The sequence below is a fragment of the Grammomys surdaster genome, unplaced genomic scaffold (assembly GCF_004785775.1).
Source record: "Grammomys surdaster isolate TR1022 unplaced genomic scaffold, NIH_TR_1.0 192, whole genome shotgun sequence".
NCBI classification, from domain to species: Eukaryota; Metazoa; Chordata; class Mammalia; order Rodentia; family Muridae; genus Grammomys; species Grammomys surdaster.
In genome coordinates, this window is record NW_021604637.1 from 3,402,994 (window position 1) to 3,472,548 (window position 69,555).

The 69,555-nt window shown below is 46.2% G+C and overlaps 3 protein-coding genes and 2 long non-coding RNA genes across 6 annotated transcripts; 2 read left to right on the forward strand and 3 right to left on the reverse strand.

Moving 5' to 3' along the window:
* Positions 1–16,190: 16,190 nt before the first annotated feature.
* On the reverse strand, positions 16,191–29,416 carry Fbrs (fibrosin). The gene is made up of 18 exons (XM_028769375.1): positions 27,946–29,416; positions 27,476–27,655; positions 26,698–26,733; positions 26,533–26,562; positions 24,735–24,783; positions 24,346–24,646; positions 22,734–23,035; positions 22,337–22,539; positions 22,174–22,218; positions 21,882–21,977; positions 21,586–21,654; positions 20,786–20,815; positions 20,337–20,408; positions 19,876–19,993; positions 19,704–19,784; positions 18,395–18,478; positions 18,049–18,256; positions 16,191–17,953 (listed from the first exon to the last, which is right to left on the reverse strand). The coding sequence occupies exons 1-18, from the start codon at positions 28,390–28,392 to the stop codon at positions 17,359–17,361; spliced, it is 2,946 nt and encodes a 981-aa protein (XP_028625208.1). The 5' UTR covers positions 28,393–29,416; the 3' UTR covers positions 16,191–17,358.
* A 152-nt stretch (positions 29,417–29,568) lies between these two features.
* On the forward strand, positions 29,569–31,295 carry LOC114622854. Its single transcript, XR_003711690.1, has 2 exons — positions 29,569–29,992; positions 30,912–31,295. It is a non-coding gene; the product is annotated as an uncharacterized LOC114622854 (long non-coding RNA).
* On the reverse strand, positions 30,771–36,304 carry Prr14 (proline rich 14). 2 transcript variants are annotated; one of them, XM_028769376.1, is made up of 12 exons: positions 36,224–36,252; positions 35,357–35,428; positions 35,068–35,236; positions 33,838–33,959; positions 33,571–33,760; positions 33,125–33,168; positions 32,834–33,039; positions 31,913–32,486; positions 31,711–31,780; positions 31,539–31,630; positions 31,240–31,311; positions 30,771–31,146 (listed from the first exon to the last, which is right to left on the reverse strand). In XM_028769376.1, exons 2-12 carry the CDS (start codon positions 35,377–35,379, stop codon positions 30,870–30,872), a joined length of 1,839 nt encoding a protein of 612 aa, XP_028625209.1. In that variant the 5' UTR covers positions 35,380–35,428; positions 36,224–36,252; the 3' UTR covers positions 30,771–30,869. The 2 variants fall into 2 exon arrangements, with proteins under 2 accessions (XP_028625209.1, XP_028625210.1); XM_028769377.1 differs by lacking the exon at positions 35,357–35,428 and having other exon boundaries at positions 36,224–36,304.
* Positions 36,305–38,441: 2,137 nt separating this feature from the next.
* Positions 38,442–50,171, reverse strand: LOC114622853. The gene is made up of 3 exons (XR_003711689.1): positions 49,290–50,171; positions 47,592–47,676; positions 38,442–39,469 (listed from the first exon to the last, which is right to left on the reverse strand). It is a non-coding gene; the product is annotated as an uncharacterized LOC114622853 (long non-coding RNA).
* Positions 49,931–54,939, forward strand: Znf689 (zinc finger protein 689). Its single transcript, XM_028769378.1, has 3 exons — positions 49,931–50,177; positions 50,352–50,465; positions 53,543–54,939. The coding sequence occupies exons 1-3, from the start codon at positions 49,973–49,975 to the stop codon at positions 54,724–54,726; spliced, it is 1,503 nt and encodes a 500-aa protein (XP_028625211.1). The 5' UTR covers positions 49,931–49,972; the 3' UTR covers positions 54,727–54,939.
* Positions 54,940–69,555: the final 14,616 nt, after the last annotated feature.

The following is a 69,555-nucleotide window of genomic DNA, read 5'->3' on the forward strand; positions in this document are numbered from 1 at the left end:
GGTTCAATTCTTAGTGTCATTTTAAAACAGATGTGATGGCATACAGCTATAATACGGCATACACTATCATTCTGGAGGAGGTGGCAGGAAGACACAAAATTCAGGACTACTTAGCAAGTCTTGAGACCAGCATGGGCTATATGAAATTCTGCTAAAAAAAAAAAAAAAGACTACCCCAGTCGGTAGTGTGCTTCTAGTGCATGCACAAAGCCTTAGGATGGCTGTCAGCACTACACAAAAGTTGCTATGAAAGTGCATGCCTGTAATTTAGTACTTGAAGGTTGAGGCAAGATGATCTCATGAGGCCACTCTGGTCTACATAGTGAATTCCCAGCCAGTCAAGTGTATATGGTGAGACCCTGTCTCTGGAAAAAACAGGGAGGGGGGTTCCATGTTCAGATGGTGCTTGCTTCAACTGGAAATGATATCCTAGCACCAGGGAGGTGGATACAGGAGGATCAGCAGTTCAAGGTTATTCTCAACCACTTCACAAGTTTGAGGAGAGCTTGAACTTAAACCCTAAGAGCTGTGATTCAGTATCTGTAATTCTAGTACTTAGTAGTTCAAGGCCAGCCTGGGCTATGTAGTTTCAAGCCAGAATTGGCTAAGATTACACACCTGTAACCCCAGCAAATGAGGTAAAGTTTTGAGGATCAGGAGTTAAGAGTTATCTGAGCTGCCAAGTGAGTTTGAGGCAAACCTGGGTTGTATGGGATCTTGTTTCAGCCCCACTCAAAACCAACAACAAAAGATGCCAGGGGTGGTGACACAGTAGTTCACTAGCCAGCTTTGATGGCCTTTTGCAAGTAGCACAGATAATTGATAAAGATGATGGCAGTCCTTTGGAGGATAGTCCTATACAGAGTCAACTTATATGAGGCTAAAGAAGGCATCTCTTAATGGTTAAGAGAACCTACTGTCTCTCCAGAGGACCCCAGTTCTGTCCCAGCACCCACACGGCATTCACACAGCTGCCTATAGCTCCAGTGTCAGAGGATCTGATGCCCTCTTCTGGCCTCCTTTGAGCACAAAGCATTTATGTGGGACACAAACATACATAGACAGCTAAAACATACATAAAAGAGAAAAATAGAAAAAGCATGAGCATATATCTTTGAATGTCTAAATAGATCTGTAATATATCCTCTTCATATATATAATGCTCATAATGACATTCAATATTTTTTTTTTTTTTGGTTTTTTTTTTGAGACAGAGTTTCTCTGTACAGTCCTGGTTGTCCTGGAACTCACTCTGTAGACCAGGCCGGCCTCGAACTCAGAAATCCACCTGCCTCTGCCTCCCAAGTGCTGGGATTAAAGGCGTGCGCCACCACTGCCCGGCCTGACATTCAATATTATTAAAATAGCTTCATACTTGTTTTTTTTTTTTTTTTTTGAAATGACACCCTTCACAATAGTTGCAAATAATATAAAATACTTTTTTTTTTTTTTTTAATTTTGGATTACATCCAGGGCCTATACCAGGCTAGGCCAGTTCTCTGAGTTCTATCCATAGTTAACTATTTTACATCTAACTATTCATATTGTGAAATTCTTTACTCAAAAGTAAAAAAGATATTTATCTGCTTCCTTTTAAAATGCTCTCTCTGTCTCTCATCACTCTGTGTGTATGTGGGGGTGTTAGTATGTGTATGTATGTACATGTTCCTGTGTGGCTGGGTAGATGGATGTTCATATGTGTGAGTGTACTTGCATGTGTGTTCACATGCATGTAGAGGACCATACCATCATACACTTGGACATGGTGTGAGTATATAAACACTGATTAATCAATACCTCTCCTTTTAACATTCTAAACATCTTTGATTTATACAATAGGCCCAGTTTGTTTGTTTGTTTGTTGTTATTGTTAAGGACATGCATCTGCATCACTAAAAGCACTCCAGTTCATTCGAAGCCTGGCTCTGAAGTAGGACAAAGCTTGGTGTGCTGGCCAGTGTCTGTAATCCCAGCACTCTAGAGACTGAAGGAGGATGAAATTTTTGAAGCCAACACAATAGAAAAAAGAAAAGCCAGTGTGGAAGATGAGTGTTGGGGCATACCTATAATCTTGCAACACTCCAGTGGGAGCTGGAAAATCATCTGCAGAGATCAGCCTAGCTAGGACCACATAGCAAAACTGTCTCAAAAAAATTTGGACAAAGAGCCTGAGTGGTAGTGATGGCACAGCTTTTAATCCCAGCATTTGTGAGGGAGAGGCAGGCAGAGCTCTTGAGTTCAAGGCTAGCCTGGATTACAGAGCAAGTTCCAGGACAGCCAGGGCTACACAGAGAAACTTGTCTTGGGAGGGGAAAAAAAAACCCTTGGACAAACATACTCGAAAAAACGGGTTGGGGAGACCTATTTGTTGGTATAGTGCTTGCTATGTAAACACGAGAACCTGAGTTTGAACCCCCATCATCTGTATAAAAAGCCTGATGCAGTGATAAATGTCTGTAACCCCTTTACTGGTGGTTGGACACAGGTGGCTTCCAGGGACAGGCAAGCTAGCCTAGCACAAAGGGTCAATTCCCAGCTGAAAAAATAAGGTAGAGAGGCTGGGAAGATGGTTCAATGATTAAGAGCACTGATTGCTCTTCTAGAGGACCTGAGTTCAGTTCCCAGCATCCACGATAGCTCACCATGGTCTGTAACTCTAGTCTCAGGGGCTCAGACTCCCTCTTTTGTCCTCTGTGGGCACCAAGCAGGTATGTGGTATACAGATATATATGTAGGCAAAATACTGATACGTTTAAAAAATAACCTTTAAAAAATATGGTGGACAGCAACAGAGGAAGATTGGCCTCTACTTCTCATGTATCTATGAGGACACTACCAAGAAGGGGGGGTGGGGAGTGGCAGACATAGCAAGATTCAAAAAAAGTGAGATGATGATATGGGTTAGATCTGGGCACCTAAAAACCTAATAAGACCGTCATATCTAGTTCCATAAAAGGAAGTAGTTGTAATTGTTCAGAATAAGCCTGGAGTCTTACTATTTGGGGGCAGCTAACCATGCTCCACTGTTGAAAAACTTCACTGCTGCTGCTTCTCTTTCCTTCTCTCCTCTTCCTCCTCCTCTTCCCTCTTCTTCTTCTCTCCCCCACCCCCTTCTTGTCTTCATGTATCCCAGGCTGGCATCAAATTTGCTTACTTTGTAGCTGAAGAGTCCCTTGAACTTCTGATCCCTGAGTCTCTACTTCCAGATTGCAGGGATTACAGGCGTGTGCCACCATGCCAGTTTTTATGTGATCGTGTTATAACAGAGCTACACCTCCAGCCCCTGTACTCTGTAGTAGTTTTGGGTTTTTGTTTGTTTTGTTTTTCTCCATGTAGCTCTGGGTGTCCTAGAACTTGCTCTGTAAACCAGGCTGGCCTTGAACTCAGAAATCCACCTGCCTCTGCCTCCCAAGTGCTGGGATTAAAGGTGTGTGCCACCACTGCCTAGTTTGTAGCATTTAAAAAAAAATAAAACGTTTTGTGTGTGTGTGTTTGTATGTGTGTGTGTTGGTGCCAGGGGGAAAAAATCAAAGGTTGTACTGTACCATTAAGCTATATTGTTATACTCAAAATTAAGCATAATATTCTAATTTTCCTTTTGAGATTGAGTGTTGCTCTGTAGACTAGGCTTATGTGAATTCACCATCCTCCTACCTTTACCTTCTGAATACAGAGATAGGTGGACGTCACCATACCTACTGCCAACGCTAGTCTTTTTTGAAAAGATTTCTGCAGGGTAGCTAGAATTCCCCTCAAACCTTCATCAGTCCCCCTATTCTTCAGTGCAATAACAGTAGTGAGGCTACAGGCATGGACCACCATGCCCAGCTCCGTGTATATTTTCCCCTATGATTTGAGTGTGTGCTCATGTTTGTACTTACATGTGGTTGTCAGATCCCTTGGGGCTAGAGTTATAGGAAGTTGTCAGCCACCAGATGTAACGCTTGCTGGGAACTGAACTGTGGTCCTCTTGCAAGAGCAAGTACTGTTTTTTTTTTAGGGGCCTGGGGTGGGGGGACAGGTTCAAGGCAGGATTTCTGCTTTGAAACTCATTCTGTAGACCATGCTGGCCTCAAACTCAGAGGTCTGCCTCTGTTTCCCAAATGCTGGGATTAAAGGTGTGTGCTACCACTGCCAGGCAGCCCCTCTGTATTTTTAAATAATGTAAAAAAGTCCGTACTAGAGACAGACTAATAGTATTAAGAATTCTCCTCCCCAACCCCCCCCAAATTCTTCCCCTTTACGGATCAATAACTCTTGTAACTCCATTAAGACAGGCTTTACAGAAGGAACAGATATGTTTTCAGAGATGTGAAGTTACTTATTCAGCCAGTCAGTCCAGAGCCCATCCACTTCCATTAATTTGAAGGATCCTGAACAAAGTGGACGGGCAGAGGCACGAAGACTCCTAAGACAGAGCCAGAGCCCCGGCCGACTCCGAGAGCAGTGGGAGCTGATGGAAGCATTTGTCCATCCTACCAGCACTGTCCAGTGTACTGGGGTTCATGACTGCTAGATTTGCAGAAAATGGTCAGTGGTTGACCATCATGGCCAGGGAGGGCTCATTATCAGTATCAGACATGGTAGCCTCTTACAAGAGTCATCAAGCTCAGTCAGCTCATTGTTACCACAGACCCCTTGGTGAAGGGGGCATTCTGTCTCCTAAATTCTTATTTTTGAGCATTTTGGAGGAGGTAAAAATTTATGTTGCTTAGTGGGGAAAGGGCTTTAGCTCAGTTGATCTAGTGCTTGCCTGACATCCATAAAGCTTAAGGTTTGCTCCTTTGTACTGCGTAAATTGGGTGTTGTGGTCCACACCTGTATCCTCAGTTACACAGTAAGAATGATGGTAGCCTGTAACAAATTAAACCCCATCTCAAAAATGTTATTATGCCAAGTATGGTGTCACACACGTTTAATCCCAGCACTCAGGAGGCAGGCAGACCCCTGTGAACTAGGAGCCAGTCTGATCGAAATAGGAGCCTGTCTCAAGAAAACAAATGTCAACATTTAACATTTTTACATGTATTTCCTTTTTATTACCATTATGTTTTGAGACAGGTTTTCTCTATGTAGTCCTTGGCTGCCCTGAAATTCACTATGTAGACCAGGCTGACTTTGAACTCATAATAGAGATCTACCTGTCTGTGCCTCCTGAGTGTTGACATTAAAGGTGTATATGGCACCATGCTTAGATTCTTTTAAAATTAAATGTGTGTGTGCACCTGTGAGTATGTGGCCATGACTGCAGAGGCTAGAGACATCAGGTTCTCCAGGCACTTGAGTTAACAGTGGTGAGGTGCCTGATGTGAGTGCTGGGAACCAATCTCAGGTTCTCTGGAAGAGCAGAAACTTAAATCACTAAACCATCTCTCTCAACTCCTATTCTTCTTTTTTCAATTTACTTTTCAAATTAATTTATACTACAAAAAAAACCAAAAAAACAAAAAAACAAACAAAGCTGGGTGGTGATGGCGGCGGCAGCGCACGCCTTTAATCCCAGCACTTGGGAGGCAGAGGCAAGTGGATTTCTGAGTTTGAGGCCAGCCTGGTCTACAGAGTGAGTTCCAGGACAGCCAGGGCTATACAGAGAAACCCTGTCTCGAAAAACAAAAAATAAATAAATAAAATTAATTTATGTGGAAATGTTTTACCTGTATTTATGTGTGTGCACTACCTATGTGCAGTGCTCTCAAGGGACTAGAGGAGGGTGTCAGATTCTCTGAGACAAGAGTTACAAATGGTTGTGAGCTGCCATATGGGTGCTGGGAACTGAACTCAGGTCCTCTAAAAGAGCAGTCAACCCTCTATTTTTTTCTTGAAGTGGACTAGGGCCTGGTGAGATGGCTCAACAAGTAAACACACTCTGCCCCATGCCTTATGATCTAAGTTTGATCTTTGGGCTCATATGGTGGAAGAGGAAGAAGAGAACAGACAACTCCTGCAAATTGTTCTCTGAAAAAGTGTAGAAAAATTTTAAGTAGATTGGGACTTGATAATTTAATTAATAAAACGCTTTCCTTGAAACACAAGGACATGATTTCAGTCCCAGAACTCACATAAAATAGCTGGGAATAGGGCCAGCAAGATAGCTCAGTGGGTACAAGGTGTTTGCCACCAAACCCATAAATTCTCTGACCTCCACTTGGGTACTGTGGCACACTTGAGCCTCTACAAAATAAATGTTATTAAAAAGAAAAAAAAAGCTAGGGCCAGGTATACTGGTGCACACTTTAATACTGGCACTCAGGAAGGGAAGCAAAGGAAAGCAGCGGCAAGGGAATCTCTGTGAGTTTGAGGCAAGACACCTGACATTGACCTCTGTCCTCTATATTCATGTACACATGAGAGACCTTCACTGTAACAGGGATCCTGGAACAAGGGACTCCATGTGAAAGCCAAGGGAGTCTCCTTAAACTTGAGTTCATAATAGCATTGTTTTGAGGAGTCATTTCGATCACGCTAATGGGAGATTTTCATAGTAAATGAGGCTGAGCATGCTTAGTTTCAGAACCTTTCCACACTCTCTATCAACTGTCTGTAAAGCTAAAAGGATTGTAAAATGAGAAGTTGGAAGCTGGAGAGATGGCTCTGGTTAAGGGTTCCAGGGTCATTTCCCAGCACCCAAATGGAAGCTCATAACTATCTATAACTACAGTTCTAGAGAATATGTAGCCCTCTTCTGATGTCTAGGTACCAGGCACTATTATAGTTAATAGACATAAATACAGACAAAAGACTCATGAAATACAAATTTTAAATAAAAAACATTGTGTGTAGTGGAGCACACCTTTAATCCCAGCCCAGGCAAGTGGATCTCTTGTGAGTCTGATGAGTTCTAGGTTAGCCAGAGCTACAAAGTTAGACACTGTCTTAAAAAAGAAAAAACTCAGGCAGTGGTAGCCCATGCTTTTAATTCTAGCACTCAGGAGGCAGAGGCAGGTGGATCTCTGAGTTTGAGGCCATCCTGGTCTACAGAGGGAGTTCCAGAACAGCCAAGGGCTACACAGAGAAACTGTCTCAGAAAAAGAAAAAAAAGAGTAAAAAGATTCACAGGATATTTAAAACATTTATTTACTTATTATGTATTGTTTGCATGGGTTCAATGGTGTCCATTCAGAAATCAGTAAACACATTGTCAGAATTGGTTCTATCCTTCTACCACGTAGGATCTGGGGAATCAAAGGCTTGGTGGCAAGCTCCTCTACTCCCTGAGCCATCTCACCAACCCTGTGGTTTTTGTTGTTGTTGTTGTTTTTGGTTTTTTTTTGACAGAGTTGCTAGAAATCAAGCCTTGCTATTAAGTGCTAAGTTGCTAAGAACTTGGCTTTTTTCCTGTGTGTGTGGTATAAGGACAGAACTAAATGAAGGGTTGACACGTTAGGCCAGCACTAACTGTACTCTTAGTTTAGAAAACCTAGAAAATCCCTTTCCCAGAGGCATCCTTTTTCCCTAGTTTCCATTAGCCATGTCTCTGAACCTCAACTTGCCCATCTTTCTTTTTCATTTTTATAGTACTGGGACTTGAACTCAGAACTTAATGAATGCTAGGCAAACACTCTACCACTACACCTACAATTTGCCCATTTTGAAGTAGTGAAAATTACCGCTTGAAAGCTGGCTCAGTGGTTAAGTATACTTGTTCCTGCAAATACCCAGATTCGATTCCCAGTACCCACATGGAGGCTTACCACCTCCTTGGGGAGACATGCATGTGGTGCACAGACATAGGTGCAGGTAAAACACTCACACATAAAATAATAAAGTAAGGTAAACAAATACAAATAGTGAAATTATTATTATTTGCCACTAGGGGGTCATGTAAAGAGGAACCATAATAGGTAAGTGCTCTACTAATGAGCTACATCATTACTCTTTCTGGCTTGTTTTTGTTTTGAGACAAAATCCCAGGTTAGCCTTCAGCTCAGTTATCTCGCCAAGAGTGATCTTGAACTTTTTCTTTTGTTTTTGAACCAGGGTCTCACTATTTAGACCTGACTAGCCCATACTCTGCTGTGTAGACCAGACTGGCCTCAAACTCAGAGATCTACTCACCTCTGTCTCCCAAGTGCTCGTATTAAAGGATTCACCACTACACCAGGCAGGACCTTTCATCTCTTTATTCTCTTACCTCAACTGCCCAATACTGAGATTACCAAGGTATAATATCATGCCAGGTATTCAACCTAGAGTTTCCTATATGCTACACAAGCCTTCTACCAACTTAGTTACATCCCTGGCACTGCCTCATTTCTTATCTTTTGAACTACAGCCAGTTTAATTTTGCTGTGTACTAAGTTCTGTGCTAAGCAACCTTTATTTGCATGCATTATCCTGTGTGTCGCAGACACCTGTGTCTAGAGTCCTACTTTCCCACCAGTAACAGATTATATCTAAGCCATAGGATTCCCAAGCAGTGGAGGACTCTGGTGTCAAAGCTTTCAGCCCATGTTCTTAATCAACTCAGACTCCTCCTCCTTTCTGCAACCTGAGATAGACTCTGCCCACCTCAGAGCCAATTTTGAAAGATGCACTTCCCACACAAACTGCATGTAGGTTAGCACTCTCATCACAGCTCTCAAAGACTCCTTCTGGAGTTTCTAATCAAAAAGGCATCTCCAGCAAGGATAGCGAGCATTTAAAATCGACATTTTATTTATGTGTGTGTAGGCATGCATGCCACAGGACATGGAGGCCAGAGGACAACTTTTGGGAATTGATTCTCTCCTTCTACCATATTGGTCATGGTATTGAATTTAAGCCTCTGTGGCAAGAACTTTTATTCAAGGAGCCATCTCATCCCCTTTCCTCTTTTTTTGTTTTTGTTTGTTTGTTTGTTTGTTTTTCGAGACAGGGTTTCTCTGTGTAGTCCTGGCTGTCCTGGAACTCACTCTGTAGACCAGGCTGGCCTTGAACTCAGAAATCCACCTGCCTCTGCCTCCCAAGTGCTGGGATTAAAGGTGTGCACCACTACTGCCCTTTCCTTTTTTTTTTTTTGAGACAGGGTTTCATGTAAAGTTCGGTCCATCCTAGAACTTACTCTGTATACCAGGTTAGCCTTTAACTCATGGAGATCCACTTGACTCTGGCTCCCTAGTTTTAGAATTAAAGGTGTGCACCACCATGCCTGGCTGTGGGGATATATTTACACCAGCACTCAGGAAGCAGAGGCATACAGATCTCTGTGAGTTTGAGGCCAGCCTGGTCTACATAGACAGTTCTAGAATAGCCACAACTATATAGTGAGACCTGTCTCAAAAAAAAAAAAAAAAAGCAAGAAGCTAGATGAAATTATTAAAACTCCACATCTTCTTGGGAGGCAGAGGCAGGCAGATTTCTGAGTTCGAGGCCAGCCTGGTCTACAGAGTGAGTTCCAGGACAGCCAGGGCTACAAACAGAAACCCTGTCTCAAAAAACCAAAAAGAAAAAAAAAAAAACCTACACATCTTGGTGGTGCTGGAGAGATGGCTCAGCCGGTGGTTAAGAGGACTTATGCATATGACCTGTATTCATACAGTACCTTACAACCCTCTACATAACTCCAGTCACAGGGGATGCAACACCCTTTTCTGGACTCTGCAGCATCAGGCACACATATAATATGCAGACATATATGCAGGCAAACCACCCAATCACATAAAACAAGTGAAAAATTTTTATGTTAAAAAATCCAACAAAAACCTCTCTCTCAATCAAAGCACAAATAGCTCATGTATGTAATTACAGCACATGGAAGCAGATGACATAAGTTCAAAGCCAGACCCAACTATTATAGTCTCCTGCTTTGAAAACAAAAATTAACAGGTGGGTATGGTGGTTATCTGAGACGTCAAGAGGGAGAGGCAGGAGGGCCAGCCAGTCAAGCTGAAATGCAAATTCCCTCTTAAAAAATAAAGCAGAACGGGGCTGGAGAGATGGCTCAGCAGTTGGCTGCTCTTCTAGGGGTACTGAGTTCAATTCCAGCAACCACTAGGTGGCTCATGACCATCTGTAATGGGATCTGATGCCCTCTTCTGGCGTGTCTGAAGAGAGCAACAGTGTACTCATACATTAAATAAATAAACCTTTTTTTTTTTAAAAGTAGAACCCAGGCAATGGTGGTACAATGTGCGTGAGTCCTGATACCAATAATGCTAAGTGAATGAAGCTAGTTATAAGATTATGTAGATTATGTAAGAATTATATCAGTTGTTGTTTGAATTTTAAACTAAAAAGTTATTTGGAGACTGGGTTTCAGTATGTAGTCCTGGCTAGCCTGGAACTTGCTATGTTGACCAGGATGGCCTTACAGATGATTATGTTGCTATATATGTGAGTGCTGGGAGCTGAAGCTGTGTACTTTGCAAAAGCAATAAATGCTCTTAACTGCTGAGCCATCTCTCCAGCCCCTTAATCGTCCCCTATCCTACATAGTCTCATATATCCTTTGCTGGCTTGTAACTCAGTATATAGCTGAAGATGACCTTGAACCCTGATACTTCTTAGTGCTAGAATTAGAAGCATTCACTGTTACATATATTTGTAATGTAAAATTTAGAAAAATATATTTGTGTATCAGTATTTGCCTGCATGCATATATATGCATCATATTCATGCCTGGCACCAGAAGAGAGGACATCAGAGTCCCTGGAACTAGTATAAAGACTGTTGTGAGCCTCCATGTGGGTGCTGTGAACAGAACCTGGGTCCTCTGCAACAGTAGTAAGTACTCTTAACCACTAAGACATGTTTCTAGCCATTAAAAAATTATTTTGTATATGTGCACTAAGTTCAGATACAGACATATCAGATCTCCAGGAGCTGGAGAAACAGGTGGTTGTGAACTCTTTGACATGGGGGTTAGGAACCAAACCAAATGGGCCTTCTGGAAGAGCAGTATATGCGCTTAACTGCTGAGCTATCATCTCTCCATTCTCATATCTACTTTTATGTAGTGCTGGGGATGGAACTCAGATTCATTCGTGGAGTCAAACACTCTGCTGACTGAGCTATACCCCTAACCTCACCCTTTCCTTCAGCCTTCTCTGTTTATCATTGTAGTACTCCAGACCAGGACTGTACCACAACACCTGGTGTGGGGTACAGAGTTGCATTTTTAGTTACAAGCAAGAGTCAAAACAACCTGTATTTGTGCTGAGCTTCAGGTCACTTACTTAGGCCCCACCCACACAGGTTTACTGTCTGGGTAAAACTAGGCACGGTGGTGCTGTAGGTTTAAGGCCAGCCTGGTCTACATGGAGAGTTCCAGGACAGCTAGAGCTATCTACCCTATCTACTTAGTGGGAGAGCTTACAATACTGACAGAAAAAGGTTGTTCAAGGTCATCCAATGGCTAGAGGGATTATGGCTCAATGGCTAAGAGTACTGCCTGCTCTTCCAGAGGTCCCAGGTTCCTAATACCCACATGACAGTTTAAAAACAATCTGTAATTCTAGTCTAAGGAGATCTGGTGCCCTCTCTTGTGGTCTCCAAGAGCACAAATATACATGCAGAAAAAAAACACATACATATAAAATAAAAATCATATTAACAAGTAGTACATTGCTCTAGATTCAGGATTACAGACAAGGCATGGTAGTGCATGCTTTTAATTCCAGCACTGGGAAGACAGGAACAGGGGATCTCTGTGAGACTGAGGACATCCTGGTCTATATAGTATATTCCATAAACTATACCATATAGTTAGTACATTATATAAAGTATATAGTGAGATCCTGTCTTAAAAACACCACTCCAGGGCTGGAGATGACCCAGCAGTTGCACTGCCTGCTCTTCCAGAGGTCCTGCGTTCAATTCCCAGCAACCACATGGTGGCTCACAACAATCTATGTTGCAGGATATTTTATCACACTGTGAACCTAGAGATTGTGTTATTTACTGTTTTTAGTAATGCTGTGGCTCAGCCTTAGCACACACTTTTTATCCAAGAGCTTTCTACTTGAATATTGTAAACAGGATTAAATAAAGTCAACCATAGATCAGAAGTTGAGCAAGCAGCCAGTTGACAGGAAAGTGAACACAGAATTATTAAGAAAAAAACCCATAAAGTTAGACTTGGGAGGACGGATACAGAGACACACAGTAGAAGAGAGGGGATAGAGTTTGAAGGTTGTTTGAGATGGCATGACAGAGGGGCATTCCTGTTAGGATGTAGGCTGAGGAGGTCAGGTGGGTGCTTTTTCTGCCTCTCTGAGCTAGCAGGCTTTCACCTAGCACATGGCTCCTGAGTCTTCATTGGTAAAATTGAACAATTGAGATTTTGTTTAAAAACAACATACCTATAATGAGATCAGATGGCCTTATGTCATGCAGGCATACAAGCAAATAGAGCATTCACATACATAAATAAATCTCAAAAACACCAAACCAAAACCCACCACCCCAAAGATTGAAGATCTTATAGCTATCGCTGAATATCGTGATACTTGGGAACTTAAGGCAAGAGGATTTCAAGTTGAAATCAGCTTGGCTATGAAGAGATTGTCTCAAAAGAATTAAAATTTGTATGTTTTTTTTTAATTAAAAAATTTTTTTTAAAATTTGTGACAAGGTTTTACTATGTAGCCTTGGCTGGCCTGGCATTCACTATATAAATTAGATGGCCTTGAATTCACAAAGAACCCCCCTGCCTCTGCCTCCTAAGTGCTCAGATTAAAGGTGTATGCCATCAAATTTGGCCAGAGATTACCTATGTCATCTGATGTGGGTACTGGGAATGAAACTGTGAAAAAGTAGCAAGTACCCTTAACTGTTATGTCTCTATCCCCATTACACACACACACACACACACACACACACACACACACGCATATACATACATGAATGACAGTCTCATTATGTAGTTTTGGCTGGCTTTCAACTCAAGAGATCTATGTGCTTCTGCCTCCCAAGATTAAAGGCAGTGTGTCACCACACCTAGTACTGTATGTGTACAGTGTTTTGCCTGCATGCTTGTCCTCTGTGTGCCACATTCCTGCCTGATGACCCCTAGAGGCCAGAAAAAGTTACAGATGAGTATAAGCTGCCAGTAAGTGCTGGGAATAGAACCTGGACCTTCTGGAAGAACAGCCTCTTTCTTTTCTTTTCTTTTTTTGGGTTTTTTTTTTTTTTCAAGACAGGGTTTCTCTGTATAGTCCTGGCTGTCCTGGAACTTACTCTCTAGACCAGGCTGGCCTCAAACTCAGAAATCCACCTGCCTCTGCCTCCCAAGTGCTGGGATTAAAGGTGTGCGCCACCACCGCCCGGCAAACAGCCTCTTTCTATTTGTTTGTGATATGGTTTTTGTGTAGCCCTGGTTATCCTGGAAATTTCTGTGTAGACTATGATGGAACTGAATCCAAGAGATCTCCCTGCCTCTGCCTTGGCAGTATGGGGGATTACAAGTATATGCCAAACCTGCAGTCTTAATTGTGGAGTAATCTCACCAGCCCCCAAATATTCCTAATAACCTTTTTGTTTGTTTTTTTCTAGACAGTTTCTCTGTGTGGTTCTGGCTGAACTAGACCTTTTTCTATAGACTAAGCTGGCTGCAAACACACAGATCTGCTTGGCTGTCTCCCAAGTGCTGGGATTAACACACAAACCACCACTGGTACACTGGTAACACACAATACATTGCCCTGGCATCTTAGTGTTCATTATTGCTACTGTGCTGGGCTTGTTTTAGCAAAGTCGACTTCCTAATATCAGCCTCCCTATGGGAATTAATTTGGGCCTAGTTTTCCTTAAATACTGACAATTCTTTCTGGAGTTGCCCTGAGCATGGATCAAAGCTTGCAAAGAGAAATCAATGGGGCTGGTGGCTAGGAGCCTAGATAAAAAAGGCAGCTCTTAAATTCTTTGCATACTCAGCACCCACATGGCAGCTCACAGCCATCCTAACCCCAGGTTCAGAGAATCCAACATCCTCGTTTGGCCTCCTGGAGCACTGGGCATACAAAAGTGCTTTAATTTTCTTTACACAGTATGTTTGTTGCTCTTATTAATAGAATGCCAAGTGCCAGGTAGGCTAGAATTTGCTTATTCTGTCCCCTGCTACTAGTTTAGGACTTAGTACAATGCATGGAGTCAATAGTAGTTTATGGGGGCGGGGGGCAGCTCATTTGAATTGGGTGCTGGTGAGAGGTAGAAACAAAGGGAGAGGTGGGAATCAGGCACACGAGAGCACTCCATTGGAATGTCAGAGTGTATGTGGGGAGACATGTCAGAAAGGTTGGACATACCCTGGTAGGTATTTTAGTAAACCAAATATGGTGGCTGAAACCTATAATCCCAGCACTTGGAGGGTAAAGGCAGGATGACAAAGGCCAGCCTGTGGAGGGTACTTAGTAAAACCATGCTTGAAACATGAAAAAACAAGTTAAGTATAAAATGGAGGTTACAAACTGGTTCACAGAATCAATCCCACTTTTCAAAGTATTTCAAGCAGTCAGAAAAATAATTTGTGGAATCAAGGCCTGAGAACAGTGGTTTTCTGAATCAGTGTGTATGGAGTTTTGTATTTTTCCTCTCACCACATGCCCTCAGGTTTCTGTTTTCTTTACCTTTGCAGTGTACCTTCCCTAACGTGTCTGGTTCTGAGGATCCCTCCAACCCAAGGTTTTGCATATGCTGGGGAAGCATTACCAGTGAACTAGATCCCCATCTTACTACTTTCCTTGACCCAGGGCCTTGCTATGTAAGTGCAGCCATGGTGTTTGTGAACCAGTAGTTCCTGCCTTTGTCTCCTAAGTGTTGGTTTTAAATTTTTTTTTTCTTAAATGTTTTGAGTCAGGATCTCTGAAGGAAAGAGAACTGCCACCTCTGCCTTCCAAGTTCTAGGATTAAAAGCATGTGCCTCCACTTACATCTTAACTTTTGTTTGAGACAGGGTTTCTCTGTGTAGACCAGGCTGTTTTTGAACTCAAGAGATCTGCCTGCTTCTGCCTCCCAAGTACTGAGAGTAAGGGCAGTATGCTACCATGACTGGCTAGTTTTTTTGTTTGTTTTTCTTTTTTTTAATCATACATTTAAAAAAGAGATGTTTATGTGTTCTAATGTCTTCCTGCAGGGATTAATGTGTACCATGTACATGCTTGGTGCTTGAGTATATCAGAAGAGGGCAAGAGATACTCTGGAATTGAAGTTACATAGTACTATTAGCCCACATGTAGATGCTGGAAATCAAACCAACGTCCTCTGTAGGACTAACAAGTACTCTAAACTACTGAGCCACCTCTCTTCAGCCCAAATTTTTACTACATTTTGTTTAAGTATTAAAAAAATAGTATATGAGTGTTTTACTTGCATGCATATGTCTGCACCACATTTACAGTTGATGTTCTCAGAAGCCAGAAGAGGTCAATGGATCTCCTGGAACTAGAGTTGCAGATGGTTGTGAGTATTATGGGTGATGGCAGCTTAATCTAGCTCTACGGAAAAAACAGCAAATGTTTTGTTTGTTTTGAGACAGTCTCACTACAGCCAGTCTTTGGCTGGCCCAGAATTATCCATGTAGACTAGGCTTGCTTGATTAAAGGCATGCATCACCATGCCCTTTCTTGCAGCCAAGTGCTCTTAACCATCTCTCCAGTCCCACACCAAGGGTTTTTTTTGTTTGTTTGTTTTTTGTGTTCTGTTTTTTGAGGTAGAGTCTTACATTGTAGTCCTGGCTGCCCTGGAACTCACTCTGTAGACCAGGGTGGCCTCAACTCAGAAACCACCTGCCTCTGCCTCCAAAGTGCTGAGATTAAAGGTGTGTATCATCATGCCCAGCTATATATCTATCTTTTAAATAGTAGTTTTCTGAGTTGGGATTTGAGGTACTTTTCCTCTGAACTTTGTGTTCATGTGTTTGTTTTGTACTGACAATGTTGTTTTGGCCAAAAACCAATGTATCCATAAAAACTATGAATCTTTTCTAACATATATGCACAGATAAACAGAAAGAGAGAGAACACATACCAAATAGTGGCTACCCCTGGGGATGGTTCAATGTCTTTCTGCATTGCTTGAATCTAATGTATTTGAAAAACACCAACACCCATCATTAACCAACTCACCCATCCCCAAGTAGCAGAGCTCCCCAGGTAGGAGGGAGGGGGGAACCCTTGATTAGGACATGGTCAGTAATGTCCTCATTCCTTCCTCATTCTGGGACCCAGTCCAACCCAGGACAGACAACTCACACAGACTGAAAAAGGAGCCGGGGGTGGGGGGGGTGTCTCATTGTAACACTCATTTTTATATAAATATTCGCAAGTCATGTTACAGAATAAGCCCCACTGGGGAAAAAGTCAACGTTATGGTTTTGTTAAACTGAGCCCTGCCTTCTAGTTGGGGCCCCAGCCTGGAGGTGCCTGCTGCTTTGGGAAGGCTGGGGCTGCTGCTGGGAGGCTGCTAAAGAAGCTGCCTATGTTGCCCACCCCTGAACCAACCCCCTTCTTTGGTGTGTGTTTCATGGTGACCTTCTCTGGCCACCTCTCCCTCCCTTAGTTTGGGACAGGTTTCTGTGGAACAGGGTCCAGGAATCCTGGGGGCACTTGGAAATGGGGTGGTGGTAGGGACTTAGTCATTAAGAGGTGGAATCTGAAGCTTAAAGGCTGAGCCTTTTTAGAGCTGTGGGCCACACAGAAATGACAGGAACAAGTCTAGAGAAACCTGGGCTGACAGCCAGATACTACTGCCCTTCCCTTGAGCTTAGATCCTAGGTCCCTTTTCCTGTTGGTCTACTTCCTTCTGGATCCCACATACCCAGGGTCAAGCCCTGGGCTCCTGCCTGTCTTCTCCAGGCTCTTCCCCTGGGACACCCTATCCCTACAGAGGCCAGAGGCTAGGAACACAGCACCAGTCTGAGGATTTAATTAACCAGGAAGGGGATTATAGGGAGGGGCACCCCTGTAAAAATGTACAAAAGGTCTGGGGAATTTGTGGAAGGGGTGATAAATATGTACATGAAACCCCTACTCCTTTAGTTCCTCCTTCCTCAGCCCTCGGAGGGCATGAGAACTTGGGTGGTAGGTGAAAGGGAGGGGGGGCACTTTGGCCTCTGGCTTATTGAGCCCTTGGGGAGGCAGGCCAAGGGCCTAGAGGTCCTTAGAGGGGGCATTGGTGCACCTTAGGTCATGAGCCATAACCTCTGAAATGACCCCCTCATGCACACCTACGCACTTCTCTCTAGAGGCTTGTGACCTCTGACCCCACAGTCCATGAGATACTTGGTGGGGGTTGGGGATTCTATTCCCAGGTCCATGACTTTAGAGATGACCATGAAATTGTGACCTTTGCCTTCCAACCCTGGCTTAAAACTTCAGCCCTAGGGCTTTTGTCACAAGGTATGGGGAAAGGGGGTGGAGCTTTGCCCCTGCCCCTCACCTCTCCTCACCTGTCAGCCCGGGTTGGGCCAGGGGCCCTAGGTGGGGAACTGGGCCGGGGAGCGGGCACAAGAGGTGGTGGTGCTCCTAAAAGGGCTCCTGGTGGGGTCTTGCTGAGAAGGTGAGGGGTTCCTGGAGTTGCAGTAGGTGGTGGTGGAGGAGCCAAACGGCCGTATAGCAGTGGATGAGCAGGGTCTAGACTATAGAGGCGGGCAGCAGCCATGGCCCCTGGTCCAGTCAACTCCTCACCTGCCTCATAGAAGCGTGGTGGCCTGGCCAGGCGTGGGGGCCCTGCCAACCAGGTCGGCTCTGGGAAGCCTGCACAGCGCTCTGGCAGACTAGGGCCAAGAAAGGGGGGTGGCCGGGGCCTCTCCAAAAGCAAGTGAAGACCTTGAGGCCCAGTGGTGGCAGCAGCGGCAGCGGCAGCGGCAGCAGCGGCGGCGGCAGCGGCGGCGGCAGCGGCGGCGGCGGCAGCAGCCTCTTCTTTCCGCTCTTCTTTTACCCGCACAGACTCTTTGGCTGGCCGGGCTCCTTCCTCACCAGCCCTGGCCTTAGGAGTAGCAGGAGAAACTCGAAGCTGGGGCCGTGAGAAAGGGAGATCCCTGGTGGAGGGGAGAGCACAAGGGGACAGAATGAAGGAATCCCATTGGCTGACAGCACTGGAGTGGGTTAGGTGGCAGCTGTGTAGAGGACATACCTGTCCTTCTCCTCCTTGGTGACAGAGGGCTCTCTTCGCTCCATAGGTCGCTCCTTATCTGAACCCGGTGTCCGGGCAGTTTCAGGGGGTCGGACCCAGGCAGGAAAGGCAAGAGGACTGCGGTGTAGGCGGCCCCATGGGTCTGGTGGGGAGGCAAAGGCTGGTGGGGCTCCTGGGCTTTCTTTCTGGGCAAAGACGGCGCTGGAGTCTGAGAAGTAAAGTAGAAAGTGACACGGACTGAGAGGGGGCGCTCTACAGAGAGAGCATTACAGGCCCAGCTTTAGCCCAGAGCCCCACTGTTGCCGCTCCCTCCCACCCCTCATTTCTCATTCTGCCCAGCACTCACTGAATGTGGGACTGCCCAGGCCTCCAAAGGCCCCGTTGGAGAGAGCAGCCAAGGAGGCGAAGCTTGTGGGACGCCCAAAGGGATCTGTGGGAGGACAAGGGGACCGGTCAGAGCCCAGGGCAAGCCAACATGGAGCAAGCCCAAAGTAATGGTGGGGACAAGGCAAGTCAGTATGAGGCTGGAGCACTCAGTGGCTCACTTGTTTTGTTCTTTGATCTTTGAAATAGGGTCTCATTATATAGTTCTGGCTGGCCTGGAACTCACAGATATCTACCTGCCTCTAGCTCCCCCAGTGTTGGGGTTAAAGCCATTTATAGCCAGCTCTTAGTGACTCAGCTTTAACAACCATGTACTGGCCATTTCTTGGGTCAAGCTAGACACTGCACAATCTCTTGGAGTAAAAAGGGAAATTCCCATTTTCAAATGATAAAACAGGCTCAGAGAGGTGAAATGACTTGCCCAAAGGCATCTAGCTATAATATAAAGTGGTACCATCAACCAGGGGCCTAATTTTAAAAGTCAAATGCTTTTTGCTTTTTTTTTTTTTTTTTGGTTTTTCGAGACAGGGTTTCTCTGTGTAGCCCTGGCTGTCCTGGAACTCACTCTGTAGACCAGGCTGGCCTCGAACTCAGAAATCCGCCTGCCTCTGCCTCCCAAGTGCTGGGATTAAAGGCATGCGCCACCACCGTCCAGCTAAAAGTCAAATTCTTATCTGTACTCCCACTCCAGACACCTGAGACCTCTTAGCAGCTCTCAATTCTGCTAGCAAACTACTAGCCTGAAGACTTCTGCTGGCTTCACTCTATCTGAAATACCTTTCTCAGGCTGATTCTAACTTCATTCTTATCACAAATCTGTCAGAACTAACTAGTCTACCCCTATGTGGGGACCTCACAGTCTTTGCAGCCAGAAAGTTGATCTAGAGTTCAGCTTTTTTTTTTCCCAGCCATAAATCTCCCCAGGAAACTTTGAAGTCCCCTTGGGCAATGACCTCACTCTGTCTTGGGCGGGCACAGCCTTCCTTCTCCACTCTCTCCCAGGTTCTCTTCCAGGTGAAACGCTATCCTCTATCACTGGCTGTTTCAGAGATAGGAGTCCCACTGGCAGAGTGGAAACAGTCCTGCCTTTCCATACTCATTCCACAGAAGAGGGAACCACACAGCTCAGAGCAGGGAGAGTAGCTGACTAAGGTCACAAAGTACATAGAATCCTATCTATCCAACTTGAGTTGTCTCTTAGGTCAGGTTTCCATCTCTACCTCCATGTTAAGAACAGAGCAGAGGAAGTCCAAAATTCTCTTGGCTCTTACCAATGTGGGTACTGGGGCTCAGGAAGGGTCCATGGGCCCCAGGAGCTGTTGTGAAAGGATTGGCTGCAGCATGGACGGCTCCTGGGGCAGAGAAGAGGGAGATTCTGATGAGGATGAGTGAGAGCAAGGTGGACATTGGGCCATACGCTCTGAGAGGGCTGGCTAGACTCACCAGTCGCAGTGAAGAGGGAGGCTGGGTGGGAGAGCTCCTGCCCAGGGGGCAGGGCCCCATAGGGCCCCGGAAGGCAGGGAAGGAGGTCGTTCCGAAAGTCAAGCTTGTGGGAGTCACCCTGCATGGGACATAGGGGGAGGGCCAGTGAGGAGCTAGGTCTGGTCTAGATTTTTTACCCTTTTTTTATTCTGTTATTCTTAGGTCATCCTTGGCTTTTAATGCTTTTACCACTAGCTTCCCTCCAAGGGCCTGCTGGCACCAAAGGAGACTTCAGTGCTTTCTACTACGTCTTTTAGCATCTTCTCTAACTATTCCAATAACTAGGCAGAGAACCCAGGTGCTATAGAACTGCTCACCAGTGATGAGACAGGAGAAAATGAGCTTTGTTGAAGGTTACTACCCAGAGTTCAGACAACCCTTGACTCTTGAACCCACTCTCCCGAGCCCTCCAGCCCCAGTACCTTCATCTTTTCCTGGTGTCTCAGGATCATGTAAGCCACACGCACGTGCATGGCACACCATTTTCCTGGTTTCTGTCGCCCCAGAATGACCAAAGGGAAAGGGAAGGAAAAATGTTCACTCATCATCCATCCCAGGCCTGGCCCTGGGCCCAGCCTTGCCACACAGCATCCTCAATCATCACCCCTACAACTGAGGGATGACCAGCTTAATCTTAAAAGCCTAAGGAAACTGAGGCTCAGAGAGATAAACTGTTTTGCCCAAGGTCCCATGGCCAGGTATATCTAAGCCCAGGCTGTGACTTAAAAGCCCTGTACTTTCTATTGTTTCACACCTGGCTGCCTTCACATCTTAAACTTAATTTTTCCCAAGCAAGATCCCACCAACCATAGCCAAACACCCTGAAACCAGCCCCCAGCCTCATGCAGCCTGAGATCCTCAACAAACTCACCCTCAAAGGTGGCCGGAAATGATCAGGGATCTGGGGATGGCAAAGGAGAGATTGGAGACATTTCAGACCCGTTTACTGATCCGAGTGTCAAATCTCTACAGCACTGTTCCCACAGTTTCCCTGACAGTTTGACTCCCTCAAACCATTCTTGGCAGTGTCAAAATTCCTCTCCCATTTTTTCCCCCCACTATAGGTACAGCTCCTTCTGTATTAGGTTTCTGAGTAAGATCCTAGGGTTGTGCCCTGTTGGGATAGCTAGGTAGGAAACCCTTAGGGGAGGAGCCTTTTAAGGGAGTCAGAAAACTTTAGTCTACCGTTCAGGAAACATGTCCTGTACTTTTCTCACAGTATTCTCAGAGCCTGGGGTCTGAGACATGTGAGGTGTAGGGGAAAGACTTTGGTCACTTTATAAAGGTTAAGTTTATCTTTCCATGGACAGGGCTTCCAGGTATGATGTTATCTGGGAAAAAATCTGTGATTTACATTTGAAAACACCTACAAAAAATCAGTCTTGCTAGAGCTATAACTGAGTAGTCGATGCATGTGTGAGGCCTTAGGTTTGATATCTAGTATCACACCAAACAAAGAGAAGTAAAATACAAAACTACCGCCCTATTAATTACTTCATTCTTGAGACAATGTCATCAACCTTCTATTCCCATGCCTGGGAAGATCTGTTATACAAAAGTTTGTTCTTTAGACACCTGAGGGTGGATTGGAACTCATCCTTCTCTAGTCAATTCTGCTTTCCCTCAACATACTTTCCAAGTCCCCCAGGACCTGCCCTGTCCCCCCCTCACCTGTGTCCCCTTCTGGGGGAGCCCGCTCAGCACTGGCCCCAGTCGTGGTGGCAGCTCAGGGTTCGTGTTCTGGGAAAGGGGAGTGAAGGGATCAGAGAGGAGAGCCAGTACCAAGTTCAAAGGGTCTACAACTAAGCTGGAGTATGGGTCAGGAGAGGGATCATGGCTTTGCAAAAACTTGGGTCCAGAAGGGAGGGCAGGGGGCTAGAAACATTTTGGGGAGTGGGAAAAAGGTATAGGGTTCCAGGATGTTTATAAGGGACAGGAGGTGGTAGTTGTCTGAATTAGGAGCTCACCTTGGGCTGGAAGGCCCCCTGCAGGGAGCCAAAGGAGACAGCTGGTGGGAGACCCGGAGGGAGCCCGGGCACAGCGGGAGGGAAGGCCATGTACGGCTGTGGAGAGAAGGGCACTAGTCCAAGCAGGGAGTGGAGATGCAGCCCAGGTCTGGTCTACCCATTAGTTCTTTGGCCTCCACCCTAACACCCCCAAGGAGCTTTCCCAAGCTCAGGGTTTTTGCTTTCGGAGCTGAAGACTGGACTCCACTGATACATACATTCCCACACTTCACACACTCTCACACACACTCACATTATGTCGGAAAAGGCCTTCCATCTTTCCTGGGTATTTCTCAAACTAGGGAAGAGAAGGGAAGAGTAAGCTGCCAGCCAGGGAGCCAGGGTCTTCCTTCCCCTGTAGGAGACACCTTCCCTTAGGCCTCTGAGCCTCAGCAGCAGCCCAAGGAGGAGCTCACCATGTGGCCGTGGGGAGGCAGCAGGCCCGGGGGGTAGGGAGTGAAGTGCTGGTGGGTGTGCTGGTGGGTGTGCTGGTGCTGGTGGTTGTGCTGGTGGAACTGGAAGGCCAGGGGCCGGGCCGAGCCCCCTGCTCCCACCACCTCAGGGCCACCCTGGGCATTCAGGTAGCGTGAGTTCAGGTCCTGGCCGATCAGGTCCTGCTCTGTGGGAGGGGAGGGGAAGAAGGCTTTAATATCTGGCGCCACCGAGTCAGCCTCTTTGGGCCAAGGTGACTGGCCTTCCCTTTAGCCTTGAGCCACTCCCTCCACAGGGCCTTGGTTCCTGCCAAAGCCAACTGAGCCCATCCTTGGGGCCATGGCCCCCCACCACTCCACCCTGCCAGGACCCCAAACTCACCAGAAAGGGCGTTAGCGGCTGAGGCCCCAGGGTGCCCTGGCACCTGCAGCAGAGGTGGGGGCGGGGGCAGGGTCGGGCCAGGGGAGACCAAGGAGGGGTGGTGGGGTGGTGGTGGTGGACGCAACCCATGGGGAGGGAAGCTGTGGGTGGACAGAGGCAGGGGCAGTGAGGGCGTCGGGGGCCGGTGGGTGAGCTGCGCGGACGAGGAGGAGGCAGATGAGGAGGAGGAGGACGAAGAGGATGATGAGGGGGGAGGCTGAGCCACGGGAGGGGCCGGGGCCTTGGGGGGCGGCCGTGAAGAGCTGGGGAGAGAAGTGGGGAGATGAGTGAGGGGGTGGGAGGTGCTAGCTCTAACAGGAGGTGGGTCAGAAGCCTGGGTGGTGATGTGGCCTTGGTTCTCCAACACGGGAGATGGTAGAACTTGGCCCCCAGGGACTCCCTGCCGAGAACCCAAGTCTCAGGCTGGGATACCTCCCACACCCAGCAGACCCTTCCCGTCTTTAGACCTAGCTTTCACAACGATGCCTCTGTCATCTCTTGCCATATGACTTTCTTTTTTTCTGACTCAACCACAGTATAAAACAGAGCATTCATTTTGATGCTTAATTACAACGAGCCACCAGAGTCATCACCCTAAGATAGTAGAAGCAGTACCACATTATCCTACTCTGCCACTCAGGTAGCCTCAACTCCATTCCCATCTTGCCATGAACACCCTGGGTGACCTTGAGCAAGTCACTGCCCCTCTCTGAGCCTTAGTTTTCTCAATAACAATGATGATGAAGACAAACAACAATGAAGAACCCATAACAGTAGTGTCATTAACTCTTAAGCCTTTAACGAGTACTTACTGTACACCAACTGCTGGCATTGTCCCTAGGAGTCAATGTAAGTCTTCAACATGTCGCACCACCTTCCCCAGGGTTACTGTAGCCATGCAACCAGCTGTCCTATACCAATTCTTTTCTAGAACATAACTCAGTTTGTCTAGCCTAAGCACTAACATGTGAAATCAAAAAGCTAAGGTATTAACTATATTTTCCTAAAGCAGCTAACTTTGGCTATTTTAGAGTTTACCAAGGCAAGACCTGAAATCATCTTATGTTTTGCTAATGATTATGTACACACTTTGGGAAACACTGCTTTCATTTAGAATCAATCCTCAAAATAGCTTTGAGAAAGAGGTACTATTATTATTTCATCTCATAAGAGAAAATTGAGGTTCAAAGAGGTCAAGCGACTTGTCAAAAATCACACACCTAGTAAGCGGCCAGTCTGAATCCGGGTCTGACTGACACTACAGTCAGCTCTGTTAACCGTCGAGATAGCACTTCCCAAAGTATGTTTCCAAGAACATTATCTGTGGCAGATGCACATTACACAAAGTTCTCACCAGCATATACAGCTACGAAAAGGCACAAACTAGACTGCCCTGTACATGAATGTATATAGGGCTGAGGGAAGTCCTGCTGTAATCTCTTTAAATTGATTTTACCCAGTGTCATTCAGACTTTCCAATCTCAGAATCCTCTCCCAAGTCAGCCTCTTTTCAATGTCCCCGTTACAGAATATAGCCGGCCCTTCAGATCACATTAGACTTCTGTACACTCACCTGCCAGTGCTGAGGTCCAGGCTGCTGCCATAGGGAGAAGTTCGGAGGCCGAAGGGTGAGACCCGAAGCTGCAGCTGGTGCTGGGGTGGGGGTGGCAGACTGGGGGTAGCTGGTAGGGGTGTAGGGGATGAGACAGGAGGCCGAGGGGCTGGTGGAGGTGGTGGATCCTTTGGGGGGAAAGGCACTAGCAGCGGGTCTGGCCCCGGGGGCTGCTCTTGGCTCCGCTCCAGGCCCGACACTTTAGGGACCACAGACAGTTTTGCTTCACAGTTCCCATTGAAGGTGCCATGAGGACCCGAGGCTGTGAGTGCAGGATGGTAGACATGCTTAGCGTGGTTCATGCTCACCCGTTTCTCTTTCATGCTTCCATCCCAGCCCTTAGGACCAACCTTTGCTGGTTGAGACAGTAAAGGAAGGGTCGAGGTCATCATCAGAAACCTGGGAGAGAAAGGCAGGAAAGCTGAGGTTTTGAAGCCGTGTCTATTTCATCAGCCTCACTATCATCCATTGCAATGTTGGCTTTAGGGAACTTAAGAAGGAACTGGAGCCACTGAGGCCAAAATTCGGCTATGCCAGAGGTGGCAGAGATGACAGCAGATCAAAGCAATGTCAACTAACTGCTGGAGAGCTGTAGAAACGGCTAAGCAGTTAGGACTGTTTATTTCTCTTCAGAAGACCCGAGTTAGATCCCTAGTACCCGTGTCAGGTAGTTAACAACAGCCTGTAATTCCAGTTTTAGGGGGAACTGATTTCTCTGGTCTCTGAAGGCATCTGTACTCATGCATATAGAAACATATACATAATCAAAAAGTAATCTTTTTTGCTTGTTTTGAGATAGGGTCTCAATATGTACCCTTGGCTGGTCTTGAACTCAATTGAGACTTGCCTGCCTTTGCCTCCTGAGTGCTAGGATGAAAGGTGTACATCATTATGCCTGGTCCTAATAAAATAATTAAAAAAAAAAACACAACAAACCAGACTAACTGCTAATACAAAACACTAACTGGCCTGTAGATATATATGGCTTGAAAATATTAACAAACAAACAAACAAACAAACAGACAAACCAAAACCAAAATGAAACAACAAACCAAAACCTTAAAATTGGTGATATTCTCAGAGCTGGAAACTCCATGCTAAAACACAGATGAAGGCTTTTTGACAACAGTCCCCTATTCTCATGTGACAATAGTTAAAATTGGATAGTGACTCCAGCCCTGTACGTAAACCATAACCCTTTAGCTCACAATTACTTTTAACTTTGAGAAGGAAAAAAAAAAGAGACAAACATCAGAGAGTATAAATATAGTTACTTATGGGAGTAAAGGGATAGAACATTACCTTCAAGGGCACCACTATTTACCCACAATCACTACTGAGAAACTGAAAGAGCTTTCCAGGATAAGCATCTGCACTGATGAACCATGGTCTGATGTCCTCCCTGCAAGATTCTAATTATACAAAAAATGCTGGTGGCCACAGGAGGACCATTCAGCTCCAGACTCACTTTGGACTCCTGTAGAAAGCTAGTAGAGGCTTAAAAGGTTCTGAGAAGGTTGCCAGACTAACTGACCTTTTGATTCACTGATTACCTAGCCATGTTCATCATTAAAAAAATAGGTGGAGGGGTGGCATCATGTTTGGAGAGACAGATCAGCAGTTAAGAGCCCTGGCTGCTCTTCCAGAAGATCCAGGTTCAACTCCTACCACCCACGTGGAGGCTCACAACTGTCTGTAACTCCAGTTCCTAGGGATCTGATACCCTCTTCTGGCCTTCTCAAGCACTGCACACAGGTGATACGCAGACATACATGCAGACAAAACACCCACACACAAGATTAAAAAAACACAAATCAAACAAACAAACCCTCAAATCAAACCAAACCAACCAACCAAACAAACCCGAAACAGAGCCAGTAAGTTAACCCAGCAGGTAACAGCACTTGTGAAGCCTGATAACTTGAGTTCCACCTCATGTTGGAAGGAGAGAACTGACCCCTCAAAACCACATGGACACTGTGGCCTCACCCTGCATCCCAACACCTTTTTCTTCCCTCCGTTCCTCCTCAAAACTTAATTCTGGTTCAATATACTCCATGTTCCTGTTTAGGAAGGATGTCTGTTGCTTGTGGGAGTTCTTTAAACATCTGCAACAGTGCCCACCCAACGAGCCCTATCCCCACTCACCCTCTCATCCAGATCACTTTCTGCATCACACTGAGAAGGAAAGAGAAAGACAATCAGGAGATGGAAGAGGAGAGGGACCTACCAGGGAAGGGAAGGGGAGGGGAGGGGAAGGGAGGGGAGGGGAGGGAAGGGAAGGGAAGGCCATTCCAGGTAGGCAGCACTTACTATATATCCAGCTTCCAGAGAGTGACGGGAGAAGGCCTGAGGAAGACCAGAGGCCACAGTAAGGGAGGCTGACTGACCAGGCAACTGTACAAAGCCACAACTCCCAGCAAGACATTTAAGGGCACTTAAAAACTACTCTCCATCACTTTTTCCAGTTTCTTTGTATACTTCCCACGTCCACTGCTGACGATCTTACTATTTTCTTACTATACTAAGTTCTCAAATCTCAAATTTTATTCAAAACAACTTTTCTTCATTTCTTTCCTCAGCAAACTTCTGACTGCTGTGGGGCCCAAGACATTCTAGGGGGCTTTCCCTAACCGCAACCCTCTGCCCATCCCCCAGACAGAATGACTGGCTTCCTCATGTGGGTTTCTGTAGCACTTTGCCTAGACCTCTCCCAGCCTTGTACAGCTGTTCAAGCTAGTCTAGGTGTTTGCTTGTTGGCTGTTTCCCTGTAGGCTGCCACCAGCTAGACGAGTGGGCAGAAACATCTATCTTATTTATAATTCCACTCAGTGTCTTTGATGTGTCTCTTGAATTATCACATGTTTGTAGTATACATAGCACAAGCAAAAGCAAGTGAGTTTGACCGTAGTTAAGTCCTTCAGACCTGGACTGGAGATGGGGCTGCTGTCCAATTTTTTCTACCTTTCTCTGTGCTCCTAGAAACTAGGATTACTGTCTAGGATTGGCATTTGTGATGCTCACGGACAGTCAATCTACGTGAATGATATTCTGAAGAATTGTGAAGGACTGGGATCTGGGACAAGCTCACCTCTTTCCTCCTTCGCTTATTGGGCCATTTACGGGGCCTATCCCCAGGAGGTCGGCCAGGCTCACGGTCTGAGCTGTCCCCTGGCTCCCCAGTGGCCCCACTGGAGCCCCCCCTCTTCCGTTTCCCAGAATGCTTCAGCCGATGTTCCAGTCGTTCTGGGGGCTGAAGAGATGCATCCTTCTGTAGAAGAGGTGGTGGAAATATGGTTGGAGAAAGAAAAGCTCTCCAACTCTCTAAGGGTGACCAAGTTACTCAAATGTCTCTCAAGCAGGGTAACCTAGGTAGTCCCCAGAGACTAGCTCTACCTCCTCCCACCCCAGGGTGGGGCAGGAGCCTGGCAAGAGGAGCCGGTTGCTCTGGTTTGGGGTGTCACCACTGGCCCCTCAACCCCATCTTCTGTAAGGGACATATCCTTCTCTCTGCCCTCCTGACCCACCTCCCAAAGACCCCCAAATCCCATTAGGGCACACCTGCAAGGCCTCAAGGCTGGCAAAGCTAGCGATGGCAAAACCATCGATCAAGTCTTCCTCCTCGTCCTCCTCCTCAGGCTCCTCCTCAGCTTCTCCGTCGTCCGCTCCCCCCTCTTCCTCCTCCTCTTCCTCCTCTCCGCGGCTGCCCGAGCCGGCAGGCCGCTTCCGAGCCCGGGGTCTAGGGGGTCGAGGCCTGGGTCGGGGCCGCCGCCGTCTTAGGCCCCCAGGCCGCTCTCCAGATGAAGCTGACGACCAGGGACGGGCGGGTGGCGGCGGTGACGAGGAGGATGAAGAGCCTCGCGGGGCGGCCAACAAGGCCCGGGGCGCGTCACCGCCTGGACCTCGGCGGCGCCGCTGCTCCCGATCACGGTCTCGCCGCGAACAGCGTCTTCGTCGCCGCTCCCCTTCAGCTGCCCAGCCCGGGCCAGGGGCCGCGGCCGTCTCCATGGTGACGGCCCTCAGCGCCGCATCCGGAGGCGGCGGGGCCCGAAGCGGCCTGTCCACAGGCCCCGGGTCCCGAGCGCGGCGCTGGCGCTTGCACAGGGACGAGAGAGCTCCGGCTTCCTCTTTAAAACAGGATCCGCTGGCCCTCGGCTTGCCCCAAGGCCAAGGCCCAGAGAGCCGGCGCCGCCCCCGGGGCGACAAGCCTGAAGGCCCCCCTGTAGGGCTGGCGGGGCCGCGACGACTAAAACTGGGCGGCCGTCCCTTTAAGGCGAGGCCTCAAATTGTCCAGCCCCCGGCCCCTTTAAGACGACTCCACAGTGTCCGGCTGGTCTAGTGCGGTGGCGGCCCCGTGCCAGGGGTCGAGGCAAGTCTCCCAGAGGAAGAGGAAGGACCACCCCTTTAAAAGGGGCGGAAAGCACGACCTCCCCTTTAAAAGTGTCTTAAGTCCTCCGGCTGAAAGAGGCCACCCCTTTAAAGAGTCCAGAGGCCTTCAAACAGCGAGTCGTTCCTTTTAGGAGAGCGTAGTGAAGTTTCTAGCCCTTCACAAGCTGTCACTTTTCCTTTAAGACGAATTTAATGAACTTCTTGTGTGGGACAGGAGGTAGGAAAACTCCACTTGCCCCAATTCTTCCTACAGGAGTTGTCAGCTTCGGCTGCTTTCCCCTTTAAGGATGGCGTTGGAGTCGGCCGAGTTCGGTACCCACCCCTTTAAGGAGATTTAAAGAGGTCTACGCCTCCCGTAGCCTTGAAAGGTGCAAGGGGGCGGAGCCTGTCTTCCAAAGTCCCGGATGTGAGGCAACGGTGACGGATAGAGCTTCTCTCTCTGTCCTCCGACATAAAAGACTCTTCCTCCTTTCCTCCGTTCCTAACTGGCTTGTATCTAGAAGGATCCGGAAAGGCCGCTGGGCAGCGAGGAACTCCACGGTATCCTCCTGTTGTCTTCTTTGGAGTCTTCGGCTTCTTCTCCACCAGAACTTCCCTGCCCCTCCTCCCTCTCCCTCCTCAGCCAACGCCTCCTTCCTCTCTCCGCCTCCTTCCCCCTCCCTCCGAGGCTCAGTCGTTTATAGGTTGGCAAGTATACGTCAATGCAAAGGGCGGAGTCAAAGTCGCGGGAGTGCCGGATGTAACCGCCTTCAAATCTTGGATTGGGTTGTCAGGTTAGCCCCGCCCTCCCCAGGTCTTGTGACTGGACTGGTCTGAAGTAGGTGTTTGGAGGGGTCTAGGCCACCCGCCTCTTCCTGCTCTCTGTTTATTGGCCATCGACTGACGGCGACGAGGCGAGGCACTGGAAGGTGGTGCCTGAAGTAGGCGTTAGGCTGTCCTAGGTGCGCTTCCCTGATGTATAGCCTTTTTTGCTTGTTGGTATTTCGCGCAAGCGCATGGCGCTAGTGCCTTCTGCCCGTCTTTGGGCGGATCGGTCTACCGTGGCGTTGCAGCACACCGAGGCACCCTTCACCAGAGTCAGCGGTGGGGCGGAGACCAAGCTCCTGTTTCTGCGGGGTTGGAGCAGTGGCCATCCCTTCCAGTGCTCAACAATAATAAACACTTTGCACTGGAGTGCAAGTACGCTCTCGCATTAATTCATTTGATAATGAGTTCCGAGGTAAATATTTTCTATTCGACCCATTTTACTAAAGATATATTTGTATACAAACTGCCAGGATTCTAGCTCGAGTGAAGGTCCTGGCCACTGTGCCACCATCTGCAGCTCTTACGTTGTACCACTCTGATCTGATTTGTTTAATGTATCATTATTGTGTGGGCGTGATGTATGTGGGCGTACGAGTGCCATTACATGCATGTTGAGACCAAAGGACAACTTTGTGGAGTCTTCAACATCTTCATGGGTGTTGGGGATCGAATTCTGGTCACTAAGCTCATGTGCCAAGCGCCTTTTATCAGTTGAGCCATCTCAGCTGGCCCTGGCTGTTATTTTAATGTGGATGTTTCCTTGACAAACCTTGTTTTCTTGTTTAAATAATATGGTGCTTCCCTAGTAGGCCCTGTGCCGGTTAAATATCTATGATAGATTGTCCTAAGTGGGTGAATTTGGGAGGAAGACCATCTTGATCAAAGCATTACTTAATCTGTTCCAAAGCCTTTTAATTTCTGTGATGTAAATGTGTACCCATGGCATACATATCACCTCATAAAAGAGTTCTCAAGAATGTTATCTCTGATCTGGGGATGTAGTTGATCCCCAGTACTGCCAGGGGATGAGGGGTGGGCTCTCCAGTGACCACTCCATTCCCTTTTTTGCAACCCTTTTTTTCTGATACTGTCCCCCCTTTTCTACTCCTTTGTTGACAAACATAAAAACATCAGCTAGCATATAACTAATTGATCTCAAATTCTGCTGGAGACACAAAGGAGTCAGAAACATATATTGAAAACTTTATAGAAATATGGAGAAAAAAAATACAATTGATTCAGAGATTTCTCCCCTCCCTAAAGGACGGATGGACAAACAGTTGGAGCTCCTAGAGGTGACAAGGGTGTTCCCTGTCTATTTCCTCCTCCAGGAGCAAGGCATCTAGCTCTTTCAGCCGTTCTTGCAGTAGACAGCCCACATCCTGGCTGGGTGCCAGGTTGGGAGTAAGGGTTCTGCTTGCTGCAGTGCGGACCCCTCGTGATGGTCGCCGGGATCGAGGAAGACTACTGTCCCGAAATTCTACTGCCCTTCGGAGCTTCCTAGAGCTGGTAAAAATCAGAATTCCATTGCGCTCCCGTGGTTCCTCAAAAATGGTCTCAAAGGTCCTGGGTCAGGCAAGAAGAAGAGATCTTTCTTTACAAGGATTCTCCGTGGTTCAAACAGCCCTGTACTGCCCTCAGACCTTCCAAGTTTCTCACCTTCTGGCTGTGGGTGATTGGTAATTCTTATTGGTATAAATTTCTTCCAGAGTGAACTCCTTTTTATTCAACCTGGAAACAAAGAGCGAGGGCACTGAGAAGGTATAGGCAAAGCCTGATGCTGATGGGAATTTTGGTTTCTGGGCCAGGTGAGAGTCAGAAGTGATATTGAGGAAGTTCTAAGCACAAGTTCTAAGCTTGTCCATGCCAAACTTAATGTTCCAGGTTGTCCCTGAGAGGAATAGGACTATCTGTCACTTACTTGGTCAAGGTAGCTCCCTGCTCTCTACGCCTCTTACCTTATTGGTCGAGGCAGCCCCATTGGTGTAAGGTTTGGTTGGAGACGGACAGGTGTCCTCCGTATTCTGAATCTAGAGACTTTCCCCATGGTCTGCAAAAATGGGGCAGAGGGTGAAAGAGAGGCTTGGGCTCAGGTCTCGGCTGGCTCCTGTCTTTCTACTCATTCATTACCTTGGTCTCGGGATCAGAAAACACCTTGTCTTTTGAGGCTCTTAACTCCTTCCCCTTCATTGAACCCAATCTGCAGAGATGGTCAACAGTCAGGAGAAGGGAATACACAGCAATACACCCGTCTTCTGTCAGTGAATACTGAGCAAAGGAGGCCAGGCTCAGGCTGAGGCCAGACTTCCAGAGGGGGTATTGAGAGCACTACCTGGGTTCTGCCGGCTCACAGAAGAAGGAAGTAGAGGCATTGGCTGAGCAAGATGTAGTGAGAGAAGGCGAGACTCCGACTCCTCCAAGAGGGAAGACCTCTTTCCGGAGACAGGGCCGAGGAGGTGGTGGGGTCCGGGACATCTCCCCACAACCCACAGTATGTCTCCGGGGCCTGGACTGGCTTGGCTGGGATGGAGCAGGAGGCCAGCTACCTGTGTCAGGGGGCCCTAGATCAGGGCAGGAGTAGCTTCGTCCCAGAGACAACTTAGGGACAGGTGCTGGGGAACTGCACTGAGTCCGCCACTGGCGGATAGGAGGCCGGGGGCTGACAGATGTCATTTTCTCAGTAGCCCTGGACTGCTCAGCCTCCGAGATGGCAATCTTCAACTCCAATTTCATGGGAGGTGAAGGGGGTGGAGGTTGTGGTGCTTTGTTAGGTGTGAGGAAGATATCAGCAAAGCTCTCCAGCTTTGATCGGACAGAACGGAAGAGAGGGGCCAAGCCCCAGGGACTGAGACGGGGGCGTAAAAGGCTGGACGATGTTGGGGTCAGTGGGGTCTCCAGAGCAAGATCTGCAGTTGAAGAGAGGGGAGTGTCACAGGTAGGTATTCCTCACCCTCAGGTGATTAAAGCATCACCTCATAAGCCTTAGTCTCTCCCCCCAAACACTAATCTGTCTCTAGAGGAGTGAACCTGCTCCAAAACTGTTGTAATAGGATTGCCTAAAGCCCTAAGCCCTGGATTTGATCCCCAGTTCTACAAAGCAAAACCAGAACTCCTCAGTTCCCTGAGACCCAAATCCCATTGTTACACATCAGGCTCTGCCCTGGGAGCTGGCCAAGCCCCATCCACAGTTTGTTTCAAGCTCACAGTGGCAATTCCAAACTCTTGAGTCTCATTCCTGTATTCAAGTCCTTACCTGGTACTGGGCTCTCTGGAGGATCTGCAGGTAGAGTGGACAGTTGGCATGGGGGTTCTAGGTCACTGGGTGAAGGCATTGGCTGACCAACTTTTGTCATAGGCTCAGCTCTGGGGTGAAGGGACAAAGAGAGAGTTGAGGGTGCTTCCAAGTCCAGGTCTCTTCTATGCCAGTGCTTCTCCTGGCCATTAAGGCTTCTGAAGGTGCTATAAGAAAGGATTAGACAAGTTAAATCCTGATGCCCCTAGCTCTGGATATCTGGATGATAGCTTTGATAACTCCCCCCCTCACCTTTGTGCTGGGACAATGAGGTTGGGCCGATCTTCAGCAAAGCCCTGGATATAAACAGGGGAGGTGTTTAGAAAAAGCAGGAAACCATTTTTGGCTTCTACAGCTCCCCATGTCCTAACTTATTCCCCAGATCTGCTTGGTTGTATACAGAGATTTTTTTTTTCTTACTTCATTTATTCAAGTAGTGTCTACCACATAAAATTTTGTTGTCATTGGGGTAGTGGCATGCCTTTATCCCAGTACTTGAAAAGTAGATGCAGGCTATAAATTGGGATAGCCTAGTCTACATAGCAAGTTTTAGGCCACCCAAGTCTATATATTGAGACTTTGTGTCAAAACAAACAAAGAGACAGACAAACACCTGTTGTTTTGGCCTTCACAGAAATCCACCTCCAGCCCCATGCTTGCCCTAACTGGACCCAGACATCTTCACTGTACTTTCTTACCTCAGCTGGTTGTCTGGCACTGGCAATGTCTTCCAGTACCACCACCAGGGTGGGCTGGGGGACCTGGTCTGTCTTTTGAGAAGGGCTCTCCTCTGGGCCAGGAGCTGTCCTTGATCTCATTCTCAAGGTGGGTGAGGACTGGCGGATACGACTCAAGGGTTCTCTGCACAAATGCAGTGGGTCAGGAGGCCTGGAGAAAGAACAAGAATGTCAGTGGGCTCTGGGCTCAGCTGTCTTCTCAGTCTATCCCTTCCCTTTGACGCTTACCTGGCTGGCAGGGGCCACTTGAGCTGCTGGGGTGGAAAAGCAGGTGACTCTGTGCAGACAGAGTCCTGATGATGGCTGTGATTCCGTGGGCTGGAAGTGTCCTCTGTGTATGTCAGGGGGACCTACAAGAAGAAGAGCTGTTAGAAGCAAGCAAAGCTGGGTTCACGACTATAATCCCAGCGTTTGTGAAGCTAACACAAGAGGATTGCTCTGAGTTCCAGGTCAGCCTGGGATAAAAGTTGAGACCCTGTCTCAGTAAGACAAAACAACAACAAAAACCAGAGTAATAGAATGACTGGACAGGTTCTTTTGTGTCTCACTATGTTTAGCCACAAAGGTGGTAGATATTTTAGCTAGAATACCTCAAATCCCTAAAAGATATGATTTGGTCTAATTTAGGGGTGAGATATTAGGAACTGCAGGTGTGAAATGTAGTCTGCTGTGCTCACCCAGGCTCTGGAGAAATGGTAAAAGACAGTGCCATTGTTCTCATCTCTGTCTTATGGCCAAAGACACCACCAGCATGCTTTCCAAGAGGACAGAGAAGTGACAATTTTGGATTTTTGGTTTCTTAAAAAAAATAATCACAAAAATATTATGTTTTTGTTTTAATCCCAGGTGTGGGATGTGGGGCTGCTTTAGATTGTCCACAGCAACTTACTATGATTTGCCTCCAGCAGGGGAGTAATTTTACCAGCTGCAAATAGTTTCTGCAATTGTATGACATTTGGAATTCTGGGGACTTTTCAGAGGACATATAAATGCCAAGGCCCCCGAGGAATTGGTGGGTTGTTGATTGGATGTTTGTTATTATTCACAAGAAGAAATTAGATATCCTGATGGCAAAGGTTAAACATGCCCCAAGGAACTCGATACCCCTAATCAGCAGAAAGTAGTCTAACCTTGCTCCCTTCTCTACCCTGCCTTTACTCGGGGATAGCTTTCTTTCCTCTTTATTCCTTTTCTCCCTTATCTAGTGTTAGGAGGTTGGGAGGACAGAAGAACCCACCCAGTAGCAAAAGATATTAACAAGGTAGTCAGAAGAGTTATTCATACTTAATAGGATGTGGTTGGAGGAGCCAGTGATTGGACAGACACATGAATTACCCAGTACCGTGAAGTCTTGCATTATGGAAGCTGGTTTAATGGAGCTGGTCTGACTTTAGTACTTAGCCAGGGTGGAGATGGAGGATAGGGAAGAGGGAGTGGTCTTTCACTTAAAGGGCTCACCCTGTTTGTAGCCATGACATCTTCCAGCACCACGGCCAGGACCCTCCGAGAGGCCTTTTCCAGGGATGAAGGGGTCCCCAAAGGCTGCAGCCTCGGTCTTTTCGGGCTCCTGGCTTCCCATAATGCTCGAGCTAGAGGCTGACGGCACAGGCTTGGCTGTGGAGAAGAGCTGGAGGATGAAAGTAGAAGACAGTTGCCTGAACCTGTTGTTGGCTCTGTTGTGGTCGGGTACAGCCGTCAGCATCCCGGTCTCCCGAGCTCAAGTCAGGCGGGCGGGGTACGCTCTCACCTGGAGTTCCCAGGCAAGTCCATGGGGGAAGCGGCGGTTCCGGGGAGTCCCTGGGGGATCCCAGGCTGAGGCCTGGGGTAAATTGGGGAGCGGGGGAGTGGGGAATGAGGGCCAGCTCCTCCCCCAGGACTCCGCCCTTCATAGTCCGCCTGCGGCTCCCGGTAGGGCACAGGCCCTTCCTCCAAAGGGCGCCCCCGGCCGGCTTCTCGGAGCCAGGTCCTCCCGCTTGCAGCCGCCTTGATCACTTGGGCCCTGCCTGGCACCTGCCGCGAGACTGGATTGCGGAGGTTACAGCTCTCCCACAGCTCGAGCCTCCTGGGACCTTTGTCCCTGTAGATGCCTCCCTGAGGTTCTCTGAGATCCGGTGGGATCCCGGTCCTGAGAGGCTTCCGTTTCCGCTAGATTCCTCTGTGGTCCTCGCCCCACCAAGCAAGAGCTCCAAAAGAATTGCTCCACATACTAACAGCCCTCCCTCCTCCCAGATCGCCTAAATTGGATCTCTGCAGAAAGAATCCTACTGCACGGTTCTTCCAATCAGAAGCCGCGCAACTCGCCTCCTCCCACTGAAAGCTTCTGCTTAATGAAGTTCCCCTTGGGGGAGGCCTAAACTCATCACCGAACTCAGTTCGGATCCTGGGGTTTAAACTGTCAAACCGGCCGACCATTCACTCCGATATCAGAAGGTCCAGCCCACCGGTAACATCCCACCCCAAGCCCCCCCCCCGCTTGGATCCCCCCCCCACCTTCTCGGGGGGCCCCGACCACCTGGGGGAAAAGGTTTCTTCTCCGCCCCCCGCCCCGCCCTCCTCTCTCCCCCGGTCCCCCCCCCACACACACACACTCCCACCCCTCCCCTGCGCCGCTCACCGCAGCTTTCCAAGGATCCGGGTTTTCAACAGCTCCCACCTCCGGCTTCTTTAAAGCCTGCCTTACGCTGCGCTGTCCAACCGTCAGAGGCCTTCTTCTGTGTGTCTTAGGCACCGCCCAATCGCCGGTCCCGGTCTTCCGGGGTTAGGAGAAACTACGTGAAATCTGCCCGCCATAATACCTAGGGGCAAAAGAAGCTCACTTAGGCCTGCACCGCCATTATAATTGAGGGCAGTCATGTTTTAGCACTAGTCGACAGAAAAGCGTCATTTTTCAAAGGCCCGTCAGTGGCCAACTACTATGCCAGGTTTCCTGATAAAGCTGGACAAGTGAAGGGAAGATAAAGTTTCTCCACCTAACTTTTTTTTTTCCTTGTTCCTTACGCCAGTGAATATCGATTAAATGCTAAGGCCTTGGGAATTTCCCACTTTCTTAGGTTCAGGTTCCTCAGGATTGAGGCTCTGGGAGTCGGGATGGCGGAGCGGAAAACCTGAAGATCCCAGGTCAAAGACTAGGCCTGATTGTGGCCTCTAGCTTCCTGTTCAGTTTCTGGAGAGACTGGGAATAGCCTAAGTGGGGAGAAGGCTGGGTGCAGTGAGCTTCATTCACTAGCGTTTCTCCTTCCTCCTCCCTTTTCCCTTCTTCTTTCCTCCCCACCCACTTCTTCCTAGATAGTGTCTGCAGGCCACTCAGAAGGTTCGGTGGAGTAGGTTCAGTGTTGCCCCTGTTCTGGGCTGGCAGAAGTAACTCTTGGAAGAGGAGCCTGTCCTCTGCAGGGTGTCAGGTAGTCTTTAGGAATAAGTGGCAAGGAGTAGAGTCCTAATGCTTGGAGAGCCGGCACCAGTAGACCCTTTGTCTATAATAGCTGGACTGTCTCTCAGTCTCTCTCTCTCTCTCTGTCTCTCTCTCTGTGTGTGTGTGTGTGTGTGTGTGTTGGTATGTGGAAGCCAGAAACCATTGTTGGGTGTCTTACCCAATTTTTAAAGAAAAAAATTACTTTTTAAAAAAGTATGTTTTTCACATCTTTGTTTGAGGCCAACCTGGTCTACAGACTTAGTTCGAGGACAACCAAGGGTGTTAAACCCTGTCTCGAAAAACAAAACAAAAAAATAAAACCAAGCAAAACAACAAACATGTATGTTTATTGCCAAGTGGTAGCACACACCTTTAATCCCAGCACTCAGGAAGCAGAGACAGGTTGGATCTCTGAGTTCAAAGCCAGCCTAGTCTACAGAGTTAGTTTTAGGACAGCATAGGTTACACAAAGAAACCCTGTCTGGAAAAACAAACAGACAAAAAGGTATGTTTATTTGTGTATTGTATTAGTTAGGGTTCTCTAAAGGAATAGAACAGTTAAAATGAGCATACATAACTGGGATTTATTAGAGTGGTTTCAGTCTGTGATCCAAGCAGTCCAACAGTGGCCATCTCCTGACTGAAAGGCCAAGGGTCAGGTAGTTTTCCCGTTCAGAAGACTGGATGTCTCTGCAGTCCCAGTCTGGTGATGGAGTCCCAGGGAAGTCCTAGAGAGCTGCTGGTCTTCAGTCTGTGTTGGGATCCTGAAGTAGGTTCTACCACCAGTGAAGGGATATGGCTCAGAAACAAGACAGATGAGTTCCTTCTCCCATGTCCTTGTATATGGGCTGCCACCAGAAGGAGTGGCCCAGACTGAGGAAGGGTCTTATAACTCAAATAATATAACCAAGAAAAAAAAATCCTGGTTTTTTTTTTTTTTGAGTCCTGTCCAGCTTGGGTTTTAGTTAGTTCTAGATGTAGTCAAGCTGATAACCAAAATTAGCCATCCAATGTGTCCTTATGTTTGGGGCACACATGTCACTGCGCATGTATAGAGATTAGAAGACAACATGTAAGAGTTGTTTCTCTCCTACCATGTGGGTCCCAGGGATATAACTCGGGTCATCAGGCTTAGTGGCAAGCACATTTACCCACTGAGCTGTCTTCTTCAAGTTGACAAAACTAGCCAGTGAAGAACTTGATTCTATTTTTCGGCAAAGGGTGAAAAGGATGGCATGGTATTGACAGTGATGGTGTACAGCTTTAATCCCAGGACCTGGGAATCAGAAGCAGGCGAATCTCTGAGTTTGAGGACAGCCTGGGCTACACAGAGAAACCTTGTCTCAGAAAAAAAAAAAAAAAAAGATGCCATGACATATTTTTAAGTTTACTTGAGAGCTGGAGAGATAGCTATCTTGGTGGTTAGACCTGCAGCTCTTGCAGAGGACCCATGTTGGATCCCCAGCACCTATATGGTTACGTACGACTCTCTGTAACTTGAGTTCCAGGGGATCTGGTGCGATCTTTTTACCCTCTGTACTAGGCATTCTTGTGCCTACACACAGACAAAACACTCAGACATATGAAGAAAAACATACACCTCTAAAAGTATATACTTTTAAATAAGTTCTTTGGCAATTTCATATGTATATAATGCATTCTGGCTGCTATCTCCCCTAATCCTCTCATATCTCCTCCCACCCTTCATTGTCCCTTGTACCTGTTGCTTTCCCAGTGACTTTCTAAGTCCTTCTCCCATCTATGCCAGGCTTTTGATGGGCTCACCCTTGTGCAGAACCAATCACTTTCTTGAGAAAGACTTTCCTTAGTAGCACAGGTCTAAGTACTCACTTTTCATAAACATTAGCTGAAAAAAATATATAAAGAGAGAAAAGAAAAATCCAAACAAAACTCTGAAGTCATTGTATTCATTGAAAGACGATGGCATGGACGCAAGCAACATTCTGTCACTAGCATTTTCCCCAAATCTGTCCTGTTTGTAGAACGAAAGCTCCAAGGGAGAAAGGAGATGCAGATGTTTTTGTCTGTTTTGGACAGAACTCACATAGCCCAGGCTGGCCCCACATTTGACCTTGACCTCTTGATTCTCTCCATTGACCTATCAAATGCTAGGATTCCAGGCGTGTACCACCAGAGCCTGGAAGACAGTGTCTGGCTATGGAGCTGTATTAGTCAGGGTTCTCTAGAAGAACAGAACTGATAGAGTGAATCTCTATGTGATGGCTATTCTTGGTTGTCAACTTGATTACATCTGTAATTAACTAAACCCCCAAAATGGAGGGGCATACCTGTGAGGGATTTTTGTTTAATTTGAAGTTGAAAGATCTACTTCTAATCCAGATATTTGAAACAGGAAGATGCACCTTTAATCCAGATCTTTTGAACTTGGAAAATCCACTTCTAATCTGGGCCACATCTTCTGCTGGAAGCCTACGTAAGGACATGGAAGAATCAAGTTTGCTTTCTTTGCCTGTATGCTCTAGCCATACTAGCAAGTCTATTCTTTCACTGGCATTACAGCCTACTTCTTAGGAATCCTGGTGTATACCAAAGACCAGCTGAAACATCCTGCTTCATGGACTGGATAATTACTAGATTCTTGGACCTTCTATTCATAGGCAGCCATTGTTGGATTAGCTGGGACCACAGCCTGTAAGTCATTCATATATATCCATTCTATAGATATATACAAGATTATATATTTATAAATATTATATTCATTCTATAAGTTGTTTTTCTAGAGAACCCTAATACACTCTGTATATATAGAAAGAAATTTATTAAAGCAGCAATAACTGTCTATAACATAAGGTTGAAGAATCCAATAGTTGTTCCAAGGCTGGATGTTTCAGCTTACTTCATTTAGTGTCCACAGTCATCTGTGGTCAGTATGTGTCAGAATTACATTCTATTGTAGATACTTCTGGATAATATTCCATTGTACGTTTTGTGTTGTTTGCACATTTATCTATTGATGGGCCCCAGGCTGACACCATCTTCGGCTGTTTTACCTAATGCTGCTAAGGACATAGATATAAGGATCCTTTGAGGTTCTGCATCCAGCTCCCTCCTCCCCTCCCAAACAAGCTCTCCCTGTTTGTCCCAAGGTGGCCTTGAACTCAAGATTCTCCTGTTTCAGCCTCCAGAATGCTGTGATTACAATACAGGCATGGGCTACCATGCCCAGTAAGTTCTTGTGATGTATTCTCAGAAGAGGAATTTCAGCCTGCATGCCAGCAAAATGGTACAGACATCTCAGAGGGTAGTGGCACTTACTTAGGGGTCTGATGACCTAAGTTTGATCCCTGGATCCAGCAAGGTAATAGGAAAGTTCTTCTATGTCTAATCCCCCAAACAAAACAAATAAACAAAAACCCCAAAACATCCACACACAAAACAGAAAAACCACAACACACACACACACACACACACACACACACACACACACAAAAAAGAACAACAACAGCAAAAAACAAAATCACTTTAGAAAAAGAATCTCAGGGTAAGCCAGTATGAAGCAGAGTTGAAGTTTATAAAAAGATAGAGTGGTTCCCAGGAAAATTATAAAGCACACCTGAAAGAGAAGTGCGGGCTTCTTATAGGAAAGTCACACAGTGGCCACATACAGCTCAAGGGGTTGCTGAGAAGCCTTTCCCCACCAGTCTTGGCAAATGAGGTCATAGGCCAATTGCTGAAGTGTTTTAGCTAGGCTTGCCATCTCAGAAGGTAAAAACATGGGTTGAAGTGTGTGGGGACAGGGATGGATCTGGAGGACATCTCAACAAGAGAAGCACTGATTGTTCTTGAGAGGACCTGAGTTCAGTTCCCAGCACTCCAGGCCCAGAATATTTGATGCCCTCTTCTGGCCTCCCCAGGCACTGCATGAAAGTGGGTGCTGCACAGTGTAGCTTTTATCCTTTATTTTTTCTTTATTCACGACTTTGTGGGTTATCTCTGGGCTCTTTCCCTGTCTCCTAACAATATATTCTCCCGGCTCAACTGTCACCTCTTATCCTACTCTCTGGCCCAGCTCTCAGCCTCTGCTGGCTTTTTATGTCCAAACCTGTTCCCAGGATTCTAAGGAGGCAACTGACACAGAAGAGCATAGCATCCTTTAAAGGGCCAGGCATATAAAGTAAAACACACTACAGCACAGATACACATACACATAAAAAATTTACAACCAAGTTGAATTTGAATGCAGAGATCCTGCCTATGCCTCCTGGGTGCTTAGGTCAAGGATGTACAGGACCGGGCTGGTGAGATGGCTCAGAGGTTAAGAGCACTGACTGCTCTTCCAGAGGTCATGAGTTCAAATCCCAGCAACCACATGGTGGCTCACAACCATCTGTAATGAGATCTGATGCCCTCTTGTGGGGTGTCTGAAGACAGCTACAGTGTACTTACATATAATAAATAAAAATAAAAAAAAAAAAAGATGTACAGGACCTCACTTAGCTAAAATATATCTATAAAAGAAATAATGTCTCCCTGTTGTTTGCAACTGTGTGTTAAAATTAACTTTTATTCTCCTGATATATTATCTCCAAGGCTTACTGTTTGTATCTGCTAACCCAGGCCTAGTCCTGGAAGCTTCCAGCCTCCATACAGTCTTATCTAGGCCTAGAATGTTTTCACTCTCTGAGACTTACTGGGGAATATTCTCACCCTTTCCTGTTCTTTCTGCCCTCTAATGGCCAGTTTAACTCAGCTGTTCTGGCTCAAACCCCTCTCTACATTGATTCAATCTGGCTTCTCTAGCTGCCTCTGGCTGAATTGCTCTGCTTGGCCTCAAACTAATTCTGGCAATCTGTTCTAATCTGGCTCCTCATTCTCTGGCTCATTCTGTCTTCACCTGTGTCTAGCTTGTTCTCTCTGCAACCTGTCTATAACTGCCCCAGTAAAACTGCTTTCTCTTTCTGCCCTGCTTTCTTTCTTTCTTTCTTTCTTTCTTTTTTCGAGACAGGGTTTCTCTGTGTAGCCCTGGCTGTCCTGGAACTCACTCTGTAGACCAGGCTAGCTTCGAACTCTGGAGCTCAGAAATCCGCCTGTGTCTGCCTCCCAAGTGCTGGGATTAAAGGCGTGTGCCACCACTGCCCTGCTTCTGCCCTGCTTTCTTAAGTTACCTCTCCTTTCTGTCTCTTCTGGTGTGAGTTGGGTGTATCCTATCTCTAACTCATTCTGTCAACTCTTTCTCTGATTTGTCACTTTGTCTGCCCTTCAATTAGAAGTCACTTTCAGGCCGGGCGGTGGTGGCGCACACCTTTAATCCCAGCACTTGGGAGGCAGAGGCAGGCGGATTTCTGAGTTCGAGTCCAGCCTGGTCTACAGAGTGAGTTCCAGGACAGCCAGAGCTACACAGAGAAACCCTGTCTCGAAAAACCAAAAAAAAAAAAAAAAAGAAGTCACTTTCAAACATGGCTGCTTCCTTCTACCATCTAACTGTACTTTCACTGTTTAGGATTAAAGCTGTTTACTAAGGGTGGATCTGTATTCCAGCCAGAGCAACTTTGTTGCTGGATTAAAATCCCTTTATAACTGTGGTGGTTTGAATAGGAATGGCTGCCACAAACTGAAGTGTTAGAATGGTTGTCCCATAGGGAGTGGCACTATTAGGAGGTGTGGCCTTGTGAGAGGAAGTGTGTCACTGTTGTGGTGGTCTTTGAGGTCTCATATGCTCAAGCTATGCCCAGTGTGGTACACAGTTTCTCCCTGCTGCCTTCAGATCAAGAAGTAGAACTCTCGGCTACTTCTCCAGCACCATGTTTGCCTACATGTCGCCATGCTTCCTGCCATAATGACAGTGAACTAAACCTCTGGAACTGTAAGTCAGCCCCAATTAAATGTTTTCTTTTATAGGAGTTGCCATGGTCATGGTGTTTCTTCACAGCAATAAAACCCAAACTAACTCAGAAACTTTCATAGCAGATCTTAATTCTTGCCTCTCAGTTAGCCAGAGGCATCTGTCAGACTCAGGTGTGAGGACTTCTTTTGTAGCAGGAGCTGTCAAAATGGCGGCACCTGTCAAAATAGCAAAAACTCTGTTCCTGTCTCAGCCTGCAGCCTGTCATGAGGTAGCTTCACAGGAGCTGTCCACGGTGGTGGCTGCTCCTTTCCAGCCTCCCCAAGCAGCTCAGCAGTGATGACACCTCAGTCAAAGCTGCCTGTGGCCAGGAAGGTCTTCTCATCCTAACCTATGGGCCTGATGCAGGGAATAGGGGGTGAAAAACATACCAATCCCTGAGCAGGAAATTCCACCAATCCTCACTCTGGAAATCTCTGCCTGCTTAAAAAAAAAAAAAAATTCCTGTATTGGTCCTGCCCTTTGTTCAATTCCCTGCTGTCCTCTCCTGGGAGTGGAGGCAGCCATTCCTGGATTCATCCCTCCACAACCTGGACCCTTTCAACAAATCCCTTTTATGAGATTTGTTGCTTGATGTGACTCTTTTATCAGAAGAAGCCAAGAAGCCAAGAAGAAAAGGAGGGAAGACTTGAAGAAATAGAGTCCGGCTGAGGCTCCTAAGCTCCTCAGCTCAGCTAGGGATACCCTTCCTAGAAGCTGCAATACCTCTGCTGAGGAGGCTTCCTCTCAGAACTGTGTGGTTCCTGAGCTCCCGAGTCCCAGGATACCCTTCCATCTGAGCAGGAACACTTACACCTTTTCCTGTACCTTCCCTGTCTTTGTATCCTAACCTGGTCTCCTCCTCTTCTTCCTTAAATAGAAAACTGTTGCTTTTCCTGCATCAGATGGGGCTTCTGAATAAAGATCCCCCACATAAGTCCTGTGCCTTGAACAAACAAGCTTTGGTGCTGCTCTGGATTCACATGCAACTGCACAATCGCCACCCCCTAAAGACAATTTTTTCTTTTTTTGGGTGGGGGAGTGTGTTTTTGCACACAGTTTCTTTCTACACTGTCCTGGCTATTCTGGAACTCACAATGTACACCAGGTTGGCTTAAAAAAAAAAAAAAAGAGAGATCCAAACTCTCTTGTTTTACAAAAAGCAAGAGTTAGATATGAAAACAGGAAGAGATTCAAGCACCTTGGTGAAACTAGATGTGGTAATGCATGCCTGGAACCCCACATTTAGGAGGCAGGAGAGTCACTTTGGCTATACAGTGAAACCTTGTTTGAAAAAAGGAGGAAGTTTTACCCTTGACACAGCCTACTTAAGGGAGTACTCACTATGGAAGTGTGGCGAGCCCTGTGGAGTGACTTAGTGGAGTGGGCTGGTTTGATGCTGCTTAGATTCTAATGCTAAATACTGGTTTCTCACAGGGTAGTTGCCCACAGTGAGAAGATCCTCACGTACACAAAGTGATGCCATGTGAACCTTCCCCGATTTAACTGGTCACTAAAAGGCTAGAGCCTGTGATTGGGCAGTGGAGGGAGAAAGGTGGGGCTGGAGGTTTGAGTGAGAGGAGTTGCAGGTGGAAAGGAAATGAGGAAGATGGAGGTGGAGGAAGCTGCCATGGCCCAGGCCCACATGGCCAGGAAAAACAGAAAGTAACAAGGGACTTCATAGCTGGGGAATAAGTTAGTACAGCTGTAAACCTGCCCGATCTATGCTCATGGCTTGTAAGTAAAACACCTGGATTGTGTGTCTTTTATACAGGCTTGTTAGGATTATAAACTCTTTCCACATCTTAGTGTAGGGCCTGCAGCTGGACATCTTCAGATTCTCAGCTACCAAGCAATATATACTCATGCTCAGATGCTCTCTTTGTTCTGGCGGAGACCCCGCCTCACAACACCATGCTCTTTACTCTTTTACATACACATACATATACATACATACATACATACATACATATATATATGTATATATAACATTACTGTGGATGGAACCCTGAGTCCTGTGCATGGCAGGCAAGCCGTGTACCACTAAAATACAACCCCAGACCTTGTATTGACTTCTCTCAGAAAGTTCACCTGGTCCAGCACCAGTTTCTTCATGCAGGGGTACCTTGTCCCATGTTGTGGGAAATATTAAAAAAGGGGCACCAATTTCCTGCACTAGGCCCAGCTACTCTCTGCCCCAGTGGGCTGGCCAGCTATGCACTGGTGGGCAATGGCCAGCCTGCTTTTATCTTGTGGAGACTCTCTGACTCAGAGCTCCAAAATCTCTCCACCAGCTTGCTATGTTCCCACTGGTAGGACTCTACCACGCCAGCCCCATGCTTCAACACTCCCACAGCCTTTTGTGGTACTTATCAGGCAAACCCATGCGTTGCTGCCATACCTTTCTCTCTGGAACCCAAACTTCCGAGTGAAGGAAAACACCACACAAACTTAGTTCAGAAACAATGGTAACTCAGTCTCTGGGCACAATGCCTAGAATCCTAATCTTGTAAACCGTATTAAATCTAAATCCTCCAGTAGCAAATCCTGGCAAATCCACCATATAAGCCAGGAGACACTAGTAACTACATCTTGTCCTCATGCTATCCCTGTCCAAAAGCCCGTATGTCTTTCTGCTGCTTCCTCTATTCCCTGTCTAACCTGGAAGTCCCTCCTACACATCCAGTGATTGGTTTCTTTATTCATTTGGGGAAGATTCACAGAAGTCAACTGAGTATTTGACTCATTCCTCTTTCCAGACAGCTCCTCCTGGGAAAGCAGAAAACTGACATGTTCTTTTATGTGTTTTTAACATAAAAATACAGGCAGTACCAGGGCCATCTACAATGCTTCCCTCTTTCTGTTCTAATAAAAAATAAAACTTTTCTCTCAAATATAAATCGAGCACAACTATTACCATTTTGTAATTTATAAAGTACAAGATAGACATAATACCGAGTCCATCATTTTTGTCAATAAAATAGAACATTCTGTCATCTAACTTAAAAGACTTATAAATCCATATGCTATGTCCTGGATTAGCTTGTATACTATCTGAAAACTATCTTCTCAAATATATTCTCTCAATGCTAAGTAGCCTGGGTTGGCTATGAGACTATAAGTAGTCTTTCAACCTCGTCAGAAATCTAAGAATGACCAATATTATCTGAAAATATAGGAAGCCTAACACAGCTTCCAGACCTGAGACAAACTGTAGAGACAGCTGCCTACAGATACAGCCCCAGTAAGGCAGGAAGTTGGAGCATCAGTCTTCAGCCTTCTGGCCCAGGATCATCTGACAGACCTTTGAAAAACAGGAATTATTAAGGACTAGCTTATTCTGTCTCGGCAGAGCTAGGCTGTCCTAACCTGTAACTCGTGTCCACTCAAGGACGGTACAGGTCTGCAGGAGAGAGAGGCAGTTTGCTCAGTGGCCACCTAGCCGCAGTGTATCACTTCACCTGGAGGGAGAGGTGCTCTGTTGCTTCTTTGAATCCATGAATGGGAAGCTGTTAGGAGCAAAGCGCATTTGCCAGATGTGCACCACAAAGACTGTGGAGGTTTTGAAGCATGGGGCTGGCATGGTAGCCAGTGGGAACTTATCGAGCTGGGTGGGGAGATTTTGGAGCTCTGAGTCAGTCTCCACTAGATAAGAACAGGCCAGCAGAGAGTAGCTGGGTTTAGGGGGGGGAGGGATGGGGGGGGGACAGGGGGAGTGGGAGATACTTGCCGTTACAATTAATTATTTCCTGCAACCTTGCAACAACCCTCGTTTCCATCAAGTACTTGGTCACAATGGCTACAAAAACAGTAACAAACTTTCCTTACACCAGGTGCAAGTCCACCTGCCTGGTCTACACTTCCTGGCTAGTCCCTATACCAGGGAATTCATCTTTCAAGTAGGTTTCAGAAATGTGGTTGTTTCTGGCTTGGGTCAGGGTCTGTGAAAGAACTCATAATGAAAGATGCTCATTGGAGAAAGGCATGCAGAGTGAGCAAGGGCAGAAGGAAAAAGAAAGACGCATAAAGTGACAAGACTTGTAGGAACTAGGAAGTCCCCTTTTGGAGAGTGGCTGCAGGAGTAATCAGAGATGTATCAGTGAGTTCTGGCCCCATGGCTTAGTGATAGGACTTGTGTTATCATGCTGGGATGCATCAGTGAAGAACATGTCAGTCAGGAAAGGACAGTCTGAAACTAGATTGCACAGATTTGTTAAGGTGGGCTAAAAATGTGATTCAATTGAGTGCTTGCCTTGTGTGCTTAGTTTTATGTCAACTTGACACAAGGTAGAGTTATCTGAAAGGAGGAAACCTCAGTTGAGAAAATGCCTCCATGTAGGCCATTCTCTTGATCAGTGATTGATGGAGGAGGGTTCAGCCCATTGAGCATGGTGCCATCCCTGGGCTGGTGGTCTTGGGTTCTATAAGAAAGCAGGTTGAGCATGCCATGGAGAGCAAGCCAGTAAGTAGCACTCCTCCATGGTCTCTGCATCGGCTCCTGCCTCCAGATTCCAGCCCTGCTTGAGTTCCTGTCCTGACTTCCTTCAATGATAAAGGATATGGAAGTGTAAGCCAAATAAACCCTTTCCTCCCCAACTTGCTTTTTGGTTATGGTGTTTCATCACAGCAGTAGACAACTAAGACACCTAGTTGGCATAATGCCCTGGGTTTTATCCCAGCACCAAATAAAGCTGGATATGCTGTGCATACTTGTAATTTGAGCATGCAGAAGTTCTTGGTCATCCTCAGCTACATAGTGAGTGTTGAGTCTAGACTGGACAACATGAGACCATATCTGGAAAAGAAGAAAAGGCAATTATTATTTTCATTAATAAGTAGTTTTTCTACTTCTCCTTAGGATTGATATTGCTTGTCCAAGTCTGGGTTTATGGTGAAGTGACCCCTCAGGCAAAGGTCAGGGTCCAGGCAGTCTGTAAAATCAATGTGTTTTAACATTTAAGGTTGCATCTCTAGGCACTAGCAGTCACTGAGCATGAACCATGAACTGAATCTTTTTAAAAATATTTATGGATATGGGTGCTTTGCATGACTATATATCTATGTACCACAGGTGTGCTTGCTGCTGGTGGAAGACAGTGTCAGATTTCTTGGGTTAGAGTTACAGATGATTGTTAGCCACCATGTGAGTCTTCTGTAAGAACAAGTGCTCTTAACTACTGAGCCACTTCTCCTGCTGTGGAGAAATCAGTCTTAAGGCTTTTCTCCCAACACAGAGTTGCTAGTGTCACAGAGAAGACATTCCATACTTGGATCTCGTTCCTGCATCTAGTGACAGACTTTGAGCAAGCTGATCCAGACTTGTGGGAAGTTTGTTGTTTATGTTTTTTGAAGCAGTTTGTTTTTTGAGGTAGCCCTGGATGGCCTGGAACTCACTCTGTAGACCAGGATGCCCTCAAACTCAAGAGATCTACCTGCCTTTGCCTCCCAAGTACTGGGAATTAAAGGCATGTCACCGTAGCCAGCGGTCTTATGATTTTTGTTGTAGTTCACTTTGGGGAAGGGGTAGTATAAATAATCAAATCCAGCGCTTTGCACTGTGGCATAGTGATAATTATTCTCATAAGGACTCTAGACATTTACGTTTCAGACACAATCTACTCTAGTATTCCAGGTGCTTGGATGGCTCTCAGCAGCGAAGGCGCAGACTCTGTGTGGTCTCCAGATGTGTGAATCACTGCCGCATCTGTACAGTCTTCCTCACTGGTTGTCTGATATTTTTTTTAGAAGGGAACAAAGGGTTCTGCTTCACACCCAGTCCTGGTTATCTATTTTTAAAAAAATATTTTTAGAGAACTTTGGGCCCCATGCATGCTAGCCAAATGCCTACCACTGGGTTATATACTCTTCGTTTAAAACCAGGGTCTATGGGCTGGAGAGATGGCTCAGCGGTTAAGAGCACTGACTGCTCTTCCAGAGGTCCTGAGTTCAACTCCCAGCAACCACATGGTGGCTCACAACCATCTGTAATGGAATCTGATGCCCTCTTCTGGTGTGTCTGAAGATAGCTACACTGTACTCATATATATAAAATAAATAAATTAAAAAAACAAACAACAACAACAAAACCAGGGTCCAGTTGTCCATGCTACGCTGGAACGTGTTGATGATACAGCTGTACTATTTAGGAAAGCAACGGTATAGAGGTGATTTCCCTGCCTCGTTACAAATGAAAGGATCAGCTAGCCATTTGCCTTTTGTTCCCCCGGTAGCCTAAATGTGCATTCCACTGTACAAAGAAAAGGTAAGCCCAAAGCTCTTAGTCTCACCTCCAAACAAGCAAACTTCCTTGGAAGGTAGGTCCTTCATTTCTGTAGACTACTTAGTAGCTTCCCAAGGTGCAAGACCAGTCAACTTACCATTCTAGTCACTCAATTTTACCAGACGTACCTTTTGTGAATCAGAACGTTATCACTGCTCCCTGCTCATCTAGTCCTTGTCAGAATTCCTGGCTTTGACAACTTTATCATCATAGGATTCAGCTGTTCAAAAATCCATGTTGACATTATGTGACTTTCCCTAGGAAGACGTGTAGAAACGTCTTCTCCAAGTAGGACAAACAAACGTTGGAGAATACAAGAAGAGCCTCCTACTCATAACACATCGTCCACCTTCTTGCCCTTAAGAATCTGTTGGCTTCATTCAAATGAGCCGCCTTCACCAATACCCAATCAGAACGCCCGATCTTCAGCTACCGACCAATAAACGAATGCAATAGATAGGAGAAAAGTAGGCATGCAGCCATCTCGCAGCGCCATTACACTTTAGGGCAAGGAGGTTAAGAAGTCGGCATGGCGTTCGGGTCAATAAAATCGATAGCTGGAACCTGCCTGTGTTCTAGGCAGCGGTGGTACAGGAGCAGTGCCGCCATCTTCCCCGAAGGCATCTTCCGGTGCCTCTCACCCAAGTTCCAGCGGGAGTTCCCTGAATAACGGGGCGGTCTGTGTCGGGCCGCCCGGCCCCTCAGGCCGCCGATTCGATTTTCTCCGGGCCTTCCCGGCCGTGCTTCTAGGTCTCGGGGTACGCGGTGCTAAGCCCGGGCAAGGCCGGGGCAAGGCCGGGGAGCAGGTCCCATGGCGCCACCTTCGGCTCCGCTCCTCGCGCGGGCACCCGGAGAGGCTGGACCTAGTCGGAGAAGGGGCAGGAGGCCAAGGGCCTTGAAGTTCGCGGACGTGGCCGTGTACTTCTCCTCCGAGGAGTGGGGGTCTCTGCGGCCCGCGCAGAGGACTCTATACCGGGATGTGATGCGCGAGACCTACGGCCTCCTGGGCGCGCTCGGTGAGGCCCGGCCCAATCTGCTTACGCGGGCCTAAGGGATGATGGAGCTTGAGGGCGGGGTAGAGTGGGGGCATGACCTGCGATAGGCTTGTTAGGGGTTGGGACAGAGCCTCGGCATATATTTTTTAGCATCATCTCTCCGGGCCAGCCCTCTGACTGGTTCTCCTTCCCCAGGATGCGCAGGTCCCAAACCAGCTCTCATCTCCTGGTTGGAACGAAATACCGATGATTGGGAACCAGCAGCCCTAGATCCGCAGGAGTACCGGAGATGGGTAACATTCCAGAGAAGTGAGTGAAAAATACCCACGGAGACTATGCTGCCCTCCTGTGTAATGCTCTAAACTGTCGACCCAATCTAAAATTGTCGCCTGATGAGAGTTAACCAGGTTGCTTGCACTGTGGGCAAACGAACTACAGGCGGTACTCCATTGACACAAATGAATTACTGAGCTTTGAAAAAGATACTCCTTCACAGGATCTGGGACTTAGCCTCCATTGAACTTCAATTCCCATCGGTCCTGGGAAGACTAGAAAGAGTCCTTAACCACTGAGACATCTCTCTAGCCCCTGGTTCACTCTTGACTTTAAAAAAGAAAAAGCCCCATTGATTTGAATGTGCATCTAGGCTTGTGAACTACTGGATGAAATACAGTCCAAGGTTTTGAACACTGTTTACAACATCTCTCAAAGTGCTTCTAGACCAGCAGCTGCATATTTGGGAATTGTCTTGGTCAGTGGTTTCTATTGTGACAAACAGCATGACCAAAAGCAGCTTGGGGAGGAGAGGCCTTATTCCATTTACATTTTCATGAAACAGTTCATCATCAAAAGAAGTCAGGGCAGGGCAAGAGCATCAGGGCAGGACTGAAGCAGAAAGCCACGTGGAAGGCTGCCTCCTGGCTTGCTCCCCTACTTTCTTACATTTCCAGGAACATCTGCCTAGGGATGGCACCACCCACAGTGGGCTGGACCTTCCCACATCAATCTTAATCAATCACTAATTAAGAGAATGCACCACAGGACAGTCTGGTGAGGGCATTTTTTCTCCACTGAGGTTCCCTCTTCCCAGATGACTCTAAATAGAGTCAGGTTGACGTAGAACAAGTCAGCACAGTTGACCCCTTGTCAGCTTGACATACAGACACACCCCTGTTAACCATAACCTTTGTTTTGTTCATTCCAAGATCTCAATTCAAACTCTTGTTTCAAACTTTCCTTAAAATATCAAAGTCTCTTTCAAAGTTTCTCTAAAATATCCAAAATCTCTCTAAAATTAACTATGAGTTCCTCTAAAGAAAAAAAAAGTTCCATGTGTTTTTTATTCAAAGAAGTGTAATAACCAGGGCACAGTTACAGTAAAATCAAACCCAAAGTCTAACTGTGAAGCTCAGTGTCCGACTGAGACTCAGTGATCTAAGCTTCAGAGGGCCTGGCAGTGGCACTTGTCTGTCATCCACTGCACACACAGCTTGTTTCCTAAGCTCAAGCTAGCTCCATTCCAAAGTTACTGTGAGTGCTGGTCACCCAAGGAAATGCTATCTCCAAAACACTAGAGCTACCAGTAGAGTTCACCAGTAGCCTCTCTTGGGATCTCTTTAGAGACACTGACCCTGCCACATGGTGCCACGCCTTAATTTCTCTCCATGACCCCTTCAATCCTGAGGTTTCTACTTCAACTGAGGTTGTACATTCATCAGTGGTCTGGGCTTTCCTGTCACAGTACCAAGCCTCAGTTGCTCTCCATGACCCTTTATGCCTTCAAAACTAATACAACTGGGGAAACTTACACATACCCAACTTCAGCTGCCAACATGAGCTGCAGCGTTGGTCCCATCATGGACCACAGCTTCTGTGTGCCGATCAGGAGGAGAAACTCTCAGATTTATCATCCTTGCTGATGCTGGTGTTTGTTTGTTTTTAAGTTGTGCCAATTTCTTAGATCCAGTTGATAGTATCAATTGTCCCATTTAAGCAAAGGTTTCCCTTTTAGTGGTTTCTAATAAAAAATATCACATAAATGGCCTTGGTAGAATCTTACGGAGTCTCAAACATCACCTTGGAACTTTATAAGCTCTCAATAGCTTTTCCAGCTCCAAAGTTGCCATCACACTCCTCCCCAAACCAGATAGTAAGGTTTATCACAGCAATACCCCACTCCTGGTACCAGTTTCTGTGTTAGTTAAGGTATCTATTGCTGTGGTCAACATCATGACCAAAAGCAGCTTGAGGATGAAAGAGTTTTTCACTTACACTTCCACATTACAGTTTGTCATCAAAGGAAGTCAGGGGCAGGGACTGAAGCAGAGACTATGGAGATGGAGGGGGGCTGCTTCCTGGCTTCCTTCTCTTAGTTTGCTAAGCCTGCTTTCTTCTATACCCAAGGCCACCTGTCCAGAAATGGCACCAAAATTAGGCTGGACACTCCCACATGAATCACTAATTTAGAAACTGCTCCACAGGCCAACCTGGTGAAGACATTTTCTCCACTGAGGTTTCTTCTTCCCAGCTGACTCCAGCTTGTGTCCAGTTGAAATAAAACCAGGACAGGAATGTTTTTAAACATGCAAATTCTGGGCTGGAGAGATGACTTAGTAGTTAAGAACACCTGCAGCCTTTCCAGAAGCTCCGAGTTTGGATCCCAGGACCCACATTGGAGCAGTTATCTTGTATGTAGGAAAGGTATGGGGAAACCGCATGTATTTGTACTGCATCATAAAATCCTGTAAGGATGGCTTGGAGTGCTGCTCACTGGGTAGAGTGCTTGCCTCACACTCGCTCGGCTCGGGGTTTGCTCCCCAGCGCTGCATATAAATCAGGTGCGGCACTTATGTAATGTTAGCCCTTGGGAAGTGGAAGCAGGAGGATAAGAAAGAGGCCAGTCTAGGGTACACGAGACCCTGACTAAAAAACAAACGAAAGCCCAGAACATTGGAAGAAACTAAGTAGGGACAAAGGTTTCTGTGTTCCCCTGAGCTACTCCCCAGCTACTAAAAACATTCAAGATTTTTGTTTGATTGTTTGTACCGACAAAGTCTCATGCATCTTAGTAAAGCCTTGGATGTGTTGTGTAACCAGGGATGAGCCATGAACCACTACATATAGTGCAGGATCCAGGCAAGCACTCTGACAACCAAGCCAAACCCTTAGTGCCCAAAACACTGTTTAAAAGTCAGTTTACTATCCCTAAAATAATTTACTTGAGCTGCTTGAGGAGCTCTAAATGCCTTGCACATCTCCACAACACACTTAACTGTCTCTGATACTAATAACTAGCCGGAGCTAAGTGTATTGGTCTTGAGAGCTTTAACGTTGTTAATAGGCAAGCATAGAAGTCTAGTGTTTGCTAATTCTCTGTTTCCTGGTAGAAACCAGAACCAGGCAGAAGAATGAAGAGAAGGAAGTATTCCCACCTAAGGAAGCACCTCGAAAAGGGAAACGAGGGCGGAAGCCCAGCAAACCCCGGCTGATTCCCAGGCAGACATCCGGGGGCCCCATCTGCCCTGACTGTGGCTGTACCTTCCCTGACCATCCCGCCCTGGAGAGCCACAAGTGCGCCCAGTATCTGAAGAAGCCCTACCCCTGCCCGGATTGTGGGCGCCGCTTTTCCTATCCTTCCCTGTTGGTCAGTCACCGGCGGGCACACTCTGGTGAGTGTCCTTATGTTTGTGACCAGTGTGGCAAACGTTTTTCCCAGAGGAAAAACCTGTCTCAGCACCAGGTCATACACACAGGTGAGAAGCCCTACCACTGCCCCGACTGTGGCCGCTGCTTTCGACGGAGCCGGTCGTTAGCCAATCACCGGACCACGCACACCGGTGAGAAGCCTCATCAGTGCCCTAGTTGCGGGCGTCGCTTCGCCTACCCATCTCTGCTCGCTATCCACCAACGGACACACACAGGAGAGAAGCCCTACACCTGCCTAGAGTGCAGCCGTCGCTTCCGCCAGCGCACTGCCCTGGTCATCCACCAGCGCATCCACACTGGAGAGAAGCCTTACCCGTGTCCTGACTGTGAGCGGCGTTTCTCCTCCTCCTCTCGCCTGGTTAGTCACCGGCGTGTACACTCTGGGGAGCGGCCCTATGCCTGTGAGCACTGTGAAGCCCGCTTCTCTCAGCGTAGCACCCTGCTTCAGCACCAGCTCTTGCACACAGGCGAGAAACCCTACCCATGCCCGGATTGTGGACGTGCCTTCCGAAGGAGCGGCTCCTTGGCCATCCATCGCAGCACCCACACGGAGGAGAAGCTGCATGCCTGTGATGACTGTGGCCGCCGCTTTGCCTATCCCTCACTCCTCGCCAGTCATCGGCGTGTGCACTCAGGCGAGCGGCCCTATGCCTGTGACCTTTGCTCCAAACGCTTTGCCCAGTGGAGCCACTTGGCCCAACACCAGCTTCTGCACACTGGGGAGAAGCCGTTCCCCTGCCTTGAGTGTGGCCGGTGCTTTCGCCAGAGGTGGTCCCTGGCTGTCCACAAGTGCTGCCCCAACACCCCCAATGGTAGCCCTAGACCTCTTATAGGAGGGCCCAGCCAGAGGAGCAGTGCTCTTTAGCGTGACAAAGATTACAGAAAGTCACTTTATGGAGAGGTACAAAACTCAGGAGTAGCTGCCAGAGGTTTTACAGAATGGGAGCAGACCCAAAATCCTGCCTCCCTGCTCCACACCCTGAACTCCAGTGTATTCCACCACACTGGTTGTCCTACAGCATGTCTGAAACAGTTATCAGGAGAGATGATGCCATTTGATTAAAGTTTTCCAAGCTCATCTGTCTTAAAATAATGTGGGTATGTTCTTCTCCCAATCTCTTTTAGGGGCTGCCTTTTAGTTTGTGTATACAGATAACATTCAGTCAGGAGAATCTCATTTATAGAGGGCAGAACCTTCCCTGCTCTGCCTCTGTCTCCACATCTTGTGGAAAACCTGAGTTTGGCTCCACGTTTGCAACACCCCTGCCAAATGATAGGCCATTGCTGAAAACCAGAGCTCACTACCTCACATGTGGGGCGTTTCCCTGGGGGATGGCGCTAATGTTTAGTAAGCTGTTTACTGCATTCTCCTTTGTAAACCTGGTCTAGAGTGCTTTTATTACTTGCTTTTATTACTTTACCCACAGGATAGCTCTTCAGAAACTTAATCATTTTATTTTGTGCCCAGGTTTGGTGTGTATGTGTGTGTGTGTGTGTATGAGAGAGAGAGAGAGAGAGAGAGAGAGAGAGAGAGAGAGAGAGAGAGAGAGAGAGAGAGAGAGAGGAGAGAAAGAGAATATATGTGTGTGAGACAGTGGTCTCCCTCTTGAGGGATTAAGTGATTCTCCCACCTCAGCCTCCTGAGTAATTTGTAGGCTGATGCTGCCACATCTGGCTCTGGTCAATTGTTTTTTTTTTTTTTAAAGGAGTATATACATATTTTAACAATTTATTTATTTTTATTTTGTGGGTTTAAATGTTTTGTCTGTATGTATATCTATACACTATGTTTGGGCTTGGTACTCAAAAGAGGACAAATGAGAGCATCAGAGTTACAGATGGTTGTAAGACAGCATGTGCTGGAAATTGAATCCCAGGTCCTCTGGAAGAGCAGCCAGTGGCCTTAACCACTGAGCCACCTCTCCAGCCCCTGCTCAGTCATTCTTGGAGAGTGGCTCTTGATCCCACAAGTGAAATCTGTCTCTTCTTAGGGATCATACAGAAAAAAACAGTATCAAGCCATGCACTGTACAGTCCAATCTTGACTACTCTAGGCTGCACTGACTTGGGGGTGGTCCCACTGTGTTTGCTGGGTTTCAGGCCTCTAAGGATTTATTTATTATATATACAATGTTTTACCTGCTTGGGCAGAAAAGGGCACCACATCTCATTACAGAGGGTTATGAGCCACCATGTGGTTGCTGGGAATTGAACTCAGGACCTCTGGAGGAGCAGTTAGTGCTCTTAACCACTGAGCCATCTCTCCTGCCCCAGTTTCAGACCTCTAAACCCTCACCTTTCTTTTTAAAGATGAAATAAAACCAAATCTTCACCACTTTTGGAAAGTTGGTTCAAGCTGGGTATGAGGCATCAGCATGGTACACTGAGAGGCTTATTTAAGAAAAAATGGGGGACCAGTATCAAGCAGCAAGAAGTGGACATGGAACTGGTAGAATTGAGTTTGCTACAGATGACCAACAGCTGGAAAAATGTCACCCACCTGACTAGGTGCTCAGGAAAACTTTACTACCTTTTTGCCTTGGGAAGCTGTACCAAAGTGGTCTATCAAATATGACATCATTCCTACAGCTGAACTGGGTCATCCTCCTGCATCCGCTTCTTCCTGTGGTGCATCCGCTCTCAGCTCTAGGTGGGGAGCAGATGGGAAACATTGATTTGTAATTACCTCTGTTTAGGTGTTTAGCAAACTGATTGTAACCGTTTTTCTGTTTCTTCATGGATAATGAGTGCCCTCTGGTCAGGGGCAGTACCAGATAGGATTTCATTAAAATAATTAATGGAAGAAGTCTATTCCTTCTGGAATTACTCTTCACAAAACAGGAATCTAGTTTTTTTTTTTTTTTTTAGAAGAAATTTAATGTTATGACAGAGATTGAACCCCTTAGACCAAGAAACTTGGGTTTCCTTAGCCAAGACCTTGTAGGCATGCCAAGCCTCCAATGTTAGTTAGAACTGCCTCTGTTACCACCTACTAGTGAAGTAATTCCTCATACAGGAATTTTACAGTTGCTTCTGGCTCCAGGTTGTGACTTAAAATGAAAGCTATTGTGACCAACTTTCATCATGTCCATGGAGAGCAGAGATGAGAACTATGCAAGCTTCCTCAGGCTCTTCATTGCCACGGTCCATTCCAAATAAGATTCTGGTCCTTTAGTCAGGGAGGATCCCATCATGTTTCAATAACCTCCTCTCTATAAACTATATGGGGAAAACCACAGTGCTCTTGAGAAGGGTTGTGGTCCATGCATGATTCCTTTCTTAGTCCTAACCCCAGTTGCTCCTCCAATATTTCAATGTCAGGTATTACAGTCAGGTAGTGAGTACCTATTGTTCACCAAAGGACCACAAGAAGAAACTACCCACATCCCACTGTCCTGTCCCGGTCCTCCAGTGTACCTACTAAGTGAACATGTTTCCATCAGTTCTTGGGGAGTCTGTCATGTGTGAAGTTCATCAATATAGCTATGCTGGGTTCTATTCACCTCTACAACCTCTAATACTCTCTTCTGGGAATTTTATTCTGTCTTGATCATTCAGTTCCCATATAAAAGACACACAACTTTTATCATTTACAACAAGCCTAAAACAGCACACGAGCTGGGCAGATATCCACCCTCTATGCTATTAGAATCTTCTTTCCTATAGATAACCCTGAGTTATTACTATGTCTCATCTGGGCTGCTCTTAACTCCAATTGGCTAGCCCCCAGGGCCACGAGACTTGCCCATTCACCTTCTCCACCTCATAGTTCTCCTCTGACCCACCAAGCCTGGGAACTCTAAACCCTGCCTATGTTTCTTCTGCCCAGCTATTGGCTGTTGACATCTTTATACATGAATCAGAAGTAACTTGGGAGCGAAGTCATATAGCATTACTTGAGTCTATGTAAGAACTCTCTCAGTAAGAACTCAAACAGGCATTGGGGAACCAGTATTAGCATTAGAATATCAGCAGCATCAGGCCAGCCCACTACATTCTTCTAGATTTTTGAGAGTCCTCTTGTCTTGCACACATTTACTCTAGCCTATAAACATACTAAAAATCTGTCGTTAAAACATTGTTTGCTTTTTAAAAAAAGAGTTGTCCTTCTGGCCTGCCTCCACTTAGTTTCTGATAGCTTTCTTATGCAGCAGTGCATTCTGTTTTCTCTACATACTACATTCACTTGTGCGCTGTGGTCTGCAGCCAACTGGAGTAGTTGTAGGCAGAAATGTTTTGCAACTTACTTTTAATAAACGTTCAACCTCTTCTCTAGCCTACTACTCACCAGAGGTAGTGGAAGAGAGAAGTTATTAGGACGTGAGGAAAGTGGGCCTGTTAACAATGGCTCTTTGGAGGGTGAGCTCAATCTTCTTTGTCAGCAGTTCAGTCTCATAGTGAACACCAAATACAAACCAGCAGCTGCAGACCAGTCCTCTCGGCAGGCAGACACCATGCACAAACCAGCAGCTGTAGTTCAATCCTGAAGAAACTGCAAGGCTCGCCAATTGGCCCAAGGCCACTGAATAGGCAAGAAGTCACAGGAACCTTACAAGAAGTTCATTGGGAAGTTTCTCTCAATGGCTGTGTTACAACAAGCTGAGCTCAACAATGCTATGTAAGGCAAACCAATACATGTGTGCTGTTACTGAAGAATAGCAAGGCAAAGCAAACCTGTGCTCCAGCTCCCAGTGTCTGTGGGGTCATATTTATACTCCTTCATTGTGGGTCTTTTCAGGTGTCTGCTTTAGCAAAACATCCTTTTGCCTGTGTCTGCTTCAGGAAAACATCATTTGACATAACTGACTTTCCAAACAAACCAGAAGTCCCCACTTCAAGTAGTAATACACTGATTGGGCTTTTTTCTGTGTGTCAGGCACTGTGTTAAGCATAGTACAAGAACCTGAAGAAATGCCAGATATGGTGATGGACTTCTGTCATCCAGACACTCCCAGCTACTTTGAGAGACAGAAGGAGGAGGACCACCAGCTCAAAGCCATCCTGGGATATACAATAAAATTCTTGTCTCAAAGTGTGTGGGGGGGGGGGGAAGAGGGAGTGGATAGGGAAAGGGAGTGGCTGGGGGAGGGAGTAGTGATATGGGTCCTGGGTTCCATCCTCAGTTCTGGAAAGACTGAAACAACAACGTATATTTAGAAGATGTTCTTCTGTGCTGTTTCTACACCTCTGACTTTGGAGCGGGGGTGGGGGTGGGGGAACAACCAAAAACCAAGGCCTTGCCCTCAGCAAGTCTCGCACTTGAGCCATCCAAAGGTCTACAATACCTGGTTCCCACTTGTAACTTTTTTTTTTTTTTTTTTTGAGACAGGGTTTCTCTGTGTAGCTCTGGCTGTCCTGAAACTCACTCTGTAGACTAAGCTAGCCTCGAACTCTCGAACTCAGAAATCCGCCTGCCTCTGCCTCCCAAGTGCTGGGATTAAAGGCGTGCGCCACCACCGCCTGTCATAACTTCTTTTCAAATCCTATTTTTAATGATGGTTCTTAACCGCTCTAACCTCCCTTGTAACCCACTACCCACCAGAGTTGTGGAAAAGAAAGAATACGGGGGTGAGGCAGGGGAAATGGGCCTGTTTAGAAGGGTTCTTTGGAGCAACCCCTGTCTGTGCTGTCTGGAAATTGGCAGTTCAGTTCACAGGTTAGCAGGCAGCAGCAGTACTACCCACTTGCAAACACCTTACACATACACCAGCAGTCCAGTTTGGTAGAGTTGGGTTAGCAACAGTGGTAACATGACCTAGCAGACCTAGCAGAGACAGCCAGGTCTCAGCCTCTTCCAGAGTCAGGAGGAGGGACCAACAGGAACACTGGGAGAAATTCTCAGCTGTGCCTCTCTCAGGGAATCCCAAGAAAGCTCATCCTTGAGACTAGTACTCAGCCTGCTCCTGGGAGTGACTTCTGAGTTTTTAGAATATTTTATGCAGGGCTGCAGAGATAGCTCCGTTATTGAGAACACTGGCTGCTCTTTCAGAGGACCTAAGTTCAATTCCCAGCACCCACATACTTACTCCCAACTGTAAGTCCAGTTCCAGGAGGCCTGATCCCCTTTTCTGGCCTTGTTGGGTATTGCATGTATATGGTGCACAAACATACATGCAGACAAAACACACACATGCAGACAAAACACACACACATAAAAATAATAAAATAATTTTACTGGGCAGGGGTATCGCACATCTTTAATCCCAGCACTGTGGAGGCAGAAGCAGGTGGATCTCTGTGATCTCAAGCCCAGCTTGGTCTACAGAGTGAGTCCAGGACACCCAGGGCTAAACAGAGAAATTCTGTCTGGAAAAAAAAATGCAATGAGAACAGTTTTTTGTGTTGGGATTCTTGACTCATGCTGGGCTATCTTGACTGGCTAAGTATATCCTAATGATACTTGTTCACAGGGGTCAGAGAGAGGGCCTAAGGGTCTAAGAGGTTAAAGTCAACAGTACGGGAACAGAGTCATGTCTCTAAGTCGTGGGCAATTTGTCCAAGTTGTCACAAATCCTGAGTAGGAGAACTAAGCCCATCTTTGTATAACTCACTGAAGAGGACGCATCATGTCAATGTTGCTGCATCCCTCCCCGGACCCCGGGCCTCCCACATGCCATTCTCTTTGTTGATTTTAATGTGTATCTTTAAGCTGGCTGGGGTGACATATGCCTGCAACCCCAGCATTTGGAATGCAGAGACAGAGGACCTTGTTTTCAAAAGTAAAACCAAACCATAAGAAAATAACTGAGAATAAGAAGGAAGGAGGAGGAAGAGGAGGACGGTGGAGGAGGAGGAAAAGGAGAAGAAGGAGAAGGAGGAGGAGGTGACAACAACTTAGCCTAGGCCAGTCTCAGGGTTGTGTTTGCAGCAACATTGAAAGGGAACTTATGTGGGGGGAGCAGCTGTCCCTTTCCTGTACCTTTTGGAATCCCAGCACTTTGGAGGCTAAGGCACGAGCATATTCACAAATTTTAGTTCAGTCTAGATCCTCTCTCTCTCTCTCTCTCTCTCTCTCTCTCTCTCTCTCTCTCTCTCTCTCTTTCTCTCTCCCTCCCTCCCTCCCTCCCTTCCCCTCCCCCTCTCCCTCCTCTCCCTCCTCTCCCTTTCCTTGTACTCCCCCTCTCTCCCTCTCCCTCTCTCTCTCCCTCCCCCTCCTCCTCCCCCCCTCTCTCTCACACACACACACACAATGCACAGGCACACAAAGGTGAGATACAGGTAGGAAGGAAGGGGAAGGGGCAGGGGATGGAGAGAGCAGCAGTTTTATCAAGAAATAGCAGGTCCAACAAACCCATTTTTTTCACCCCAGTAGTTGGTATTCTGTGCCCAGCGTCTGTCTGGACTCCTCCATGTTGTCTCTGTGGGACTTATAAGGCAGAAGGAACCAAAGATGGTTTTGTTGTTTTCAGATCTCTAACCTCCTTGATAGTCGGGATTCCCACTTAACAGATGAAGAGTCTGAAGCTCAGTGATACTTAACAAGTTGCTCAAGACCACGTGTCTGGTTACTCTGAGGGCCTGGATTTCACGTCAGAGCTGGCCTCCTATCACCTGGACATTAGCACTGAAGGGCGAGCATTCCTTCTAGGCACAAACACCTTCATTTCTGTTGCACACTCAGAGGTCTGTCCAGATTCCTCTGCCCTAAATTAAGTAATCTGTCAATGTCCTGTCCTTTTCTTTTTTGAGATACAGTCAAAAAGAGTCCATACTGGTCTTGAACTCCTGATCCTTCTGCTTCATCCTCAGAAGGGCTAAGATTATAGATGTGAACCACTAAGCCCAGCTTGCCCCAATTTTGTAACCAGTTTTCCAGCCACATGCCTTTCAGGTCCCTTATGATTCAGCCAAATCCCGGTTATGGCAGTGATGGGCACATCTGGCTATTTCTCCTAAGCAAAATGCCCAACTAGATGCTACTGAAAGCTCTGCTCACTGAGATTTTCCTTCACTACCATTCTTCAGGAATATTCCAGAGGGTTGCAATGCTGCAGCGGTCTACTTCAGGTGGTGCCTTCACAGTGTACACATCTGCCTGTCAACCAAAACCTAGACTTCCCTTCTCTCACTAGCTCATAGAATGTGTCCTCCATAAAGCCTGGGCTGGGAGCGAGAAGGCAAGGTGTAGCAGTAGTAGAAAGAATGGGAACTTGGGCCACGTGTATCTTACTTGTGCCTTCAGAACATGTTTGGGCAAGATCATACATATACACTGCTAGTGTGTGTGTGTGTGTGTGTGTGGTGTAGGTGTGCCAAGAACTAAACTCAGAGTTTCACACATGCTAGGCAAGCACTCTACCTCTGAGCTATATACCCAGCACTTACTACTTCCATTTGATGATGTAATCCTTTTCTGCTCACCAAATGTGATGGTTTGAATATGTTTGGCCCATGGGATGTGGCACCATTAAGAGGTGTGGCTTTGTTAGAGGAAGTGTGCCACAGTGTGTGTGTATTGAGGGTTTTTTTGTGGTTTCTATGCTCAAGCTCCATCCAGCCCAGTGTGATCCAGACCCTTCTACTGGCTGCCTGAAGAAGAGAATCTCCTCCTGGCTGCCTTTGTATCAAGATGTAGAACTCTCAGCTCCTTCTCCAGCACCATTATCTGATGATAAAGGATAGAATCTCTAAAACTGTAAGCCAGCCCCAATTAAATGTTATCCTTTATAAGCGTTGCCTTGGTCATGTTGTCTCTTCACAGCAATGAAACCCTAAGTAAGACAGGAGTAACCCTAACTAAGACAACAACTCAATTGGCCCCAGCCCCATGACAGACAGCTCAGGTTGTATGGGACTCAGTGGCCTGTGGTCAAGCATTCAATTTCCTCTAAGCCTTGACATCTGAGAGTGGTATTTCAAAAGGAGAGTAATTTGTAGATGATGGTGCAGGTGATGGGGGCTTGTTGCCAGATCCTAAGGGCCTCCACTATAATTCACTTACAGAGGGCAAATGAAGGCTCCACATAGCATCTTCATTTGCCCATAACACCTTGGATACCATTGTATTTGCTGGATCATGTGGCTCAAGTGGCAGAATAGGATGCACAGAAGCACAGGCTTCTTGCAGAGCCTTCTCCTCTGGGTCCTGTTCACCACCAGCAGCTAGAGTTGCAGAGACCTTGGAAGTTAAGAATATTCATTGCTCTTGCAGTTGAATCCCCAGTGCTCATGGCAGGTGGCTCAGAGCTACCCATGACTTCCATTCCAACACTTCTGGTCTCTTGGGCTCCCAAACACATGTACACATACCTATATACAGATGCATAAGCATAATCAGAAACAGAAGAAGCACTGTCCCCTTCTCCTTAGTAGATAGAACAGAATAGAATTCTGTCTTAATGTCCTGCTCGCAAGCCTGCTGTTGCTCTGCGCTGTGGATGGTTCTGTACTGTACAAAACCAAAGTCCTGCTCATAGGTCTCTTTGTGGTTAGGTGCTGAATGTTTCTAGTTCAGGTTTTTCTGGCTGTCAGGGGAAGGCAGTGGCTGGCCAGGTTCTCTTCTTTGCTCTTTTTGGGTCAGTGGACAAGGTTTTCAGAAGACTTCCCCTGCTCATCCCTGAACATATCAGTCTCGATGATACCCACAGCTTCTTGTTTCCTGTGAAATATAAACAGATCTGCATCCCCAATGCAAAACATTCGCTGACTTCCATTCTGATATCAACATATCCTTATAGTATATAGGCTGATTTAATTCCACAGGCTTTTTTTTTTCTATAATCCAGTGTCTCTCAGCTGCTCTTAGTCCTTTCCCATTAGCGTTTAGAAAATTTAGAGTTAACAAAACACTATTTAGTCTGTCCCTGGGGGTCTGTATTCTTCCTTTTTTGTTTATAAGCATTTCTTTTAGGGTACAATTAGATCTTTTTACAACTGCTTGTCCTGTGTAGGATTGTGTGGTATACCTGTAATGTGCTTTATATTATAATATGCAAAGAATTGCTTCATTTTACTGTTGACATATGTGGGAGCATTGCCAGTCTTAATTTGAATTTGTATACACATAATAGCCATTTCTTCCAGTAAATGTGTAATTACAGAATCAGCCTTCTCAGAACTCAAAGCAGTTGCCCATTGAAACCCCGAGTATGTATCAGTGGTATGGTATACAAACCGTAGTTTTCCAAATTTTGCAAAATGAAGCACATTTATCTGCCAGATTTCATTTCTTTTCATACCCTTAGCATTACTTTCCAGCAGGTAATGAGGTCTGGTTACACAAAGAATGAGTAGGACATTTCCTTGGCTTGTTACCAGGTGATAGAAATGGTTTGCTTTAAACGTTTACACTTACCATGGTGTTTTCATTGAAACTTTGAGGCTTCTAACACATTTCCTATTAAAAATTGGTCAGTTTCTTAATTTATCTGTGCCAATGGCCCAGGCAAGCCTGAGACCAAATATGTGATATAGTGGCTAGTTTCCATTTCTGATTATCTGCTGCAGTTGCATGAATAACAAGGTTAATTCTGAATCATCTGGAGTAAATTCATTAGTTTCTATTTGTAAAACAACTGTTTCTGCATATTGAGTCAGTATTTATATTAAGAGATTCAGGAAAATCTAATAATACCGTAAGTATTGCATATAACCCTGACTATTGAACTGAAGTATATGGGCTTTGGATCACTTTGGTTATTTTGTCTGACTTTAAGCCTGTCATTCTCAACTTATTGTATAGAATGTAGGCACTTCAGGAATGGGCATTACCTTTACTATACTAAAGAGGCTTGCTTTTAGGACATTTGTTGTTAATTTCTCCCCAATAGTTGATACAAACTCTTTTCCGGTCTTCATGGATTACCCATAATGAAGTAATCATGGCATTAGTGTAAAGTGCTATAATTTCTGGTGGGCCTATTCCTGACAATTCTTCCCTATATAATTAAATCAGAAACCTTTTCTATATAACACTTTAACTTTTTACTTTGTGTGCTAAAAAGATCTGTTCTAAAATACTACCATTGCATAATGGGCACAGTAGAATGAGTTGAAGGCAAAATAACCAAAACACAGCCCAGTTTAGGATCTATGCGAGCCACATGTGCATCTTGCAGTCTCTTTTCTATTAAAGTTAACTCTTCCTCTGCTTCCTTTGTTAGCTGTCTTGGATTGTGTGAGTCTGAATCTCTTTGTAATGTTTGAAACAATTTACTTAACTCTTAAATAGTTAATCCAATAGTGGACCATAGCCAATTAATATCTTCCTTTAATTTTTGAAAAACATTAAGAGTCACAACTGATCTCTTCTGATCTGTATCTTCTGTGGTTGAATTTTTTATTGATTTATTTTATAATTTAGATAGTGGATAGAATCTCCTCTCTGTATTTTTCAGAAGTGATCTGCAAACTCCAACAAGTCAAAATTCTTTTTTTTTCTCCACCAAATGCATCCTCTAAAGTATCTGCATCAGAATCAGCCAACAAATTATCATGGTAAATATAATGGCAAATAATTGTTTGAGGAAATTGCCTACAATGTTGTTGCACAAAATATTGACAGAGTTGGACTAGTTGACATTCCTCATGAAAGAACTTTCCACAGATAACTTTACAGGTTGAGGACTATTATACATAGGTACTGTGAAGGCAAATTTTTCTTTATTTTGTTCTTTCAAGGGGACAGTAAAAAAAAGCAGTCTTTAAAAATCAATTACGCCGGGCGGTGGTGTCGCAGGCCTTTAATCCCAGCACTTGGGAGGCAGAGACAGGCGGATTTCTGAGTTCGAGGCCAGCCTGGTCTAGAGAGTGAGTTCCAGGACAGCCAGGACTACACAGAGAAACCCTGTCTCAAAAAACCAAAAAAAAAAAAAAATCAATTACTATTATAAACCATGCCTTAAGTAATAAAGAAGGTGAAAGAATCTCAGGTTGTAATGGACCCATTGGTTGGATTACTCTATTCAGTGCTCTGAAATCTGTTTACATTCTCCATTTCCCCAATTTCTTTTTGTTTTTTTTTGTTTTTTTGTTTTTTTTTTTTTTTTTTTAGAGAGAGGTTTTCTGAGTTTCCCCCGGTGTCTTGGGGAACACACTCTGTAGACCAGGCTGGCCTCGAACTCAGAAATCCGCCTGTCTCTGCCTCCCAAATGCTGGGATTAAAGGCATGCGCCACCACCGCCCGGCCTAATTTCTTTTTGTTTTGTTTTGTTTTTCGAGACAAGGTTTCTCTGTATAGCCCTGGCTGTCCTGGAACTCACTCTGTAGACCAGGCTGGCCTCGAACTCAGAAATCCACCTGCTTCTGCCTCCCAAGTGCTGGGATTAAAGGTGTGCGCCACCACCGCCAGGCTCCCAAGTTCTTTATTTATAACAAATGCAGGGGAATTCCATGGGCTGCCTCCAGCAGCTCTTGTACCAGCTGTTCAAGTGCCTGTAATTTTTCTTTAGTTATGGCCAACTGATCTACCCAGAAAGACTTATTAGTCAACAATTTTAATTGTTTAATTTATGGGGCCACAGGTATAATTTCAGCAGTGGAATATAAATTTGGAAGCCCGATCTCTGTTGTGTCCTGTGTTTGGACAGCCTTCACAATCTGTGGTTGTTCTGGATGACATTTTTCAATACCTTCCTCAGAAGTGCCTTCCATTTCAGCCCTTTTATTTTAGGGATTGTCTCTGGTATTGAGGGAATGTTAATCTAAATTCCCCACTGCTGTAATAAATCTCGTCCCCATAAATGTATGGCTATGTCAGCCACATAAGGCCTTGACTTTCCTATTGGCCTTCTAGTCCCACACATTTAATCCACCACACACTTTGCTTTTAACAGAGATAACTTTCTAACTCCTAGAAACTATGAATAAACTTTTTGAAGTGGCCATCCTCAATTCCAAGATTTTTTGTGAAACAATAGTTACATCAGCTCCTGTACCCACCAAACTTTCTATTTCAGTGTTATCCACTTGCAGTTTTAATTATGGCCTCTGATCATAATTAATAACTGCTTGCCAGAACACATGTTTTCCAGTGCTTCTAAACCCTCCTGACATTTCTATTGGAGCAGCTTTGCCTTTGATGTAGGGAAACAGTAACAACTGAGCAATCCTATCACCTGTGTTAAATTGCATTTTTTAATGTGAGCCATTATTTTAATTTCTTCTTTGACATTTTCATCTATAATTCCTGGATGTATAATGAATCCTTGGGAAGCCAAACTGCTCCTTACCAAGGTCATTCCTTCTGTTCCTAAGGGCAAAGGACCATGAACTACACAGCCAGTAGTTATTTCATAACACGAAATAAGAGGTACAATGAGGCAGGTCTAAATTCACACTCCTGTGTCACTCACATCTGTGATTGGCAGCTCTAAACTTTGCAATCCTTGCAGGGATGCTGTTATTTTTTACTTAGTATTTTCTTTGCTAGAGGTAGTTCTAATGATTAGTAGATATTAGGGGATAATACAGGGATTACGCTAGCTGCTATGTCCATTTCTTTCTTTGAAATTTCCTTCCACAGTTTGTGTGTGTGTGTGTGTCTGTGTGTATATGTTTGTGTGTCTGTGTTTGTATGTGTATTTGTGTGTATGTGTGTATTTGTATGTTTGTCTTTTGTGTGTGTTTGTGTGTGTGGTATGCATGTGGATCCAGAGGTCAATTTATAAGAATCTGCACTGTACTTCCATCATTTAGATTTCAGGAATTTAACTCAGGTCCACAGGTTTGGTGATAGGTGCCTGGTTGTTTTTGTTGTCTTGTTTTAAGATGGGTTTGCTATGTAACCTATGCTGGCCGTGAACTCATTATGTAGCCCAGGCTAGCTTCAAGCTTAAGGTGTTTCTTTTTGCTTCCTCTTCCCAATTGCTCAGATACAGGCACCACCACACCCACGCTTAACCATGTTATCTGTCTCAATTTGCATTCTGGAACCATGAGTCAGCCCTGATCTAAAACTATTGATCACCTGACCTTCATAAGCCCTACTCTAGTTACAATGTCACAGTGAAGCTTATGTCATCTTTTTAAAGAGATTAATTTTACATGTATGAGTGTTTGTTTGCATGTATGTATGTACACCATGTGTGTGCAGGGTAGCTGGTTTCTGCTACTTTGTGGGGTCTCCTTTCTTCCGCTCTTCTTTCCCATTTTACTTCTTTTATCCCCTTTGTTGCCTCCTAACACTAGATAGAGAAAGGATAGAGGAGAAGGATGGAGAGAGGGAGAGAGGGAGAGAGGGAGAGGGAGAGAGGGAGAGAGGGAGAGAGAGAGAGAGAGAGAGAGAGAGAGAGAGCGAGCGATTGGGGAAACCGTGCAGAACATTTCGTTAAATTGGACACAGGTGTGAAAGGCTAAGGCAGTCTCATGAAGGAACGTTTCACTGAAGCAGACACAGGAGAGAGGATGTTCTGCTAAAGCAAGCACGTGAAAGGACACATGACGAAAGATTCTTTGCTAATGACATACATGTCTGCCTCACATTTCATAGTTGAGCTCCCTTTGTCGGGATGCCATAGAGAGAAACACACCAAAAAACTTCTGACGGTGTACTGCAGTTTGTTGCTGTTTCCAAGGACTTGGGCTGATTGGATGCTGAGGCAAGACCTATGCTGAGACAAAACACGTGCTAAGACAAGAGTTGTGCTGAGGCAAGGCATGCGGAGGACATGTGGTGTTTGGAGGGTATAAATAGGACTCCACAGAGTGATGGAGACAGAGCTTGGTTTGCTGGTACAGCTAGCTAGTTGTGCAATGTTTGTTGGTCTTGCTTCTTCTCTGATCTTTGTTTCCCTGAGAGAGGCACAGCTAAGAAATTCTCCTGGTGTTCCTGTTGGTCCCTCCTGCTGACTCGAGCCAAGTCTGAAGCCTGGCTGTCTCTGCTAGGTCATGTTGCTAACCCAACTCTACCAATCTAGACTGCTGGTGTTCTGCTGATGTATCTCTGGGGTGTTTGCAAGTGAATTGAGCTTCCACTGCCTGCCAACCTGTGAACTGAACTGCCAATTTCCAGACAATACAGACAGGAGTTGCTCCAAAGAACCCTTCTAAACAAGTCCACTTCTCCCATATCCTATCTTTTCTACTACCTCAGGTGGATTACAAGGAAGGTTAAAGCATTTAAGAACCATCATTAAAAATAGGATTTGAAAACATTAAAGTTACAGATCCCTGAATCTAATTCTTTCCCCTTGTTTCTTCTTTAACCATGACTGCTAACAAACCATAGCCAACACCTCTAAATGATCATTAAACAGCAACCCTGCCTCTCAGGGCCCTAGCATTTATGTATCTTTGAAAATTTCCCAGAATTCCAGATGTTACACAAGCACAGAAGCTGTCTGCAACCAGCAAAACTACTCTCCTGCTAGAGCACTAGGCAAATCATAGTCAGCTGTTGCAGACAGTCAGAAGCAGCCCCACATCCTTATACCTGGGATCAAAATGAAAGCACATTCTTTTTTTTTTTTTTAAAGGTTTTATTTATTATATGTAAGTACACTGTAGCTGTCTTCAGACATCCCATAAGAGGGCATCAGATCTCTACAGATGGTTGTGAGCCACCATGTGGTTGCTGGGAATTGAACTCAGGACCTCTGGAAGAGCAGTCAGTGCTCTTAACCACTGAGCCATCTCTCCAGCACCCGTGAAAGCACATTCTTATCACTACATTTTCCTCTTCTGTTTCAACAAAGAAGGTAAAGGCATTCCAGGATATAATAAACCCATTGGTTGAAGTACTCTGAAGCTTTTTGTC

Excerpts from the sequence above, each read along its gene's own strand:
- Fbrs (XM_028769375.1), bottom strand. The coding sequence starts at position 28,392 with ATGGAGACGGCCGCGGCCCCTGGCCCGGGCTGGGCAGCTGAAGGGGAG. Across the intron at positions 18,479-19,703 it reads GAGCCCCAGTACCCACATTG|ATCCCTTTGGGCGTCCCACA; the intron begins GTAAGAGCCAAG and ends GTCCTCCCACAG. Across the intron at positions 18,257-18,394 it reads CCTGGGCAGTCCCACATTCA|ACTCCAGCGCCGTCTTTGCC; the intron begins GTGAGTGCTGGG and ends TTTACTTCTCAG.
- Prr14 (XM_028769376.1), bottom strand. The coding sequence starts at position 35,379 with ATGGACTTGCCTGGGAACTCCAG. Across the intron at positions 31,781-31,912 it reads TGTGAGCCGGCAGAACCCAG|ATTGGGTTCAATGAAGGGGA; the intron begins GTAGTGCTCTCA and ends CCATCTCTGCAG. Across the intron at positions 31,147-31,239 it reads CAATCACCCACAGCCAGAAG|GACCTTTGAGACCATTTTTG; the intron begins GTGAGAAACTTG and ends TGCCTGACCCAG.
- Znf689 (XM_028769378.1), top strand. The coding sequence starts at position 49,973 with ATGGCGCCACCTTCGGCTCCGCTCCTCGCGCGGGCACCCGGAGAGGCT. Across the intron at positions 50,178-50,351 it reads CGGCCTCCTGGGCGCGCTCG|GATGCGCAGGTCCCAAACCA; the intron begins GTGAGGCCCGGC and ends CTCCTTCCCCAG. Across the intron at positions 50,466-53,542 it reads ATGGGTAACATTCCAGAGAA|AAACCAGAACCAGGCAGAAG; the intron begins GTGAGTGAAAAA and ends GTTTCCTGGTAG.